This window comes from Caloenas nicobarica, chromosome Z (assembly GCF_036013445.1).
Source record: "Caloenas nicobarica isolate bCalNic1 chromosome Z, bCalNic1.hap1, whole genome shotgun sequence".
NCBI classification, from domain to species: Eukaryota; Metazoa; Chordata; class Aves; order Columbiformes; family Columbidae; genus Caloenas; species Caloenas nicobarica.
Window position 1 is genome coordinate 13953797 of NC_088284.1, and position 72089 is coordinate 14025885.

The 72089-nt window shown below is 43.2% G+C and overlaps 2 protein-coding genes across 2 annotated transcripts; both read left to right on the forward strand.

Moving 5' to 3' along the window:
• Positions 1 to 3099: 3099 nt before the first annotated feature.
• On the forward strand, positions 3100 to 17123 carry TMEM171 (transmembrane protein 171). Its single transcript, XM_065657282.1, has 5 exons — positions 3100 to 3186; positions 8935 to 9062; positions 9558 to 10238; positions 11879 to 12020; positions 16878 to 17123. Exons 3-5 carry the CDS (start codon positions 9608 to 9610, stop codon positions 17104 to 17106), a joined length of 1002 nt encoding a protein of 333 aa, XP_065513354.1. The 5' UTR covers positions 3100 to 3186; positions 8935 to 9062; positions 9558 to 9607; the 3' UTR covers positions 17107 to 17123.
• Positions 17124 to 24057: 6934 nt separating this feature from the next.
• Positions 24058 to 25765, forward strand: TMEM174 (transmembrane protein 174). The gene is made up of 2 exons (XM_065657664.1): positions 24058 to 24689; positions 25663 to 25765. The coding sequence occupies exons 1-2, from the start codon at positions 24058 to 24060 to the stop codon at positions 25763 to 25765; spliced, it is 735 nt and encodes a 244-aa protein (XP_065513736.1).
• Positions 25766 to 72089: the final 46324 nt, after the last annotated feature.

A 72089-nucleotide genomic window follows, 5' to 3' on the forward strand; every position in this document is an offset into this window, starting at 1 on the left:
ATTTCTCCAGTGGTTACATTCTCATCAGGACACGTGGGGACAGCCTAGATTCTCTCACTGTGTTTTCAAACATCTAAACAAGTTCTGCAGATCATATTCAGTGTTTTAAACTCAAGCACAATCTCAGTACATCCAGTATTTCACATCTTATTTCAAAACAGAAAAACTAACAGCTGTGATTTTATTTACCAGTCTCATATTGCTCATAAGAGATTAACATTTCTTCTGCACAGTGGAATTTTATTCCAGAAGTGACCAGCATTTAGTCTCACTTACTGCAAGTATGCCCTCATTTCTAGACACGATCATCATTAGGCAAAGAATTCGAACCACATAAATGGCTTCGCCATTTATAAACATGTTTGCTAATTTTTTTAAAAAAAAAAAGGCAAGCAAAGTTGGTAATTTTAATTTCTATTTCATCAGATTATTGCTATAAGTAGAGACTTCCACCAAAACAGCCTAGATTAATTGCCAAACAATAAGTTAACAACAACTATATTTCTCTGCTCATATCCCAAATAGTTATCAATTCTTGTTATTGACTTCACAAGTATTACTGTGGCCCCAGAAATCAATGGCTTTCTGGTAGCTGTGTGTTCTCTGATATACCTCAGGTGTGAATGCACTGTAGCTCTCCACAGCTCTAGGATTGCTTTCTACACTGGTTCAAAATACTGTGTTTTCTCTGTTAGTATCAACATCTGAAATACTTTATTAGCATCAACATCCAAAAAAACAGTCATACAACTATGTCCAGACTTAACACAAATAATTCTCTCAGTAGTTTCCTGTACAGCCAAAAACATTTTAGCTCCATTTTTGCCAAATATTACCACTTAGGGCCTGGAATTGAAATATGCATTACTTACAGTTAAACAGTTACTCTGTTAAAAGTTTAAAAAAAAAAAAGTTAAAAAATAATTCTTATCTTAAATCACAAGATATGGCTCAAGATTACAGTTTTATGACTGTAGTCGTATGACAGGAATTAACATCCACTTAATCCACTGAAAACTCACACCAGGCTGAGTCAGAATCTCATGAATTGAAGAATAATATTCCTGAAATCCCTTCTTTCATCATTAGTGTCAAATCCTGAAACCAAACACTACAAGAAACCCAAGTGGCTGATGGAGAGAAAAAGCTGATGACAAGCTTTGGAGAGAGAAAACATTTGCATGTAGATACTAGTTAATAAACTTATTAACTTTTGTCAAGACTGGGGTTTTTTTACTATTTTTAAAAAGTGAAATGCTTAAGACATATTATGTTTGGTACAAGAATTATTTACATAAAATGAAAAAAGCATTCACGTAACAGGAAAAGAGAACATGTATCACAACAGTGGTCCAATCATTTAATGGTATTGGACCACTAAAGAAAGTTAAGCCTGACAAAATACTTCATACGGAAACGAGTGCCACAGAAATGGGATTCTTCTAATTGTCAAAGCTCTACGCTGGAAGAACCAGAACAGAACCAGAGTCAGATACTAGAAAACTGTGATATAAACACAATTAAATCTCCTTGTGTCATACACCATAAAATAGTCTGATTATACGCTTTGCTGCTCTTTCACTCTTTGCAAGACTTCAGCTTGTGTTCACAACAAACGGTGCTCATCTTCTTTTGTTCCCTTCAGGCTTTTTTAAATTCTGTACTTCATCTTCACTGAGATGCTTCGGTCTTCACAGATTACAGGAATCTTCGCAGACTCTTCACAGCAGTGTCCAAGTGTTTCAAAACTGCAGACCACCTTCAGTCAGTGGTAGCTGAGTTGCGACATAAAACAGTCAAGACAGCAAAGGGTCAATAACATCCAGGAACCCACAACTCCAGAAAGCTTGAAGCCTTGTACTCTATCACAAGCTTCCTCCTACACCCCACATATATTTTCATACTTTGTAAATCCCCACTCTAGTTTTTCATTCAATTCCAAGTTTCCCTGGTTCTCTACCCAACTCCAGATCCTCTCCAAAGGCCTACAGAACTCATTTTCCCCCAGTCTCATTGTGTAATCAAACTATCTCCCTGTCAAGGAAGACTTTAATCCACTCCCTTTTCCTCCTGCCATCTATTTTCTGGGCATCACCCCACCTTTAAGCCCTATGCTGGCTCCTCTCATTTTGCCTCACATAAACCCAAATAGGTTTCTCTCGCACCTCACCTGGTTCCAGGCTGTGCCAAACCACTGGGACAGCTTTAGTCCCGCTGTCATTCAGGTCCAACCATTGCGACACCCACCTACCAGCGGCACATGGGGACCTTCCTCCCCTGGGTCCTCGTCCCCTCACACGGCTGCTTTTCGCACTTCACCGCTCTCATGTCTCCATAACCGCAGCCGGCCTCCTCCTCCACCTCGCAAGCAGGAGCGAAACCGTCTCCTCTCATTTCCAGCGGCTGAACTGGCTCACCACTGAAGGAAACCAGTCATATCTGGGCTTGGCCTGTCTTTAATGTCTAGCAAGCTCCCAGTGTGCAAAAGGAAGGTTAACGCTGGTAAGGCTGCAGTGACAAGAACAAGCAGGGCTCCTGAGGTGCGAAACAGGGCGCAGCCTCCCCGCGAGGACGCTCACCCGCCTCACCTCGAAGCCGCCGGTACTTCAGGGGCACACTAGACCTCGGCCACGCACACACACCTCCAGAGACGCCTGCGACAGCCCTGCCCAGCGAGCTGCGCCCCTGCTCCAGCCATCGGCTTGGAAATCTCCCAGCCGGGCGGCAAACACAGCCGCACCAGCCGGGAGGGTCTCCCCAGCCCGGCCTCCGCGCCCACGGCCGGCGCGTTACCTCAGCGCCCCGAGGCGGTAACTAACATGGCGGCGCCCTCCGCCCGCTCCGCCCCACCCGCCAGGGCAGCGGGCCGGGCCCCAACGCCGAGCCGGCCGCCGCCACAGCCCCTTGAGGCAGGTCGGGCGTGTGGGCGACACGCCACCCAGCCGCCCCCACAGCGGGCGCCCCCTCCCTGAGCGCCGTGGGAGGGCGGGGAGCGCCCTGACTGCAGCGCGGCGGGGCGGGGCGGCTGACGGACGGCACCCCCCGGCCCAGGCCGGCGCCGGGCGGGGCGCTCGGCAGCGGGGGAGGCGGTGCCGCGGCAGCTGCCGCCCAGGTACGCGCGGCCCGGCGCAGGTGCTTAAATAGCGGCGCCGGCCGCGCCGCAGCAGCCTTCCGCACTGCGGCCAGGTAAGGGGCGGGCGCTAGGAGGCCTTTGCCGCCGATCTTTTTCCACACCTGCCGCCGGCCAGCCCGGGCCCCGAGGCCGTACCGTGGTGTGCGGAGGCCGCCCCGCTGCGTGCCGCCGCCGCCCCCCGCCATGGCGAGGCGCTGCCCCTGGCTGCCGGCACAGCACTCGCTGCCGATTGAGGAAAGCGAGCGGGCGGGCGCAAAAATGGCGGGCGGTGCCCGGGCGCTGCTCGGGGCCGGGGGAGGCAGGGCGCGGCGGGGCGGCTGGGCGCTGCGGGAGGGCGGCCTGACCCGCGGCTGCCCCCCGTGAGGGGCCGCGGCGGGCGGGTGGGTCGTGCCGTGTCTCCCAGCGGCCGCTGTCACTGCCGTGTTTTCCACTCCCCTCAAGCAGTGGGCAAAGCCTGGGGGCTGGGGCAGTGCACCTGCCTGTCACTTACCCGAGGCACAAGTGTCCGGGGGCACGAAAAGCCTCTTTTTTTCTCATCCCTGGAGAGCCCAGCTCTCCCCATATTGCTTCCCCGCAATGACCTTCGTGTTATTCCTGTGAGAGGATGGGATGTCTCAGAAGAGGCCTCTACAAGTTATTCCGCTGGCATAAAATGCTTCTTTTGCTGCTGGGACATATGACTGGGAAGTCATAGAATCATTTTGGTTGGAAGGGGAGGCTCTCGCTGGGCGATGGGCTGGCCCTGCGTGCCCTGGGTGCTGCTCCCTCACGGGGAGGTGGGGGACGGGCTCCCCTGCCCTGCGCCTCGCTCCAGCGCAATGCCTGGGAGCTGGGCTTTTGGGGCATAGTCCAACCTGTTGAAGACCTTAGTGTGACTTGGAAGATTTAGTGACTTGGAAGAGAGCCTGCCTGACAGGCTGGTGCATAAGGAGGAGAATGCCACGGGCATACTTTTCCTAGATGGAGTGGAGCTTACTTGCTTGTCCATGAGTTGACCGTGGTTTAACGCACCATGCCAACCTCAAGAAAGCGGGTCAGGAAGGCTTTGGGCAGTTTTTGGAGTCCTACATCTTTTTCTTCCTCAAGGTCATAGTCATAGCATCTCAAAGATCTGTAAGTCTCTTTGCCTGCACCTTTTGCTCCTTTGAGGTACATCAGTCCTCCAGAACTTGCCAGAATTTGCTCTGTCTTGTTGCCTGTTTGAAGAAAGTCAGCTCTGCCTTTAACTGTGTTCATGTACCTTCTACCCAACCTCCCTGCAGGTACTCCAGAAAAATAGTACTCCTAGCTCTTGTGTGCCACCAGTGTGTTGTGTAAAAAAAAAAAAAAAATCCTGCCCACATGGGACCCTTCAGAGCCCGTTGCCAAATCTGGATGCTCTCTTATCTGGCTGCATGGCACCTAGCCAATGGCTTGCCAAACTCTGCTTTGCAAGCTCCCCTCTGTGTCCAGACACCCTTTTGGAGTCCTCGCATCCAACCGTGGCATCAGGGCTCTCTTTCCTGACAAAGTGAGTGGGGAACACTTGTGGACCAGCTTTTACCCTAGCTGTTTTTTTCTTGTAGCCCACAGGGATAGTAGTTGGCAGCTTCTTCACGGAGTATAGCTGTGTCTGGCACAGGTCAGAATCTGTGACTATGCCGGTTTGTGACGGGAACGGTTCCTGACACACACCTGTCTGGTGGCTGGCAGGATTTGTCCTGTTTTCTGGAAATTCCTACTGCAGCTGCTTTCCAGCACTTCTCCAGACACGGACTCCTGTCCCACCTGCAATTGTCATAAATAACAGCATAGCCTTATCCTGCTAATGCTGTGAGCTGACACAATCATTTTGTCAATCCATATGGTCAGAGTTTCTTTCTGTGGCATCCACTCCCTGTTTAGGGATCTTTTCACACAGCATCTAAGTCTGAGAAGTTCTCCTCCTGGGATACCAGAGTTATATGCTTTTTGAGATGAGAGGGCTGTCAGGCACTAATTAGAGACTGCATTGCCAAGAGGGCAAATTGGATGTTAGACATCTTAAAACTTTTTAGTGCTTGCAGTCTTAATGTTGTTTGAAATCAGAAAATTGGAAGTACATCTTGTTGGGCGTTTCCCCCAAGTTCTTCATGTAAGTGACTAAAAACACCATGGGGAGGAAAGAGAGTAGGGATGAAGGTGGCAAACTCCAATTTACTTCAGTTTAGCCAGCTGTACTCATGGATGGATGCTTCTGCTGAATGTCAACTTAAGAGTGCAGGGGGAAAGCTGTGATACAAGAAAGAACAGAAAATGGCATGCATACAGAGGGAGATGTGAGTGGAGGACAAAATTAGAGGAAGTCGAGAGCCATTCATGTTTTGACATGGAAACTAAACTGAGTGAAGTTAAGAGGACTTTTCCTTCCAGGTCACTTGTCCTATCAGGAGTCACATTTTAATTTGAAACCTTAAAAGAAAAAAAAAAAAACACAATCACAGAATGGCAGTGGCAACTTCCCAGTAGCAGTTACAAAATTGGAAGTATGAGTGAAAACATTTAAATGGAAAACTCTTTTAAAAAGTGGCTTGTGACTTCTAATGGGGTTTCCATTGGGGACTACAACTGACTGGATATTATAGTTCTTGAAATAACTACACAGGCTAAACCTGATCATTCTGCATGACATGATTTGAGTGCTTTTGCAAGCACAAGAGCAAGAATGAGGCCTACTCTGGGAGACATAAAACAGACAGACAGCAGTGTTTTAATTCTTCCAATGCTTTTTTTCTCATAATCCTCAGTTCCTGAATTCGTATGACTGCATGAAGATATCAAATTTCATATGAGTGAGGGGAAGTAAATTTATAGCCCTGGTGGTTGCAGTGGAACTTTTGGAAAATATGAACTCTGAAGGTTCAAACAGAAAGCAAAAAGTCCCAGTTTTGTCATTAAAACTTGTGGTTTAAAATCATTGGAATTGTCCATAATGTGAAAGTTGTAATACAAGTGTGACACAGAAAAATGACAAGAAATTTTGATGTTATTTCCTGTTCTATATAGCTGACATGGGCCGGACTTAAAAAAGGTTAAAGCACTATGTCATTTAAGTTAAGCTCATAACCAGACTTCCTTTACAAGCTCTGTTTCAAATTCCCTCTTCCCTCATACTTAACTGCCTTCACACTTCTGGATTTTTGTTCTAGCAGTTTCTGACCTGATATTTCCATGTCTAATTTTAGACTTGGGGTCAATGTGAAGGAAAAATTCCCTTATGTCAATATGCCTGTGGAGATATCATATCTAATGGGAGTGTTTCCAGCATGTAATCAATATAAGGCTTGCTTCTCTCCTAAAATACTACTTCTTGAAAAACAAGAAATAAAGCTTAATATTGTGTTGGGTCTTCTATTAAAATTTGGTGCTAGCATAAATGAAAACTAGTCCTTTCTTGGATTTTACAGCTTAAAATCTGTGGTTTTCTTCTTCAAAGCCACAACAGACTGCTCTGAATGTTCCTTCTTTGTGGCCTCAAAGAATTAAGAAAATATGCACATGCTTAATTTCTAATGTGTGTTTTAACTTAATCTCATAACAAGAAGATTGGTGGAAGAGAAGCAGGCACTGTGTTGGAGCAATAAAAACAAATCCCTAGATTTTTCTTCCTAAGGGCTAAAGGTTTGAATTTATTTTTTTTCCCTTCACATTGTTTCCTTTTGTCCTAATGTACTTATTTCCATGTTTTCTTCCCTAGAGAGAACTGCAAAGAAAGGATTCAGAGTTCTCTCTAATTATAGTGTATTGCTGTTATAATGGTTAATGTGCCTCAGCAGAAAAATACCTCAAGATGGTTGTGTCTGAAACTGGGTTTTGCTATGGCTTTTTGTATTTCAGAGGCCTATTACTCAGTTTCATGTATTTGTTGGTAGGTTAGATAATCTGAGCCACCTCAAATCAGTTATGAAAATGGGGAAAATTTCTAGACATGAAGGAGCATATGCAGTTATGAGAAAAAGAAAAATAACTTAGGAAAGACCAATGAAATAAAAGGAGTGATCAACTTCATCCATTTTCTTTTCTCAGAAATAGAGCCTTCAAACTGACTGAAACTGTTGCAGTGTTGAAAGTGTGCTTGGCTAAAGGTCTTCAGTTTGCAGTCTGTCAGAATGTATTTAATTTCTTTTTTGTGAGATACTATCGTGTCTTCAGTGTTCTTTATAACTATGTTTTTTCTAGGGTGAAGCTGTGACTCTTCTACTAAGGGAGCCTTAGTTAGCAGTTTTTCAAACTGGGCTTGGTAGGGGGATAGACTGCATTCAGAACAGTGGAGAAATGCTCAGCAGACATGGTATGGGGCTTTTAGCAATGTGGTCTAGTGGAAGGTGTCCCTGCCCATGGCAGTGGGGTTGGAACTAGATATCTTTAAGGTCCCTTCCAAATGATTCTGTGGCTCTGTGACAGTTTACAAATTAACTGACCACAGTAATCCGGTACATTAAGGTAGGTCCCACAGTTTTGCTGGTCGGGCTAGCTAGCTGGGAGACTTTGCTGCTTCCCACAGTGGCTGCACTGCTGTGTGGTGCAGCCCGTGTCCTTGCCTGCTGAGTCTCATGCTTATTGCGCCATTTACCTGCGAGCTGCTCTCAGCCTCCTCCCATGCTTCTGGGGGTCTGTTCTGGTGTTCAGCAGTAAAACATCCAATAACTTCATAATTCGTCTGCCTGCTCAGCCAATTCTTTAATTGGGTTCTACTCTTACAAGTGGCCAAGTGACTCAATAGATTGCCTTGCATTGCAGACAGATAATTATGTACTAGAGTGACTAGTGGGTTTTACGATTGTGTTTTGTTTTCATCTCAGTAGGGCACTGCAGTCACTGAGGAGTGACAGGGAGCTTGTTGTGGCTGACATATGTTCAACAGTTTGCTTCCAGAAATCACAGGATACTTTGTTTTTCTTGTGGAGTAACTGTTGTCAGGCATGTGTGAGGAGGAGTCAATCTAAGACTTCTAGCTTTCAGTCATCTGAATTAGTAGCAAGGGAGTGGAAGCTGGTAGAAACTGAAGGTTAAATAACAAACAGCAGTTACCACGCTTCTTCCATCTGTGACAAACTTCCCCAGTCCCTCTGTATCTTTCCAGATATATCCAAATCATTGATGAAGTTGTCTGTCATGGCAGGCTGCTGGTGAGGGGAAGTGGGCAGTGTTAAAACACAGAAATATGGGCATGCTTAAGTACCTCCTACACTTGGTAGGCAACAGCTTTGTCATGGTTCATCCAGACTTGTTTTTTTCCATAGTATGAAATTCCAATGGGTTTCAGGTTGGCTTTTGATGGATGGTAGCCACTTCAACTGAAATCTCTGTGGTTGCCAGTCACTGTGCTATGGAGTACAGGTGTCCATCTAAGCCCTGTAAGCTGGAACATTGGAGCAGCACAAACTTCCTTGTGGGTAATGGCAGGGATATTTTTTTTTTTTTTTCCTAGAGCTCACTGAATGGCACTCTGCCATAACTTTCAGTCAGGCTTTCCCTGGCCCAGTTTGTCCACATCCAGCAGATTTGTCATCTGTACTGCCGTATGGACTGGTTTTGGACTCAGCATTAATGTCTGTTTTCTTATTTTTTACTTCTGAATCTAGAGTCCTGTGGACTCCATAGCCTTCTGTGAGCCACCTTTGCTATATTTATTTTTAAAGCTTTCTTAGTCCACAGAAAAAGGATTCAGGATTAGGGAAAGATGAAAGGAAGTATGGGAATCAGTGAGACTTGAAGTACACAGTATTTAGTATGGCTTTTTAATTTTTTTTCTTTTCCTTTTTTTTTCTTTTCCCCCTCAGAATGGAATGAAAAGTCTTCTGTGTACCTGTTCTTGCAGTTATATAGGACAGGAAGCTGGTTTAAGGAGAGAAACAGAAAAGTTTTTATTGCCGGGGAAGGAGAAGCAAGATTTATATGCTTTGAAAAGGTATGTATTAGAAGATTTACGTTGTAAAAAGTCCTGTAGGCATCAATACTCATTTGCATTAATGTTCATCCTCTCAGGGGCTGTCACTTCCTTCCATTTGCTACAAAAATTTCCCCTAGCTTTCTGTTTTCAAGGGGAAAGCTAGCCTGTCCTTGTTCCCAAGATTCAGCCTTTGAAAATAATGTCCCCTTAATCATAAGACTGTATATCTGAAGAAACAATTAATGCAGCTGTGCAACAGCAGTTACAGTTGTTTTCAGACTAACTGTAAAACAAGTTCTGTCTTTTCATTGGCATTTAATGGCAGCAAACTTGATTAGGCCCTTTATTCCATAATGGAGGTACTACCAACAGTATGCAATTCTAATAGGCTGAGTAGCAAATGCAGGAGTAAATATTACAATGTAGCTAGTCCCACTGTTTTTTTTTTTTTCTTCTTTTGATTTGTGTATTTTTATGTTCATAGATCAACTGTAGTGTTCTGCCTCTTAACAGGAGGAAAAAAAACCAAACAAACTTAACCTGCTGGAGGAGGTTCTGTTGTCATGTATCCAGTGGCTGTTCCTGCCCCAGGAGGTGAAGGAAATAATGGACAACATGGGAAAGTTATTTTTTTCCTTTTTGTTTTTGGAGCTGTGTTGCTCTGTGCTGGATTCCTGCTTTCAGTCTTTATTCTCCAGTCTTGTCCATCTGGAACCTTCAGTGACTGTAACGGGGTCATTAAGGCTGCTGGGCCAGTGCTGGCTGTGACTGGACTTGTTTGTGTTTTACTGGCACGATCAAGGGCCAGGCTGTATATAAGACAAAGACAATTGCAAAATGAGCAGGTGTACAGCCTTGTTTTTTGTCGCGGAAGCTGTCAGTTTGCCCAATTTCTCATATTTGGATTCCTGTTTTTGACTAGTGGAATGCTAATCAGCATCCTGGGCATTTGGGTTCCTGGCTGCAGCCCCAGCTGGCACAGCATACAGCTCAACCACACCAGCAGTTCTGATGTGGACCTCCAGGGCTGTGGATTCCTGTCACTTCAAATCATGGGACCTTTGATTGTGCTCACTGGGTTGTGTTTCTTCGTGATAGCTCATGTTAAAAAGAAACAAAACTTAAATCTCAACCAAGAATCTTGTGAAAGTGAAGAACATCCTCAGAGCCCTGAATCTTTTCAGGTTACAGTAGGTGGGTAAATAACACTTGAACTGTACATTTGAGAGTTAGTAGGGTTTTTTTCCACGAATTATGTACCTCTGAATATTACTCATTTGAGCTCCAGGCTTGTTGGTTCTGGTATGTCAGACCAGCCAAAACAGAAAAATGTTGCTTTGTCTCATATGGTTTTTGTATGGTTGGTTCAGTTAGCTTTCTCTCAAAGAGAAAACCTTCGGCACAAAAAGAAAGGTCTGACTCTCTGGGGAAAAAAATACCCACGTCATCTGATGCAAATCAGTCCAATATGCCTTTCCCAAAGGGTGTAGCTGACACTGCAAATCACAGGTCTGATGACTTCTATGACTATCTTTAAGATTTCGTTTAGCCTTGAGCTCTGACCCCTTAAACAGGAGAATCTGATTCATAAGCAGTGTATTGTATCTTTTTTTAATCATGGCTACATCTTCTGTCAGTCAGAGATGTGATTGCAAGATGCTTCTGTTAATTGCACAGTATTTGAGTAAATGTGGTATGTTAGCAGGGAATACTCTCCTGCATATAGCACTGCTTTTAATACCCCATGAACACATTCTATGCATAGATTATTCTGATAATTTTCTAGCTCTCAGAAAGGATTAGTGAGTCAATCGAAGTATTGCTTGACTGTCATCTGACTGACCCAAGTTCATTATGCAAACCATTTTTCCTTTTGCTTGTCAAACCAATGTACAGACCTGTAACCTGACAATCTTCAGAAAAGGTGAGGGTTTAATGTCAGTTTTACAACCACAGGATAAATCAAAGGGTGTTAGAAGAGAATTCAGATTGTCTTTCAAGGTGAGAAGGCAAAATTAATGGATTCCTTTTATACTTCCATCAGGAAAAGTAAAACTGTAAGGCTGAAGGCTGAGGCCTCATTGGCATAGTGACATTCTGGAACAGTGGTGACACAGCTAGAAAACACTCCCCACTTCACTCAACATTTCTAATGCTCAGTGACCTGTCCTTTCATACAAATTACAAAAGAAAAAAGATGCCAGGCAGCTATGAGTGTTTATATAAATTATGCGAGCTCAGTTACTGATAGAAACTTCATTTAAAAAAAAAAAAACTCGATTACAGAATAGAGATGCTGCACAGTACACTTAATAGTGAATTATCTATCAATAGTGTTGTGGAAATTGTCGTGGCACAAAAATCAGTCACAGAACCATTTATGACTTTAATATTTTCATTATAACACTGCAGTAGGTCCACAGAAATTTAAATCTCCCTATTTTAGGAAAACAAAATACTTGCCTATCCCTTAAAGTCACCCCACAGTAACTGTGTGCTTTGCACTCCCAGTTTTTGAAAACAGACAACAGTGAAAGGTTTGTGTCTCCTGGCTAGATGGAACACTACTCCTCCCCTAGCTGTATTTTCTAAATGAAATCTTCCATTTATGAATATGCTGCATCTTTCTTTTGGGGTAATTTTGGTTTTGAACACCTCCATTGTACTTTAACAGCCCAGAATGTAACAGTTCTGTATGTGGGATCATTGCGCTTTAAAAGATGGACAAGTACAAATACTGTAATTCCAAGGACAGGAAATGTTCTAGGATACAGTTAGAATGAACAGTGGTGCTCTGGTTTTCAGAGGTGGTAACTGGTCGGTTTTTTTCCTAGGTGATGCTGTAATGGTATTCCCACCTCCACCACCTCCTTATTTTACCGACCCTCTCTCACCAACTGTGACACGTTGTCTTATGTCAAGTAGTTTGCCTACAAGTGATAATCCTCCACCATACCATTCTATCTTCAGTGATGGGTAAGACTGTTTTCTTGTCTGTCTGTGGAAGTCTGAGATGTTTCTCAAGGTATCCAAGACCATGTTCTTAAATAATCACTCTGAATGAACTCTTTGCTAGGCTCTACAAGGTTTTCTAGAACATCACTCAACTTACTTCAGATACGTTCCTTGAAATGCCATTAAAATCTAATGTAAAAGAGGAATCACAAATCACGTCATCCTCCTTCATGAGGGTTAAATTCTTACCAGTCTGTTACAACTGAAAAGAAAGCCTTAAATCAGTGGCCTTTATTTAAATATATTTAGATTAAATGTCTTCCAGATTGTCCAAAAGAAAGCGCCCCTGACAGCAGTGCTCCAGTCACATGATAGATGTCACACTGCCAAATTTTAGGAAGCCTCTGCAGAACCAGTGCAGTGACACCTGTCCACAGGCCCTGTGACCATGGGAGCACCACTTTGGTGTGGCTGGTTCTCCCTGTGACACTTATCTCCCTGCCTTGAGGAAGTGAGACCTGCAGTTCTGGTCTACCTTGTTCCTGCTGTGGCAGTGTGTCGATTTAAAAAGATACCTTGATATTGTGGAAGAAGAGCAGGAGTCTTCAGGTAGCTTAAAAGGGAGGTTGCAATGCCAACTTCATCTCAAGATGTTGCATCTTAGCCATGCAGCCACTCTTCCATACTCTGAGTACAGCTGATTTGCTAGATGCCGCCACCACCAAGCTCACGGTGGTGACTGAAGAGTTGTCTGCACCACAAGAACTTGCAGGGTTATCTATACTCTGTGGGTTACTGCTAACTTGAGAGTGAAAGAGGTTGCTGCAAGGGCCAAATACTAGGAGCTAGAACTCGATCTGGCCAGGAAAGCTAGATGCCACATACCTAGAGCCCCCAACTTATTTTCAGGCCCTTAATGATCCTGAATTGACTTGGTTTTACCTTTTGGAAAGTCCTATGTCAGGTTGGTTTTGGTCTGTGGGTCAGTAGGTAGAGGGGGACTTATTCATTGGATGATTTTAGTTTACAAGATCGTGCCTACAACATCCTAAGAACCATTACTGCAGCAAGATCCCCGGCCTGCCTGGCAGTGTCCAATCGTAGTAGTTTTTGGGCCATTGCTTTCATAGCCTTCCACCATACTCCAGACTTCTCCACTCAGATGCAGCAGTGTGTTCCGTGACCAGCTGTACCAGCTGTGTGCCTGATGTCGGTACTTTTTCAAAACTCTTGTGCTAATCTTCCCTTTGAAGCAAGCAAGCATGAACCCTCTTCCTGCCCCAAAGACTTAAGTGCCACAGGAGAAGGATAGTTGTGTTAGCAATGGCGCTTATTCTTGTTACCACGCTGTGTGCAGCTATGTCTGTGGTTTATTTAGTAATCCTTTGAAGTACACCTGGTGGAGTCTTGTGGCTCAGCCCCACTGTGCAAGGTGCTCTGTTCCCTAGTCCATGACTACCAACAACACATCATACTGTCTTCTGTTTCCTAGTCCCTCCTCCAAACATTTCCTCCCCATCTTTGTTGGAGACAGCAGATGCTTCCTTCTGTTGCTGTTAACACAAGCCAGACTGTCCTTCTGCCTTTACTCAAAACCACTTTTTTTTTTTTTATTTTAAGTAGAATAAACATCTCTCTATCAAAAACCTTACTCGCTCCTACTGCAACACTGTCCTACTGTGGTGTTACATGCTCTGTGGTGGGACTGGCCCCCAAACAAAAAAAATGATTATGTACATACCACCTAGGAAAGGGAGACACTCAGTGTTTGGTTTCCACTTAGGTCCAGCTTGAGGTTGATGACTTGTGTGGAGAGATGCAGTGCCTAATAAACCCCGACAATGCACATATTTCATTCAGTCTGCTGTTTTTCCACTTAAATTGTTTTAGAGAGAGTACTTTTTGTACAAAGGTGATGAGAATCTGTTGATTAGTCAGTGCCCTAAACACCTGCTAATTCAGGATGATGGGTAGATGTGGGAAAGAGAGGATGTCAGGGTTGATCAAGCCAAAATGCTTTCCAGAGAGCTGTGGTTCTCATGACCAGGCACAAATGGCTGTGTGAAGAAACACTTCATCTTGTTAACTGTAAAAGCCTTTGCCTGTTCTCTAACTGCAAGTGAAATACATCAACTCTCAGAGCTATCCTACTGCAATTGAAGGACACCCAGAACAACCAGGAGAGAAAATAAACTCCTTTCACTGAAAGAAGGAATTTATATGAAGTCTCTGTGTTCTTATGGGGCTGGGTGAAGGCATTCACAGCTGACAGGGTTTTTTTATACCAGCTGCTGGTGATCCTGGAGTTAGGCACCACACTGAGCTACAGCACGCACTATATTCCTTTCTGGTATGTACCTCCAAAATGTACATATAAAGCAAATGGAAGTCTGTGGAGGAATGACTTGCCCTGGACCTCTGATAGCCCTGAGATAGCCAAATACAGTCCAAGGGAACCCTCAATACATTTCACTTTAAATGCATTTAGAAGACCAGGCTGGAGTAGGTAACTAGGAGAAATATTGTATCATACATGAAAGCTGTGTTCTGCTGTAGTCTTACAAGCAGCTGAGAGACAGAGTGACTCTTGCACCACTTGTCTGTAAAAGTACAATGCACAAACCTGAGGGCTATGAGTCTTCTCTACCCTGTAATTTCAGACCCTGAGTTCAAATGTGAGCTGCCTGCCTGTGTGCTTGGTAAGATTATCAAAGGCTGTGAAAGTATGCAAGCAGAACATGCTGCACTGAAAAAGGAAAAACAAAGGGCAGTGGTGGAATGGCAAAAAAGCTCATTCCTCAAACTTCTTTTGGGCTCTCCCTGCCGGTGCAGATACCAGCTTGACCCCTCTTTCCTTCACCCATTCTCCTACAAGATCACCTGCAGCTGGATCAACTGCCTCAACACACAAATGTCCAGTTTTGATGCTCTGAACTTCATGTATGATCCCATTAACTCAAACATTGTTGTTTGGCTGTCTGGACTTCTCTGTCTTGTGAACATACGTACTCAAAGAGGCAGTCTGTAGCCCAGCTCGTTGGGGCAGTTTGTAGTGGAGTGGACAAAACACCTCAACCTTGGATTCAGAAACCCTGAACCTCCTGTTTTGGTGTTCTGTGGCTGGGTGTGCTCTAGCTATTGCCCTTCCATGCTCCCCAGGGCCCTCACAGAGACCCTGTGAGTTCATACCATCTCTGGTTATTTCACTCAGTCATACTCTCCCATGGCTTAGCACTTGGTAGCAGGCACAACATCTTGACTAGTGCAAATTGGTTCACAAGCCCTTTTCATGGAGGCTGAGCAGTGGCCTTGTTCCTCTTAACATAGTGCCACGGTTGAAGATCTCAAAGCTGGAAAGAAATACTCATTTCACATGTAGGTGGTCACTAGGCAAATGTAATTTGCCTTTTCAGTCCATTGCTCCACATGGTGTCAGCAAGTGCTGTGGTGGAGGCTGTAACGGATGAGAGAGCTTGTAGGAATCTGAGTCATGGTCTGATCCCAGAAGTGGTTGTTTTCTTCCTGCAGTCTGTTATATAGCGCTTCAGCATTAGTATTGTACTATGTTCTCTCTCCTCTAAATACACATCCTCACGCACCAGTGACAGCACTAAAGATTTTTAATTCTTTAGCAGATTAGATAAATGTCTGTGAGGGACCAAGTATTGATTTGTGTCTCAAATGTTTCCCTTTCCAAAGCAACAAATTAAAGCTTTGTGTGTAGAAGAGGTCAGCTGGAAATAAGTGATGTTGAAGTGAGCTGGTAGGAAACGAGCCCTGCTTATGCCTAGTACATCAAGAGAGTTGGGGTTGTTCAGCCTGGAGAAGAGAAGGCTCTGGGGAGACCTTATTGCAGCCTTTCAGTACTCAAAAGGGACCTATAAAGAAGGATGGGGACAGACTTCTTAGAAGAGCCTATTGTGACAGGACAAAGGTTAATGGTTTCAAACTAGAAGAGGGCAGATTCAGGCTAGACATGAGGCAGAAATTTTTTACACTGAGGGTGGTGAAACACTGGCCCAGGTTTCCCAGAGAGGTGGTAGATGCCCCATCCCTGGAAACATCCCAGGCCAGGCTGGATGGGGCTCTGAGCAACCTGATCTAGTTGAAGATGCGGGAGTGCAGATGTATGCGCAAAGGCAGGAGTCAGCTCTGAGAGCAAGTCATGAGGAATGAGGAGTTCTTCTCTTTTCTTGAGAAGCAGCTGGAGCGATATGCTGAGGGTCAGCTCCAGGGTGAGATGGGCAGGATTCCAGGACCATATGGGTGCAACCAATTGGGATCCAGTTGTGATGGTCAGAGGAGAGCAGTGAATACTTCACTGCTGTCCTGGACTGTCACTGGGAACTTAGCAGTCTGGTCATGTCCAATTGCTTCTGTTCCTCCAGCTCTGTGCTGGAATGCTACTCCTTATGTCTGTCATGAGTTGCTAGAAAGCTGAATGAAAGATTCAAGTTGCCTTTAACGTGAGATCTCAAATGGCTAAAGACTGTGAGGTTTTGGGTGTAATTCTAAGAGAAGGGGACAATGTGGATGTGATAGACTACAAAAGGGAAGATACATTAAGAGCTAAGGATCAGAAGATTTAATAAGATTGTGAGATAGCCCTGCCAGAAGCAGCTAATGCCTGTAAGCCAGGCTGTGACTGGTGATGTTAAGGGTTAGAAGGGGACTCGTTTGCCCTTCCCCTCTGAAGTAACAGAATTTTCATAAAAGTCGTAATGTAGCCCATAGTATGAAATCCTAATGCTTATGCAAGTTCTTTGCTTCAGGGATTTTAGGGAGTGTGTGCGTGAATGTATGTTTATGTAAGTCAACTGGAATTTTACTCACTGTAGAGAAATGAATTATGCTAATATGCAGTTTTGTGTTTTGTAGAGCGCAGCTTGCAGATGATGAAAGAACAGTTGCTGTTAGAGACTATGAAACCATATATACAATTTCTGGAAGTGGCTCACCTTCAGATATTTCACCAGTTCTATACCTCTCCTCGGAATCACCTCCAAAATATGAAGAAAAAGCATCAATAACAAATAATGAATATTCTCCCTCTTCTTCTTCATCTTCTTCATCCATTTCCTTAGCCACATCTGACACCAGTTCATAGAGGACTGTCAGTTAGACTTCATTTTTAAATTAAATTGTACATGCAGATGTATGATTTTTGAATTTATTTACATTTTGTAATAAAAGCAGTAATGTTGGCTGTGTCTCATTTTTCATCCAAAAGCATAAATGATGAATTTGGGTTTCAATAAATGTTAGATAATGCTGGGCTTCCAAGCAAGTAGTCTGAAGGCATTTGGTTCACTGCAACAATATTAAATGCTCATCTTGTTCTGTTCTAGCTTCAGTTTCTATTTTTAGTTGTTCTTTATATAATGGAGGCGCTAAGTAGAGAGCAACTTTTTATGCTTATTTTAATTAAATCTGTTTGGAGCTTCAAAAAGAAATAATTAGGGAGTGTTTTTATTTCTATTTTTGTGTTACTTTTGTGGAAAATACTTGTTTGTAAAGTTGTTGACTTTATATGTACTCTGAGAGCATCATGACTAGGGGTCTTTAAGACTGGGAACAAGTCTGCCACGGAGAACTTAAATGGTTACTTTTTGGTCTGCCTGGTAACAACCACTCTACAGCTTAATTTAGACCCTCTCTGGCCCTTATGTAAGTGTAATCCCCATGAAAATCAGTTTTAGCCACCAGTTAAGAGCCCTAAGGCAACATTGAGGATAGCTAATAGGCTAACAGTTTAACTGTGGTAGTGACTGATTTCAGGGGGAGTATATACCACTGTTACGTTCATCATTCATGGTTTATACAAGCAGTGCTTGTTTTGCGAGAGTGAGCGCCACTCGACAACGGCATCTCCCAGGAGCAGACATTACTTATCACCAAACGCAAGAGAGACAGTTTCATGGAAATGCGTACAACAAATGTTTTTAACTGACACAGTGCCTGCCAGACCCTTCCTTCAGAAATGCAGCCATCTCAGCTCCCCGTCCAGCCCCTGAGTTAGCAGTAGCAGCCGGCCTCCAGAATGGAGTGGCAACAGGTTCTAGTTCTATTTTGTGAATGTTTGAGCCTGTTCCCAAACTGCAGGATTTGCTCATAGTAGATAGTTAGCAGGAGCTGAGTTGCTGCTGACCTTTGACACTTAACAACTTGCTGTGAACCCTGTTGCAATCTCCCAGTTTGAGAAAAACAGACCCGATTTGGTGCCCAGAAACAGAAGGTGGCAGAGCTAATGTTTGGGCACAGTTAAGCGTGGTGAATTTGCCAGCAATAAAATACCTGGCAAGAGCGCTCTCTGTCTTGTTCATCTGAATCTCTGAACACCTGCCTGCCCTGGGACCTCAACTACACCTCAACTTGTCTTCTGCCATGCCAAATTTCAGGGAGTGTGACTGTGACAGAATGTGAAGCTCTGAGTTAAGCACTTGGGTTCCCTCCTGTGCCTGGGGAAAGGCAATTGCCTTGTGTCACCTTTCCATGAAAATGTCTGTTGCCTGCAGAGTTCTTTAGAGAGACATTCAGGAGCTCCTGCATTTGGCCATTTATTTCCAGCTCTGTGTTGTTCCATCAGTCATGCTAGGGCAGCTCTTTGTGCAGCCACATAAAAACAAACCATCCAGTGAGAGCCGTGTATTTAGCCAGCAATAGAGCTGAGGGACTTCTGCATGCAGAGCAATGAGCAAACACGACACAGAGAGGGATTTAGTATGTGGGAGCTGATTAAAATGGCATGACTCTGCCATGGGAAATGTCTAGATGAAGAGAGGGGATCCACAAAAGCCAGCAGGCATTTTGTCCTCTTTTCCCTCACGTGTTTTTTCACTAGTGAGTTTTACAAGGATGCTGTTCCTTGAATGCCTTCTGTAATCCAAACTATAGCTTACCATCTTTTTGATTTTTTCTTTTAAAGCTTTTGTTTCTAACATGATTTTTAACAGTAGTGCCCACTGCCCTACATGACTTGTGCATACAAAGCCTTGCACATGTCAAAGGAGCTTGTCTCTCTCTGGATTTGTCATGCTATTACACAGCAAGGACAGAAGCTGTGGTATTTTACCTAAAAGATCCCATGCAAAGAGAGACCCACGTTGGCTTTGCTCTGTAGTTTGAATTACAAATGAACACTCATTTGCTGAAAAGGTTAAACATAAAAAGCATTTAATCTAAACAAATACATCTTTAAATATGTCAGCACCTGTTTCCTTAAAAAAAATATATATATACACATATATATATAGTTGTGTTGGTTTGCTAACTAAACATATTAACCTTTTGTGATGCTGGCAATTTGTTCGATCTGTTGTTCCTGAGATGTACTCAAGAGACCACACTGATCAAGTGGAATACCTTGACTCTGGGCTCAGTCCTCTAGAACAGAAACATGATCTTGCTTTTCTTCAAGGTTTATCGTGTTTTGATCTTCTGCTGCAGAGTCTTCAGTGTGGATCACTTTATTTCTAAAAAAGTGGTCTTCATCAACAGCAGGCTTTAGAAAGCTGCTGACCTGACTTTTCAGCATCAGCACCTGAATTTCATGGGAAGAGTAGGTGCTGTCTCTGGAAATGAGGACAGAGAACAGGATTTTTCTCTGTATCATTTTGAGAAGATGCCTAGGAAATAGTTCGATGTACAGCTGTGTTAGCATCTTCTGTTTTTGACTTGGACAACCATTTCTTGAAAACTCAGTAGATGTGCTGAGTGCATCTCCATAACTTGCTCAGCACCAAGAGAGCCAGCATAGCCAGGGCAACAGTATTTGCTCACCATATTCTCAAAATCTCTTTCAGCAAGGTCAGAAATAGAAGGCTAACACAGAATGAACAGCATTAGTGGGAGGAATTTTTGATGTGGGGAGTAGGGGTGAAATGTCTGTATTAGAAAGGAAGCGACACCTTGTAAAACTATAAAAGTAGCTTAAAATAATACAGAATAGCATTTTTATTGAGGAAGTGAGATACTTTACTGTCACACTAATGGTGCTATAACCCCCTTTCAGCCCTAAGGTTAGCTTAAGTGCTGGCATACAAATGCTAGGGAGCAAATCAAGTTGGTTACTGATTCACACTTACTTAAACAGGCCAAGTGGGAGGTAAGGACTGCTTATGCTCTGTAAGCAAAGTTAAGGTCTCTTCCTTGCTGCCTGCACTGACATTGCACTGCTTCTAGCTGCAACACTACAGTCCTTTGGATATGAGAAGGATTTGCAGAAATATAGCTGATGACTGTTCTCTAGCAGAAGTCTTTCTTCCTGCATGACCAACAGCTGAAAAAAAATAGAAGGCTAACTCATCCGAAAAAAACAGATTGAACACATCTCTGCAATGATATTGTGTTTTTAGGACAGCTGCACTTGCTGGATGGCACCCACCCCATCCTTGCCCTTTGCAGTTGGTGGTGCTGTAACCATCTATCCCTTTTCCGTCCTGTCTCTTTGGAGTCATGGCTCACAGGGCATTTCTGTGTCCAAGCAGATATTTCTGCCAATACCTCTACGTTTCGGCAGCGAATGTGTCAGCCTTCATCTAGATCTGTGCTCCTTCCTCTATCACACATACATGTATCTGGATAATTAGGTATGGAAGTACCTTCAATTTGGTGTGACAGCCGACAAGACAGCATTCTCTGGGAGCATATAAAGCCACCTTGCAGATAGATGCAGTTGTGAGCAGCTGACTGAACCTGCTCCTCTCAGCTTATTTATGCTTTGAAGCTGGCTCTACCCTGCGCTTGCACAACAACCCTTGAGTCATGTCCTAGGCCAGAGACAAAAAGCATCAGCCATGGGACGATGCAACACCCAATTCAGAAAACTCTGAATTCAGGATGCATTGAAGGACCATTGCGTAGGACTGATGAAGTGCTCCAGCACAACCCTGTTGCAAATAGTGACTACAGAGTTCTTCAATAAACTGCAGTAGGAAGGTGACACTACCCTCCAGCTGTCTTCCTGACCTCATCCCTACACGAGCAGGCAATGTCCATATACTCTCTTCCCAGGATACCCATCCCTGATTCCACTGCCTGTGCATTTCCTTCTTGCCTTTAGTTTGACCAGCAGGTCATGACTCTGCCTTGCTGGCTTCTTGCCTTCCGTACCTGATTTCTTACACCTGGGGATCACAATCTCTTGCACTCTCTGGAAAGCGTCCTTAAAGATCTGCCAGCTCTGTTCTGCTCCCTTGTCCCTGAGGGCAGTTTCACAGGGGGTCCTGTTGACTAACTCCTTGAAGAGCTGGAAATTTGCCTTCCTAAAATTCAGGTTCCTGACTTTACTCTTTGCCTGTCCCACATGCCTCAGGACTGCAAACTCCACAAGCGCATGATCACTGCAGCCCAGGCTGCCTCTAATATTGACATCACCAATCAGCCCCCTTGCAGTGGTGACCATCATGTCCAGTATTGCATCCCCCCCAGTAGGGCTGTCTATTACCTGGTTTAGGAAGTTATCCTCAACGCATTCCAGGAGTCTCCTGGATTTCCTACAGCCCGCCATGCTGCTTTTCCAGCAGATGTCAGGGGTGTCGAAGTCCCTCAGCAGGACAAGGGCCTGTGAGCGCGATGCCTCCTGTAGCTGCATTAAGAAGTCTTTGTCAATAGGCTCTCCCGATGAGGTGGCCTGCCGTAGAGACCAGCCACAATGTTTCCTTGTTGCCTCAGTCTCTGACTGTTATCCATAAGCTTTCAACCTGCACATGGCTATTCTTCAGAGACAGCTCTTAATGCTCTATCCATTTCTTCATGTAGAGGGCAACCCTTCCACCCTTCCTTCCTCATCTATCCAATCTGAAGAGCCTGTAGCCATCAATAGACACACTCCAGTCATGGGATCCATTCCACCAAGTTTCAGTAGTTTCCACTAGGTCATAGCTTGCTAGCAGCACAATGGCTTTCAGTTCCTCCTGTTTGTTGCTCATGCTGTGTGCATTGTTGTAAAGGCACTGGGCTGTCAGCCATGCCACCTTCTTGGAGGAACATCCTTTGAGTCCTCTGAAGTATTTCACTGCTGTTTTCCTGTTGGCTTCTACTACCTCATGAGCGTCTGGCTCGTCTCTGTAAGTCTTCAAGTGTGCTCCAGTGTGGCCAACATGTCTCAGGGCCACTGGCTGAAGGTCCTCACTAGCACTAGCATTATGATATAATGCTGCTTTTAAAAGGATGTTGGAAAGCCTGGAAGATTCAGAGAAGAGCAACAAGTATGATTCATGGGATGGAAAAACCTGACTTGCAGAGAGCACTGACAGAAGTTCATTCCATTAAGTTTACCAAATACAAGGTTAAAGATGACTTAAGTTTGGGCCGTAATTACCAATACAAGGACAGCTTATCCAGTATTTCAGCACTTTCTAATTTAGTTGTTGTCACATGAAACCACCGCATTGCAAGCCCTAACACTTTGCTTAAGTGGTGCAGAGAGTCCTGGTGCTGGTGGGAAGACTGATGTGCTTGGGGGGAAGCTTGGTGCTGGGGGAAGAGCTGATCTTGAGTGTATTTGTCAGAAAATTTGTTGGAACCCTGGGTAATAGATGAGCCATAATACTGACTTTGGAAACTTCCCAGACAAGTTTTTTAAAGGAATCAACACTAATATTCCTTAAGGTCTATCTGCTAACAAATTAGAAAGACACATCTGCAATTGCATTCAGCATCAGTTCTGAAGGCACCAAACTCAGTGAGCAGCCCCTTTCAGAAGTGAGCTGTTGTCACACTGTGATATGAATGCCTAGTAGATTGAAGCTACCTTTACTGATTGTGAAGAAGCACTGTGAAAGATGGTGAGTTTTCTAGTTCTAGAGCTATTTTTGTCTTATAAATCTCAGGATAAGCTTGCTTCCCCAGAGCTGCTGTTAGGAGGAAATAGCATTATACGTTCTACCACCTGAGGAGTAATCTCTGTCGTGTGTAGTACTTGGCCATGCTAGTCAAAACAGACTGAGTAGTTGGGGATTTTTCCTTTTATACCAAGACATTCTACCCGAACTTTCTGAAAACAATTACTTTAGTCTGATACTGTAAGGAAACAAAAAATTTCAACATTCAGTCAATCTTTCTGCTTAATATATGGGACCTATGTTCATTATGATGTAAAAAAAAATATATTCTAAGTACTTCTGGACACAGGATGAGATCCCTTGTTTTACCACGTTTAACATTACAAGACATGCTTTCTCATTCCTGCTGTGGTGCACTATTCAGAGTATGTGGGCTTTATTCATTATAAACTCTGAGGAAGGGGTGTAGATCCCACAACAAAATATGTCCAAAATTAAAGGGAAATTACTGAGCAATTATGCTACCTTCAAACAGCTGGAAAGCTTTAGCTGGTTTGAAATAATTTTTCTCCCATAACCAGCAGCTCTCCCAGGCTGTTCAGCACTCACCACCCTCTTGATGCTTAGCATCCACCCACCCACTACTCCCCCCTGGCAAAATATCAGAAAGCTTAATTTGGTATTTTTTGAACCACAGAAGCTCTGGACTGCAGCATGAGCTGCAACAGAGGTCAAGTCTTGGCCATAAATGTCACGCTTCAGAGCACTGTGAAGCACTCCCAGCAATGGCCACGCATTTCCCTGCAGATCTGGGTTTGTGGAACGGCGGCCCAAGGAGAGCGAGAGTCACTGCACTGCTGTCAGCTAAAGCGTATGCTGTCCATATGTTGAATGCAGCAGCTGGCAGGGAGCCTAGGAAAAGCTGTGGTGGCTGCAGCTTCCTTTCCTTCCCATCTGGCACGGGCACAGCGAGGAAGTATCATTGGTTTTCAAATTAAAGAAGAAGATAAACAAAGAGATAAGCAGCCATGCGAGGGTGAAGCCATTTCGGAAGCGATGGTGGTAATTCAAGAAGTCTTTAGTGATCACTTCAGGCTTCACTTCCCAGACCTTTATTCTTCTAAGCAAAGTTTATTCTTTCACATGATGGACTCTGTTAACCATACATGCACAAAGTTCTTGTATAACTAACCTGAACCTTTAACTTTAAATACACTGCCAAGTCCCTTACAAGCCCCCTTTCTCTTGAGGCAGAAGACACATTACGTTCGGTAATGGAGCAGAACAACAACAATGTAGAAGATTTCTCCTTGAATGTCTTTTCTGTCACTCCTTATCAGCCAAATAGGTCTGATATCCTGGTATCAGATGGGGATAAAGCTGGCGCCACTTTGCTCTTTTCAGGTGTGTTTTTGGGGCTGGTGGGGATCACTTTCACCGTTATGGGATGGATAAAATATGATGGCATTACTCACCTGGAGTGGACTCAGTTGCTAGGACCTATTCTGCTCTCTGTTGGGGTGACTTTTATTCTGATTGCTGTTTGTAAATTTAACATGCTTACATGCAAGACCTGTAAAGAAGGAGAGGAAAATACGTCAGACCTCGACCAGACTGCAAGTGGACAGTCCTTTGTCTTCACCGGCATTAACCAGCCTATAACTTTTCACGGTGCCACAGTGGTACAGTACATCCCTCCACCATACCCAGCCCAGGAAGGCATTGCTGTGGGTTCTGGATACCTTCACCCAGTGCTCAGCTGCTGCGGTGCTGTTTCGTCCAGTGTCTCACCAATTCCCTCCCCGGGTTCTCCTCACTTCTGCCCTGCCTACCCCCTGGATAACCTGGCTTTCACCGGAGACGAGAACTACGCTTCTTATACTGCAGAGCGTACCAGGAGTCAGAGGTACATCTTCTGAAAAGATTTATTGTGCTTGGACACAGGCTTCTCTGTATCTTAAGTGCTAGGTACAGAAAAGAAACAAAAACTAGTCCAGGGTGCTATCCTTCTTCAGACTTTTTTTTTCTTTGTTAGAAGTATTTATTGAGTAAAGACTATGGAGGCATACCTCTTCTGTAAAGCATTTTTATCCAAATTAAATTCACTTGTGACTCCCTTTCAATTTACAGTCTACTAAATCTCTTGTTATTTTTGAAGATATTAGTATATATGCTTCAGCACGTTTTTTATGCTTATATGTTTTTTATGCTTACCTACTAGCTTTAGATGACTGTTGACCAGAAGGTTATTATATGTACAGCCAGAGGATTCCACTCACAATCACAACACATGAGTCAGCGCCCAAACAGCGTTTTTATGACAATGAAAGAATCGGTTTGCTACCAGATGCTCTCCCTCCTGATTAGGCCTGGTTACAACATGCGCCTCTCCCAGTGTAGCAACCTTCCAGCTTTAACTCTTTTCCTAGTTTTGGGGCATAAACAAGATCACTGATATTGCAGAGCAGTATGAAACTGCTTTAGTCAGACACAAAATAATTTTGTTTAGTTCTTTGCTCTAAGGAAAAATATTCTAATTATCTGAATTACTCAGAATTATATCCTTCCTAGAACAAAAAACACTTTTAGGTCATTTATCAAAGTGTGTTTGAAAAACTGCTGACTGATCCATCATCCTCAGCAACCTGTGAAAGGCATAGGCAGCATGAAAACAAAGGTCACCTCCTGACACTTTTACGCTTCACAAAAAGAACAGAACACATGGTTGAATCATAGTTAAACTTCACCTCACAGCATTTTCTCAATAAGTCAGGAAGTGCTTTGCCCAGATAAGGCTGACAGGATGCAAGCACTGAGGTTATCTGCATGCTTTGTGTTTGATAAATTCTTTTTGTGCCTGCTCCTCTTCCTATTCTTAGGTCAGAGGACAGTTCTGATGAGCCAGAAGAGCTGCTGGAAGGCTACGCCTGTGATGACTTGTCACCTCCCCGTTATGAGGAAATATATCCACTGTCTTCATAAAATAACCATGGATGACAGATGACACTTCTAAGAGACACCAGTTATTTAATCCCCAAGAATATTTTCTTTAAACACTTGCATGATAAGCAGGTGTACTGATACACAGTTCAGTATCATTGAAAATTTTTAACCAATCTTTTCTTTTTCTCCCTCAAAAATTCATTAGCTCTTTCCTATGCAGTTTAGTAGCAGAGGTATTAATTATTTAATAGCAAAACTATTAATAGTAAAATCAAGGATCTAAATCCATGTTAGGGTTCCCCAACAAGAAGTCCAGTTTTCAGACTTGCTGAAACCAGTGTGAACTGTGAATGCACAAGATGTTTGTGGAAGGTCATGATTGCTCCTGGACATTTAGCATTATTATAAAACATTTGCTTTGTTCTTGATACATTTTCCCACTTGGTTGCTTGGGAGTCTTCAAAAGTGCCTAAGTGTCTGATCCATGAAAGTGCCTATAATGTCTTAATTCTGTCCGATTCCTTGGACTAGCTCACTCATTAATAAGTCCAGTCTACAGATTAGACTTTCTCAGCTTAGTTCATATGTATGACCCAGTCATGTAGGCATTTTCAGAGCATCCTGCTTTAATCAAAGCAGCCCAGAACAGACAAAATACAAAAGGTGACCTCTGCCCGTTGTTACACAGACCTCTAAGAAATCCTGTGTGCATCAAATTCAGTTCTCTTCCACACCTGATGGGATGCAAAGCACTACGTCCCACCAAGAGTCCTCGTAACTACTACGTTAATGTCCCTAAAGAAAATGGCACCTTTCTGAAGCCTTGTCAGAGGTGTGTGGTCCTACCAGTTTTAAAGACTTTAATAATCACAGCTTCTCCCTGCTGTGCCTTTATTCTAGTGGAACTCTTCCTGAGGTCCCTTCTTGTCTGAATGTGGGTCTTGGGCACACAATGCGGCCTGTAGGTTTCCTCAGAGCATTCAGGTAATTATGGGCTGCAGTGAACTTTCTAATTCAAGTTCAGCTTTCAAGATCAACATGGTTCCAGACATGTATCTACAAATGGATTCACAGCTGTGTCTAACAAAGGATGAGGTGCATAAACTCCAAAGTCTTGCAATACAGGCTAAAGGTCCCGAAGAGCTTTGCTCTGGAGCTATCTAAACCCCAGAGCAATGAGAATGCCATGAGTCCTTTCATTTTTGTTTTGTATTTCCACATATGCTTCAAGTTCTGGTTTTGACTGTTCCTAGAAATGCCCTAACACAGCTGGACAAGTCAGGATCTCCTTGTGCAGGATCCCATCAGTTTTGCATATCTCCCTCAAACGACTCAAACCAAAAGCTGTTCTCAGCCCATGCAGGCATCATGCAAAATGACCTAGAGGTCCATGGTCATGTCCAAAATAACTGAGCAGTATGCTGCTGGTGTGCCTGTGGGTCAGTCTCCTGGCCTGGAATGTTATGGTGAAAAGTAGGTGTCCATTATAGAATGCATGAACTTTGTCTTACTTGCCAACACAGCTCTTGCCATTTGTCATCGATCTATGGTGGATCTCATTCCTGAGGGCTCGAGAAGCCTGATATTGAGCAGGGGCAGGTAGTATGGGATGTACCTGGCAGCTGGAAGTCACTGAGTGTCCATGCAGCCTCACTAGCAAGCAGGAGATGTAGCTGTAGACAGAGGGGTGCATTCTGAACATTGTCCAATTGCATGGAGCTCCAGGTGTGCATTCACCTCCCTGTCCTGTATACTTAGAGGGTGTCAAGAAATAAAGCATTTTTGGAGAGGCACAAGACAACCACTGTGCTCCACAGTGATGGGCATGACAATGACAGGTCATATCTGGGATACAACATGTAAACCGAATAAAAGCTGGATTAGCAACTGCAGCAGCAGCTACTAGATAGTGACTACAAAATATGTGAGTGCTTTTTCTCACTAGAGAAACATGGGGCACACCGATTTTCAGCAGTGATGGCCTAGTGTTAGCAGGTAGGCATGTACAGTTCGAGAAAGGCAGGCATTCTGTGTTCAGCGTGATCTCTACTGGATTGAGTGAGAGAACAGAAGGTCTAAAAATAAATGCAAATTTATCTTATAGAAATTTCTTGCTCCTCTTCCAGAATTTGTAGGGAAGTGAACTCATCCTCTCTCCACAGTGGGAAACTGGAAGGTCCTAAATCGCCAGTTGGTTCCACATGGACAGATTCCTGCACTTAGTATGTAGTTCTGCTGACTCCAGCAGGCAGTGCAGGAGCACAGAGGTCAGGCTTGATGGATCCAACTGCAGGACCAGGCTCAAAATTTCTACCTGATCACCCTCCTCCACAAGAAAATTCCTTCAGTCAGAAACTACAGACTTCTGCTGTTGCTCTTTTATTTTTTCCCAAATACATGGCATAAGCATGTTTTGTGGGGTAATTCTAGCTTTATTTTTATCATGTCAAATCATACTGCCAGACTAAATATGAGAAATCCAGGAGGTTGCCCTGTGGATTCCATATCAGGTTTAGAGTTTACTTCTGTATATGCTGAGTTCATTAAAAGAGACCTGGATTTCTTTTTGGAAAGAAGGTTGAATAAATAAATTTAAATGACTATGTATTAAAATGATCTTGACCCATCAGATGAATTCTGCCTGAATTCTGTAGGAGTCTTTTCATGCTGCACAGATACTTGAGAAGCTCTGGTCTGATGATATTTCCTTGCTGTACTGATTGCTGATTACTGTTTTTAAGAGTAGAGCAATATTCTATGAAGGCTTTTATTCCTCCTCTTCCTTCCATCTTCTACTTTCATCCTTTTTTCTATTTTAACTTTTTGGTTTTGTCTTTAGTTTGTTTGTTTGTCCATTTTTTGCTACTGTATCCTCAGTCATATAACCATCACATGAATTCACTATGATGAGTGAAAGAAAACACCTGTTTGACCAGACCTTGGATGAATGTGAACTGACACGGCTCTGCTAGATTATAGTAATTTAACTCCCCAGAGCACCTAGAAGACTATATTTGAGATTTTGCTCAATCCACTCTTCATTCAAACTAGTGCTCTTCAAGCAAAATTACCTTCTCCCACATTGCCTGCAATGCTACTGGAGACCTGCAGAACGTTTTATTATGGTTAGACGCATCTCAAATTCTAGCTATAGTGACAGAATGTTGTGAGTATTCAACTATGTAACACTGAATGGCTTACTGGGATTTTCCTAATATGCCTCAATTTATAAGATTTTGACCATGAGACGGTTAACATATGAAATGGGTAGAGACATATCTATTGATATGAAGCTGAGCAGAATCTGTTCATTGCAGTAAAAATTCTGCACAGACCTGCTCTAAGATCTAGGAGCTGTTTCAAAACACTAAATGCCACGTGCCAAATGCAGCTGCAGGATGTGAATTTCTTCTCAGATAACATTTAAATCTAAAGTCTGCTGCCATACCTGTGAAGAAGTACAGGAATGTACGAGTCAAAGTTTGCTTTGCTCTGGTCTTGCAGCACTTTCTCACAAAAGCCTAATTTCACCAGAAGTACCTGTTTCTGCCACTGCTGCTCCCATGCATGTGCCTGAATACATGTACCCAAGCAGAAAGCGCGTACAACCGGGTGTTCAAAATTAGCAGCGCCGAAATCCTTTGAAGAGTTACTTTTAAACTGGATCGAGAATTAGGAAATTGGGGTCTCAGGGAAATAAACCTGTAAGTAGGGCTCGTTCCTTTCCAGAGAGCCCTAGTCACGCACAGGCCTCCTGCGCCAGGTCCCCGCGGGACGCTCGGGGATGCTGCGCTGCTCTCTCCATTCTGCGCGGAGCCCGTGGCCCCCGTCCCCACGGGGCCGCGCCGCTCTCCCCTGCCCCAGCTGGGCCACGGCCGAGCAGCTTCACCCCGAAAGCCGCCGGAGGGCTTTGCCAGGACGTCCCCCCGGGCCCCGGTCAGTGCCCGCCCCGCGCCGGCGCTCCCCCGCCACGTCCCGCCGCCCCGCCGCCGCCAGGGGGCGCCGCAGCGCTCCGGAGCGGCTGACGGGGCCGCGGCGGCACCGGCACCGGGGTCGGGATCGGCACCGGGGTCGGGATCGGCACCGGGGTCTGGATCGGCACCGGGGTCGGGATCGGCACCGGGGTCGGGATCGGCACCGGGGCCGTGGCTGCCCCGGAGCAGCCCCAGGCTGTGGAGCTGCTGTGCCGGCGGCCGCCTCGGCATCGCGGCGCGGCAGCTCGCAGGCGGGGCCGGGGCCGCGCTTCTGCTCACCCGCCAAGCTGAAATTTCGCGGCGTTGACGCGATCGTGTGTCCCCGCTGTCCCGGCAGGTGGCAAGGATGCGGAGTCGGTACGTTTTTAACCTGCTGCCTTGTATGTCACCTGGCTTTTGAACCAGGAGAGCTGAAGCTTTTCTTCCTTACTGTGAATACTAAAGATGCCATTAAAAAGTACCCTGAGCTCCCACACAACTGAAAGTCGCCTCGTTTAAGGAAAAAAAAAATACCTGTGGCGAAAGACCTGATGAAATCACCAAAGAACTGAGCATCCTCTCTCTCACAGCAGAAGTGGACATCTGGAAGGACTTCAGCTTGGGGAGAGATGCCGCATAATGCACTTACATGCACTCTCCTCCTGCTCACCTCCGTGACCTAATGGGTCAGGCTTCTCTCTGCATGAAGGACCAACGGGAGTCCGAGGGTCATTTGTGAAGAACTAGGGCGTGCTGATTGTATACAGCACGTAAAATAATCTATGCCTGCTGCAAATATCATTATTGGCTCCACTTTAGCTGTCAGAGTGAATAGACATCAGCAGGACATGCTGCATGTCGCTCTTGCCGCTCCATCCCCAAGTGTGCAGCAGTGTGTCTGGCAGAGAAGCACACAGCACAGCCAGGTGGGATCTCATGGGCTGTGCCTGCATTAGCTGAGCAGTGCTGCTCAGCAGGAGTGGGTCTGCAAAGTGAAACGGCAGGTGCGGAGAGCCTAGTGTCCACATTCACTGTAAGTTAGTTTGTATCAGCCATGGTCCTGTGGACTGAACGCTGATTAGCAGTTGAAATACACAAGCGGTTCTCCTGGGTGTATTTCCTGGCTCATCTTCATCCAACAGACATTATTCAGCTCACATCTGTGATATGATGCAAAACCTCGTAGGGCAAGTGGGGACCGCAGGGGGAGTCTCTTCAAAAGTGCCTGATTTAGAAACACTCATTGCCCTACAGGCACGGGGTGACCTGCAGCAGCTGCAGCAGTTACATGTGGTGGAGCAGATCTGTGTGGACCTACATGAGAGGCTTGCCTCAGTTTTCTGACACCACTGAGCTCATGGGAGACCCTCTCTCAGTGCTGGTGGAGGTTACTTTGAGAGATCTCAGAGCAGAGTGTCAACACCTCCAAAGTTACACGGAGTCTAATTTTGAGATATAGTAGCCTTGTGTCTTGCTGAAGAACACGTGCAAAGTGATGAAGAAGTTTTTCCATAGGGAACGGGTAAAAATGGCTCCCTAGCTCATGTGACCTGTCAGAAAATGCCCTCCTGAACCTCACCCCACATGTGATAACAGCACAGGGTCAAGGGGAAACAGCAATGCCATGTTTGCTTGTATCTGTGCCACGCGTGGCAACTCTAATGAGCAATTGATTGCAGCTACACACACTGTTTACCAAACACCATGGGACATGCTGTAGCAGAGTAGCTGCTATACATCCTTCATAAAATCCTAGGATGAGATTATTCCTGTGCTGTTTGGGTTATATTGTGTCAGATTTTTTAAAAAGATAGTGGATAATTTTTTAAAATTTTCTTTTGGCAGATGAATCATCAGTCTGTATGTAAGATGCTGTGTTTGCTACTTGGGGCATGTTATTTAACAGCCCTGGGTAGATGGCCTGATGTTTTCGCGTTTTGCATAGCTGCAGCTTCCTCTTTATTTATGGTTCAGTGGGTTCTATCAAGAGCTTAGCTTTAAGATAAAGCTTCAGGCTTTGTTAACCTGAAGACGTACCTCAGGAAATATTGAGCAATAATGCAGTCTAAGTAGGTGACTGCCAAAACAGAAATAGGTGTACATTTAAACTTCTAACCATGAGACTGGTGGTAGCTTCCATTATAATGGGCACTGCCTGGAGTGTCCTTCTTGCTTTTCTGCCGCTCGGCAACCCAAACCCAACCAGCAACAGGCGATGCCAGAATTTAAGGCAGTATTGGCTTGTCACAGCCTCGAGTCCCCAGGAACCTGCCACACATCGCTGTGGTCGGCTCACACAGTGGCCTGGCAAAAGCTGGAAGCTCGAGGAGGCTGCAGTTTGCATCTCTTTACTGTGTTGTTGTTGTTTTCATTTGTTTTTCACCTTTTAACATGCCACTTTCTGCATGAAGTAGAGCAGGACAGCAGTCACCATGGCACATGCATCACGTTAACTGTTTCACTATCTTTTTAAAGGACACATTATTTAGGTAATCAGTTGGCCTCGCTCTGCTTATGCCATCTTAAGGGAAGGAGGAAAATAAACTAGTAAGACTTCAGCAGAAATTCATCTCCTCAGAACTGTGGAGGTGCAACAGGATTTTTGCCATAAAACAACAGTTCCCTGCAAAATCTTCCATGGAAAGGGACAGAAAAAGACAAACAAATTATTGCAAATAGTGAAGTCACATAGCTCCATATTTGTACATGTGTAATCCATTAACTCTGTGGTTTTGCTAATCCAGATAAAACATTAAGGGGAAAAAAAATTACCATATTTGCTCAAATAAGGCTTATATATTCCTCTTCCCCAGATTTTGCCCTCAAAATCAGAGGTACTTCAGTTTTTTGTGGCGTGCCAACACTCCACATTATTACAGAGCCTTCTATGTCTTTTTGGTCTTTTGCAGGCAGGTCTTTTGCTCCTCCTGCCCTCCAAGCTGGCTGGACATGGATTGACTAAGACACCCATAGACAGCACTGTGCTGCCACAGAGGCACAGAGCACCTTTGCATCGGAGTTGTTTTTTGACCGTGTGCCTTTTCGCACAGACAGTATGGGCACAGTTGCGTCTGTAGAAGCCGTGCGAATATGCATGTGTTTCATCTTTACGAATCAACCACATCTGATATAGACTTCATTCTTCTATTTCAGGATCCTTGAATGTGGCCTTCATTTTTATATAAGAAATCTTGAGAGGCACAGAACACTTGATAGGATGCATAAAGGCAGTAGTACAAAATGTCTTGTGCTTCTTGTGTTTTTGTGGTTTTCTTTCAACCTGTTAAAACCTGGATGTGTTGGGAAAGAACAGAAAGGAAATAGGGAGAAAGCTGTGGTACAAATTGAATCTGCAAATCTTTCGCTTAACTGTAGTGACATCAAATTCCACCCATCTTCAAGAAAGCCACAGGGCAAAAGCATAAATGTCTGGAAATGTGGGAAGATTAAAAAATGGGGAATTGTGGGAATGGCAACAGAGGCTGGCTTCTATTTGTATACTTCTATAATGAGAAGGAAAGGCAAAAAAGAAAAAAAAAAAGCCAGCATAACAAATCAGTGATGGGGAGGGAAAAAAATTAGGTCTTCACACCACCAAATGATGCAAGTGAATATTTTCCCAAACAATGTTTCAGTTAAAAATAATTTCTTAACTCTTTGAAGCAAATACATTGGAGATGCCCTCCTAGAACTGCATTTCTGAATGAATTCTACTATATTAGAAAAAGCAGCTAGATGGGTATGCAAAGAACAAGAATACACAGATGTAGATACACATGAACCTCAGCATGCAAGCTCAAAGAGTAGAATAACTTGTTTAAAATCACCTACTCTAGGGCTGTGTTAGTGGGAACTGGACTAATGCAACAACTGATGAGAGTATGCAGCACTGGGAGCATCAAAGTTGAAAACATTTGCACGGCTCCTGCTGTGGTAGGCAACTGAAAATGTCCTTTCATAAATTGTTCAAATTCCATTCTAAAATTAGTTAGGATTTGGCCTTGCTTTTAATGGAAGGTAGGAAAAAGTCAAGAAGAGAGAGTAAGACCCAACATGGCAGAAAAGAGAGAACCGGGTAACGGCTAGGGGAAAAAATAGCTCTTTTTACAGATTATGCTACCTGTTTTACATGCCTCTACCTTCTCAACTCACGCTCCGTATGCTGCACTTAATATTGATGGTGAATCAAAATAAAGCAACAAAAGTGTCAATCTTTAATGTTTACTTAGCCATACAGACCAGGAGGTGGTGACCCACAGGGTAGCATTACTAAGATGTGTAAGATTTACGTGACATGTTGTGTTACCTTTCTGTTATTTTCACAAAAAACAAGCTCTCCTGCATCTGTTTAGTAAAGAAAAATCCAGAAGAGCTGCAAAACTATGCCCCTGACTCCAAATAAATAATGAAACCTTAATGTGAATAAACATGCCTTCATAATGAAAGCCGGGCTTGTGGTACAGCTGGATAATAACTCAGTTTCAATATCATCAGCTCAGAATGAGTATCAACTTGAATATTGTTGGTGCAGGTGTAACTTAATTAATTCAGGCTCACTTTATCTAGCATTTAGTTGCTTACATTGGTGTTGGGAGTATTAGGTCCTTCAATTTTTCATAACAAGCAACACCACTAAACTGCCACAGTGCAACATAAATCAGAGATTTTTCTTAGACCCCATAAAACAACTAACAAAAATGTTTTGGTCGCCAGATTCATTATGTGTTTTTATAAGCCCAGCAAACAGAACTGACTAGTAACAATTTTCTTTTGGCTATTATTTTTTGCTATTGTTTCAACAGTGTATGAAAATCAACGTGGAAATATAAGAGAAATAGTCTAGTCTGAAGAACTCACTGTTGAAGTCTTAAAGATGGTAGCAGGATCCTGAATGTAGAACAGGATCTTTGCTTGCGTGCTTCTCTGCTGCACCAGGACACATATTTTAGTCAAGTTACATGCACACTACAAGCAATGAGGACAGAAAACAGTGTGTAATTGCAGAGTCAAGTCACGTGTTCGTTTAGAGCATCTTGGGGTGCATGAGTGTACATAGTTGATATGCATATGCGTGCCTAAAATATATACATCTTGATTTAACCTGCTAACACGTGTCTGTATTAAGTCATTGAAGACTGAAAACCAAGAATGGAAATATTAGGAAAAAAGTATCCATTGTTATTTTTCAGAAGTTGATGTTATTGTTCATTGTTTATCAGAGCATAGATTATTTTAATGGTTCTGTTACATAAGAGTTACAATACATTGTATAATAATAAAAATATTTCAGAATTTGTATCTCACAGATAAATTTTCCATCTTCCATTTACTGAAGAGACATCTAATCCTAATTTGATGCCCCTCAAGAGCAGAATTTTATCGTACTCAGGTCTCTTGCCCCTCACCAACATAAACGTGGGAAATTATACACTGCCTTTCATGTTTCATACCTGATTATGTTTTTCAGCCCTGTGTGAAAACTTCTAAGATGCTCATTACCTGCAATATTGGCATAAATTCAGGCATAATTCCCTAGGTGCAACAATTTTAGAAAACATCACTTGCCTCCAGTTATGCCAAATTGGCCCAATAAATCTGAAAAAATACTTATCTTCCTATCAGGTATTTGCTGCCATTTGCTAACCAGCTATAGGAGCTGAAGAATGTGATGAACTCTTTAAACCAGTTAAATCAAATAGCTGCCAGAAAATGCCCCAAACAGAAATCTTTGCTGCTTTTATAAGCAATTCTAATTAATGTCTGAATAAACTGCATATTTGAATTTTCACCAACACAACTTTTTTCCTAGGAAATCACAGTTAAAAGTTGAAGTCAATGTTCCTTTAGAAAGTGCACTTTGTTTATGGAAATAGCCTTAGCAGTTAATGCCTGGCAAAGCTTCAAACTTGGAATTACATTACACTGGTAATTTTAACTTTATCATCTTAAATAGATCCAGTTTGGATTTACGAATACAAGCAAAGTAGGACAGCCCTCAAAGAACTGCCGTTAAGCAGGCTTCATTCTATCCCATGAAGCTTTGTAATTCCTTCTGTTATTATTAATAGCTGTTAAGTGCTGACAGCATGCTTGGCACTGAATGAAACGCAGGAGCAGATATGGTTCTTGTTAAGGTTGGCCCTCGGGAGGCCATTTACTGTGTATAACAACAACAACAACTTTATTGGAGTAGTAACCCACTAACACAGCTGCAGCTCGGGTGTCAGGAGATGTCGCTGTTTAGACAAAATAGCGATGTGCACATGCATGCAGACATTACTATTTTATGCATTAATTTTGCCACAGCTAACAAGGCTATCCGCTGAGCAGACAAGAGTTTCTGAGGCAGCCAAAGAAAAGCTGAGGCCTGGAGTGCTGTTTTTGCAGGGTTTCCTCCCTCAGCGGTGGAAGTACAAACCACTGGGACAGGCCAAGCACTTAGGAGCATCACAGGTGCTGGATGCAGCAGGGTGGAAGGAGAATCTCAAAAGGCAAACCTCTGCTGCTGGAGGTTATGGCAGGTTGAACCACAGGATTAAAGGAAATGGCAGAAAAGGAGAGGCAAGAATTTCAAGCAGAGGATGCCTGAAGCTGTCTTACACAGATGGCTTCCTTTGGAGCCAAGAGCTATGGAAGTGTTGAAAAAAATATTTAAAGGGACTGAGGGGATGATGTGGGAGGTGGCTGCAGACCCTGAACTCAAGACACATGGAGGGATCTGGGTTTACAGAGTGGAAGGCAGGGTCTCTGCTCTTCTGCTTCAGAGAAAGCTGGCATGCCCATCAGATGCCATCTGTCTACAGTCAAGGGTAGCATACCGAGGTGATGCCCAATTCCTGACCTTCAAGGTGCTATCAAATGCCATTGCCCAGTTTTAGCCTAGCCAAGAGGAGAGCTCTGCTGCATCATCACCTTTGGAGGGTAGAAGAGAGGCAGTGGTGCCAAAACTCTGCTGACAAATTCCCACTTTAACATGCATGGAGTCAGGAGCTTTGCAGGGGGTATTTATCCCCACAGCTCCTGACCAGGTGATTGTGCAGTGCCCGCAGCAGAGGAAAAGGTTACGAGGTCCCCTACTCAATGACACTGGTGCTCACGTCCACCAGTGGGTCTGACTCAATTCATAAATGCCACAAAGGCAGGGGTGGCCTTCTTCTGCTTTCTTCTCCTTTGGATCTGCACTAGTACTTCGTCCCTATGTCCAAGTACAGCTCTTGATACTGTAGTTTGAGTGGTGTTTGCATCTGCTTCTCCACGGCTCTGCTCTGCTACTCCAGCCATGGCCACAACAAACCTTACAGTAAGCAAGTCTTGCTGGGGCTTCTGCCTTGTAAGCATGAGGGCTAAAGCTCCACAGAACTAGGTGCTGCATCATTTGGGAAGTAAGTTCCCTCTGGATGTACAGATGCTGGCTGGTGATAATGGCAGGAGAAAGTAGGTCCAAACAGCTCAAATAATTCTCTTTAAAATGTTTATCTTAGTTTCCTTGTAATTGCCTGACTGGGTTGTTTCCTGCTGCACAAAACCTTCCCTCTCCCTTCAACATTACTTACTCTCAAACATATTCCAAAAAGACTCCTCTCCTTTGCTGTCTGCCCTCTAACACTAGTTTTAGATGCATCTGCTTTTCAAGTACTTTTGCCTAAAAGCAACCAGATTGTCTGAAAATACTTAATAACATGCTGAAAACCACATACCTTTAAGGTTTCAGCTAACTATTAAAAAAATTATTAATTCAGATATCATTAGTCAACTGCGGCCATTTAGGCTATAAAACTGATTTTTTTTAACTTCCTAGGGAATAGCATTGCTTTCCATACTCCTATGCACAGTGCTCCCCGTGTTATTAATCTCTGCTTTTCTGTGAACCCATTGATTCTTCCTGCTGTATTAACACTTGAGTTTGCAAAGGCTGTTCTCTGCACAGTGTCTAGAAGAGTTACATTCACTTGATCATGATGTATTTTTAAAAGGAGCATTGGAGGGGATGGTGTGGGAGGTAGGTCTGCAAGAACTGCATAGTGACTGTGCAGAGTGAGCTAATTTCCCTATCATTCCTCTGCTGGGAACATGCTCTCATACCTCACACAAAAGCAAAGCTGTGATGGCACTATTTGCAGACAGGCAACATGGGGTAGATGTTTTCCAATGCACCGTATGGATTTGAGATCATAGGCACCCTGCCCATGTTGCTGTGATGTACAGCACTGCTGTGGCTGCAAAACAAGAGGCACAAGTGCCAGTGAGGCTGCAGCTATTTGCCTCAGGTACTGGCAATCCTGTAGCAGGGGCAGCATGGAGAGCCGAAAAAACATTTGAAAAGCTGAGTAAATATTCAAACTGTTCACCCACGATGCTATAGCTGGACTACTAAGAGTGTCAAAGTTGATTTTCAGCTGTGCTGCATCATGTCCCACTGGCTGTGGAGCAGACTTCCTCCCCACTCCTTGCACCGCTGTAGTGCTGATATAATCTTAGTCTAAGGAAAGATGAAAGATACATCATGCTAGCCAGTCCAGAAGTGGCTCATTTTCTAGAAGATTTTGGTTGTGACAGCAGAAATAATGTCTTTTACAAGATAGTGAATAGGAAGCACTTCACTGAAACAACTGTTTTCTGCACTAAAATCAGTATTTACATATCCTTGCTTTCTCCTTTCCTCCAAAGAAATATCTAAATTAAAATTTTGGGGACAGAGAAGATCTCTCCCTCACACTCACTGTTTCATACTGCTTGCTGCATTTCACATCATTCCCGTTCTTTAAGCCCAAGGCTATTACCAATCTCCCTCCTCAACAATTCATCCACTTGATGTGTCTCCTACCACTGGTCCCTGCCTCCTTCTGCATTTTGGCACAGACTATGCTTGATTTAGTTGTTTTTAAACACTAACTCCTCTGTCATCACACTTAGAAGAGCAACCTTGTGCCTCTACCATAGCAGTAGCACCTTTATTTTGCTGTTGTGTTATTAAATTAACCAGCACTTGACTTCTCCAGTATCATTGCAGATAGAATGGTCATAAAGGCATTTCCAAGTAGGCTTTGAGAAGAATTAAATCTAGAGTTGCAAAGTACTCTAATCAAGGCACAAAATAGGCCTGGATATCCTCACGGTATTTAGTATGTCATCTTCTTCCTATCTCTTAAACCAAATAATCTGCAAACCACCACTATATTGGAGCATTATTTCTGCTATAACTTATGTCAACTTGGATCACACACACCCCTTTTTCTTAAACAACGTTTGGCAACCAGCTGAGTGTGGAAACTAGACTGTTTTACATTAGTCACCAGTACATTTAAATCATTCTTACCAAATGATTTACTGAGGATTACAAATTCTTATATGGCATTTAAAGTTAATGATTAGGCAAAGTAATATATCACTAAAATGATTTGGTGCATATGTATTTTGCTTCAATGATTCTAAATTTCTCTTTGGTTTGGAAGACTTCTCTACTCTTATTTTCCCCAGCTGAAGAAAAAAAAAAATTTAAGATAAAAGGGTGGATGGCCCAACATTTTGCCTGTCTTCTCCAAGAGGATTTTCCTCCCTGCAGGAGAGTCAGGTCATGAGGAGAGACTGGTAAGTTGTTTAGTGCTCTCCAGAGAGATATTGGCAGGTGTCAGTATTGCACAGCATTTCCATACCTTACTGTGTCCCAACAACAGGAGGAAAAGCTGGAGGGAAAAGAATTAAGGCTTTATATCAAATAAAACAGTGAATGAACCACCTGGAAAGACAAAATTTTATGGCAGAATATATAAAGAGGAGTATCTCACAGACAACAAAAACTGTACTCATTCTTCAGGAACAGACCTTTCTGCAGACTTCTGAAAATTGTAAGTGTCCTATGACAATGGACAAAAGGGATTTTCTGACTCTGTGTAGCAAGTGGACTTTGAAACTTGAGCGAAATAAAGGTAGAACACACTAATAAAACATGCACTGTTGCACCAGATGCCCACATGTGACTGGAATCCTTAAAAAGAAAGAGTGACACAAAATAATTTGTTTATTTTATTGCTGTGTGCCAGAATCCTGCAAGCACTGAAAGATAACAAGCAACCTTGCATTTACAAGATAAATGAAATAAAGAAGACAATTATATCTGCTTCAGGGGCAACAAAAATAAAGGAAACCATTCATCAGTGCAAAGTTACTTGTGTGTAAATGCATGCAAATCAGGACTTCTGGCCCTAACCCTGCAGTGTGTTGCATGCAAACAGTTGCACAATTGGTTTCACTAGGGCTGTGTGTGGCTGCAAGGATCCATTCTTGTGAGCCTTGTTCTTGGTATAGCAAAAATAGGCAAGATATACATTGCGTATTCATTTTGACACCAATTACGTCTTTCATCTCCAGTTTCAGATGGCTGACAAATAACAGACAGGATTACTGCAAAAATGATTTCATATATTAATACCCTTAGGTCTTACTCAAAGCATATAGTGAATAAAAATAAATAAGTGCCAGAAATGAAGGAGTGATCTGATATTTATTATTAACTTCTGCTTGGACTTCTTATCATCTCCTCAGGTTTCCAACACTTTCTGTAATAGATCAGACTCTGTACACTCCTCAGAGAAGTCTACACCAGCTCATACCAAAAAGGGTACACAATTTCCACCATCATGACTCTTCACTAGAAGTTTATAAAGAAAGACACTGCTGTCTTCCTGCACCAAAACCAGAGATGTTAGCTCTTCTTCCTCCGCCAATGCCATCACTCAGGAGATGACATGAGAGAGGCATTTACCGGGACAAGATTTTGTATCATCAGACAAGGCCAGTGATTTGTATTGGTCCTAGAACAAAACTGAGAACCACTACCAATCATAAATCATAGGCACAATGTTGCCTGATGGAGAAGCAGGTTGAAATAGGTGGTGTTCAGGAGGAGTGTCCAAAAAAGAAGTTTTTGAGAGAAATATATTCCTCAAGTGAACAAGACAGGGATAACTATAGCAATGTGAGCCTATTTGAAAAAAAATCACAGATTCTCACCTCACAAAATCATAAGGAGCTAAAGGAACTAGGGGTGACACCAGTCAGTCTGGACTGAAATCCGAAATTCAGCATAAAGTGCCCTTGTTCCCTATACAGTGCATACACAGTTATAAGAGGGCTCAGGCAGTTATAAGATGAAGCACAGAGCTGTACAGAATGGGGTAATGAAGAATGCTAGGGACAGGGGAGCACATGAAATCCCATCTGACCTTCTGCAGTTTAAGCATCTGATGGATATCTCTGTAGGAAGCTGTCTTCACCTACGTGAGTAATATAGCCCAGCACTCACTTTGGATCATATGGTCCACACAGAGCACAGGATTTATCTCAGGTGAAGGAAATGTTACCATTGGCTATATTGAAGGGGAGAAAAAAAAAAAAAAAAAAGATCACAGCATTTTCTCTGGAAGTGGGAAGGGTGGTTTAATTTCCTGTTTTAGCCCAGTAGTAGCTGATGGTTCAAACTTGCGTTTGTCCAATCCATGAAACTATAGATGTTCCTCATTCCTCCTGTAGCTGTATGGAGAGAAGAATTTAGGCTAACACAGTGAAGGAGCATGGCTCTAGCCTCATAAGCAGCAGCACTTGGACGGCATGGGAGTTCTGGCACTTTGAGTACTCTTCTGAGGAACTAAAAATAAAAGCAGTAGATTAAAAGCATTAGCAGACCAGGAAGCAGGTACCAGAAGCATAACTGAATGCCTGTAAACCAAGGACCCAGAGTTGTGCTCCATAGCACCAAGTTTTGTATTAATTTCTGCAGTGCAGCTCATCTTAAGAAGGGCATTGGCTTAGATACTGTCATATAACAGACGGGAAACATAGATTTCATCTAAGATTTTTCAGCCTTTGAGGCTGAGGACATTGAGCTCGAGTCTCTCCCTTCTGTCTCTGTGTTATATACACAATGGGCTTCATCATTTAGTCCTGTCTTTCAAGCTGACACCTCGCAGCGTATTTCATCCGAAATAAATTAAGTCCAAAGTCAAGTCTTTCTGGCATCTCCTAGATGAGCTTAAAAGTCACCTGCTCAGACAGGTCACATAGGGAGGGGCTGATTAGGGAGAAAAATGGCAAAAATTTAAATTAACATTTCAGGCCCAGACTGGAGCTTTGGGATCCACATTGCCCTCATCAGCTCTTGGGAAGAGGGAAGAAGAAAGACTGGGAGAAAGACCTTTAGCAAAATTGTATGATGGTGCTCGTAAAGCCTGCAAGTCTTCCTACATAGCCAGCAAAGTGCAGTATTGGCTGACACACCCAGGTTTCTGGATTTTGAACAGACTTAAATAAGAGAGAAGGTCTTAGGGTTCAGACTGAAATGATTCAGAGTAGAGACTGTAAATGTAAACATCTGGAGAGTTACACAGCAGCCTATTTGGGATTTTGTGGGCCCCAGTGGGCATCCAGTTTTTTTCTCAGGCCTCTCTAAATTCCTATATATTTCATTGTATCCTACTGCAAGAGATTACATAAATTGTCCAAAGTTACCCAGCAGGATAATGATGACAAGACAGCTCTAAGCATTAGATTGCATTGCTTCTGCTTTCAAAAAGGTGAAGTCTAGTACCTAAAAGTTTTGTATATACTACTCTGTGAGCTAGAAGAAAGACAATCTTTGCTAAACGGTTTCTTTATAAAGGCCCAAGACACAATCCTCATGGAATTTATTTTTTCTTCCAGCTAACGCAGCAGGATTGAGCCTTAAGGTATCTTTGTTAAACTAGTTAATAGATTATTGTCCAAAGTAAATATATTTCAGTAAGTGCAAGACTGCTTTTTTCCTCCCTCTTTCCGTCTTTTGTTCAACTTCTACTCAGCTATTTATGATTCATTTCATGAGACACTAGGTTTTCTCTGAAGGCACTAAAGAGGGCCAGAGCTATCAAACAGTTTTAGTGACTAGTGCCAACAAGGAACTGTTTTCCTCCATGCTATAAAACAGGCACTGTCAATAGACTACAACCGGCAATAAACTATTAAAAAAGGAATTTATGATGGCTACTTATTATCCTCCTGAAATAATGTTGTTACAAGGCTGCCCTTTCCAGTCCTCCACACGGATCACACCGCAAATGTCTAACAAAGGGAAAGGCCCGGACCTGCAGGGACCGGCTGCGAACAGCCCAGGAGCTGCCCACGTTGCATGGGCACAAACCACTCTGGGGGTTCAAAGCAGCAAAGCGATTGTCCCACACTGAATTTAGGCTTATTATATACAAGCGCTTGATGTAAGGTGGGATTAAATTATGTATAGAACATGTTGAATCATTTTAATAGCTAAATATCAAATTATGTTGGAATGTATATTATTGTTTAGCAAGGAATTGGTGAACCACAAGGATAAAATAAGAAATGGCACAAACCTCAAATGGAATAAAATCTGCCTCCTTTTTTAGATTTCAAAAAAAAAAGTCCCGGTTCTGGTTCCTGTCCTTTCCTCTCCAATCTCATAACAGGCTTTCTTCTTTGCTGCAGCATCTGCCTGTTGGGTTGATATTTGACTGTGATACAGACCTGTAATTGCTATAAATTGTGGTATACCACTGGCATCAATAGAGCTATCCTATCTTACTCCAATTAATGAACTGTTGCCTTCAATAAATATTTTAGAAAGAATAGGGAAACGATACAGCTCTAACTTCAGCATCATTTGGATTGTCTCCTTTTGATCTAGACCTTCATCCAGTGTGCCTTTTGAGTTCCCAGTATGTCACACAGGCTGCGGTCAAGGCTGAATGTACCACCCTGGTGAGATGTCTCCTAATAACGACCATCTTTCAGGAGTGACGAAGAAGGTCCTAAAGGTGTGTAGGGAAAAGAGGGAGGTGGTTTGAAGCGCTTAAGGAAAAAGGAACTTTTGGATCTAGAGAAGGGAAAGCTAGGCTGGGCTGAGAAAAAGAGCGAAAAATGAGGTGTAGAGAAATGGGGTGGAAGGAGATAGTCACTGAGATTCGGATAAAAAATAAAACACGATTGCAGCGTCAAGATTTTTTAATGTCCTGAACACTCGCGGTAGTGTTATCAAGGGGGATTTTCCTCTCCCCTACGTCGCTGCAAACAAAGAGTAGTTGCCTGATATCCTGTTCCCCGGACCGTTCATCCGAGGGAAAGAAGAATGATACTTTTTAACAGCAGGTATTAACCCGAGAACACAACACTGATTCTCAGCAAGAGACTATTCTGAAGATTTAAATCCAGCTTTGTTAATTTTATAAACTCCAAAGAAAGAATGTATACCACAGAAAAGCAGGAAATGACATGCATAGAGATCTCAAACGAAAACGAATCATTTTACTATGGATAAATTTTTACTAATAGCGTTTCTATACTGAGAGCACCGGTGAGCAGGAGTTAAACTGCTGCTGAGATTATAACGTTGTGTTTACAACGTGGTCGGTTATTATTTCTCCGCGAAGGAGGCAGCCCTGCCTCTGATTGTCTCTCGCTGGCTTCTTGACTTAACAACTCAGCTGTGTCAAGACCGCATCGTACAGCGAAAGGAGCAACAGTTAAAATACCAAGACCATATGAGAAGCCATATATCCCGCAAAACCATTGAAACTAGAAGTTTCTCACTTCCACCTCGGAGTGCCTATTGACATTATCGCTTCTCAGTAAGTTTAATAATAATAATGATTATTATTATAATAATGCCACCTTTTGTTTCCACAGCACCTTCTGTCCCTGTGACGCTCCCACTGCCCACGGGCCCTCACCCAGAGGGCCGAGGTGTGGGGGGAGCCGAGCCTGCGGCCGGCAGCGAAAACTCCCCTTCCCTGGGACCCCCTGCAGTGAAATACGCTCGTTAATCATTATTTGTCTCTTCCTGTCAGCGTATGAACGGTCTAAAATGAAACCATCACTCTTCTTTTAGCCCAGGGAGGATCGCAGAAAAAAAAAATCTTTAAAATCTATGGTGGGGCAGTATTTTTTTAAGCAAGGGGCTTTGGAGGCAAGCAAAAAATAAAAGTGTTTAGGTGTGCACGAACAGAGAGAACCATTTAATTAAAAGTATGAAAAAGGACGAAAGACCACATTCGTTCCTACTTTTCGGTAACATATGCCTATGCTACAATTGCCTGTAAATAGCCACTGCAAAAGCAACTCATTAGTGGCTTTCTGGATGAGGGACGGAAACTCTGACGACTTTAGCTGTCGAAAGCTTACATGAACTTGTGCTGCATCAGGAAAAACAACAACAACAATAACAACAAAAACAAACAAAAAAACAAAAACCCAAAACAAACAAAAAACCCAACAACAAACTCCCAACCAACCAACCAGAAAAACCTATAGAAACACCGGCTTACAGGGATTTGGGGTTTGGTTTTTTTTTTTTTCCCAAATTATCACCTTGGCAAGATACAGCCTCGTACTTCCAAAGTCAAGCTTTCCCTCTCCAGCACGGGCTTTTATTCTCTCAAATGTCCTCCACTTCCCTCCCTCCTTCCCTTGAGTTTTCCATGCGTTTGAAAAAATCACCCACAAAAATGTCCCTGGGTGTCGCTTCACGGTGCTCGGAGCCGGCGGGAGAGCGGGGCTGTACCAGAGGCTCCTGCTGAACGGCCACAGACCCTCCGGGGTACAGGAAGCGAAAGCCGCTCCACTGGGCCACCCCATGTCCTCCACAGAAGCTCGAAAACGGCTTTCTTTTTTTTTTTTCCCTCGGTGAGCGGGGAGAGGCAGCCCTCTGCCAGGCGCCTCGGTAAGACGCCGAACATTTCAGGACAGAGCTGCAGAGCCGTCTGTGGGGAGAAAGGAGAGGGTCGAAGAAGGACAGAAAGCTGTGCTGTGCCCGTGGAGAGCCCTGCAGGTCGCCTCGCACGCCTGCTGCCCCCAGAGTGAGCACATACGAAGCCCCACAATGGCGATGTCCCCTGGAGCATCCGCCACCACAGAGCCCGGGTCGCTCTGGGAGAAAGCCAGGATCCTTGCTGGGGGGTGAGGGAGGGGAGCGCCGGTCTGGGGGATCCCTTCCCCTTCCCCTGCTTAGGGGCTGACGAAGCCGCCGGTAACGGCGGAGTTGAGAGTGCGAGCGGCTCCGCGGGAGGAGCGACCGCGAAGTCCGCTCCATGAGCCTCACCGGAGGGTTGGGGGCTGCGGAGGTAAACCCACGGGGCGGTGTTCTGAATTCTCAGACGTTTCGTTAATAACGTTTTGATTACAGCACGCTCGTCCTTCCCGGGAATCACTGCGCGAGGCTATGGTTTTACGAAGGGATCGAGCCGGGAGATTGGGATTTACACGGAATAGTGCATATTGTCCACCGTGTTGTATTAAAACACACAAGGTTACGTGGCTACATCGACATCTTATTTCAAGAAAAAATGTTAGCATGCCAAGCCGACACAAATTCCATCCACTTCCCGGACCTGCATCCCCGCAATACCACCGGGACAACCACGGATGCTCGGGAAAAGATGTTGCTGAAAATTCAGCCCCCGCACTTTCCCCTCGGCCGCCGTCGGCCGCCTGTGCAGACCCGAGAGCGGGGACTGCAAAACCGCCGTGTCGGCTCCCCGCTGCCCCCCTGCATTGCTGCTGCCGCCATCCACACCGCCGGCGGCAGGCCCCCAGGTCCTCGGTGCAGCCTCCCTCCCACCCCCGAAAAGCACCGGCGGGGCACTTGTGCTGTTCGTGCGGCACCAGGCAGATCCGGGAGCGGAGGAACACGCAGACCCCTCTGCGTCGTCTGACCGCGAAAATCTGGTTTTGAATACCTGCGTGTCATTGCAAGACAGAGTTTTCCATTACCTGTCGACATGGGTCACGTATACAGGCAAAGCTTTCGATATAATGCTCTTCCTCTCACTGTAAATCCCACATGCTGCAGTCAAATTCTTAGCAGCTGGGAGGGCCAGAGCAGTAAAACCCAGCAATTCTGTTTCATCGTAAATCAAGTTTATGAACTGTAGTAGAAGGTATACAATTCTGGAAGCCGCGCTTTTTAGTGTTAAATGGCTGTTGAAATGTTCGACTGCGGCATTGTCAAATTCCCTTTTCCACCTAAAACTTGACACAAGCTAATTCTTACAGCGATCAGCGTCTCTTGCTTAATTTGAAAGAGAATCGTCTGGCATAAATTATATTAGACAAACAGAAACGTAAACCTCGAAGTGTAACATTTAGAATAAAACTCCCAGGCGCTGATCCCGCATGCAGCCCACGGTTCCGATTCGCATATTTGTAATCAGATGTGTGCAGGCGCCTGGCCGCGGCAGGCTGGCACGCAGCTGTAGTCAAAGAATAAATGACCTCATTTTAGAAGGAAATATAAAAGTACCCGTTAAAATTTCGTTTTAAAGGATTCTTTTCCCCCTCTCTATATTTGCAATGTGTACAACAAGATCGGAAGACAATTATGCCCGCCCAAGATAAATCCCATCTCGGCGCACTTGGTATTTCGTCCTTGTTTTTAATTTCTTACAGATTTATTCAGGAGCTTTTTAGGAAAAGAGGAGCTGAAGGAACCAACGGGTAGTGTCCTCTCATTCGTGCTAAAATGTTATTTTGCAGTAGACTTAGCTGACTCTTACGCCTCTCATTCAGATTTGGGGGTACCATCTACGTCGAAGTGAAACGTTTCTTGTTTGTGGTTTGATCCTGCATTAGATAGGAAGTTTCCCCAGGACTATCTAGAGAAAGCTGGTTTAGCACATTATTTGCCCTTAGGTTTTTCAAACCTAATGATTTCTAAGAGATTTTCAGAACGAACTGCAGCGTTTAGCAAGTCACCGATGATTATTATCATTACTATTATAACCACAAATATTGTGACGACTACCAATAAAATATATAGATCCAGCAGCAGAGAACACCGCAGTACGGCAACATAATAAAAGATTTGGATAGACTTCTCCGTGTCCCGGGAGGCAGGGTAGGGTCTCTATCAGGGCTCCGCAGCTTGTCAAAACTTGTCTAATCAAAATAAATTCAAGTGGGGAGGGAAAGAATTGGGGTTTCGCTGTGTAACTTTGCAGCCAGGAGACGGGTTAGGGATCGAGTCGAATTGGATTCGCTCATGCCAGCGTGCTGGTGAAGCTGCGGCGGGCATTTGGGCTAGGAAATACCGCCGGTACGTTTTTCTCCGCAAAAATCACCCTAAAGATTCTCGTGAGAAACAGCTGTCAAGATTTTACCCTTGGGGAAAAGAAAAAAGAAACCACACGCCACATACCCACACACCCACACACACCGCATTTAAATGACAACCTGTTATATACTGGGGACCCCCGGGATTCTCGAAGAGGTGTGTCTTGAGTTTGGACCAATTTAGAGACACTTTAAAACTGATTATTGCTCAGTTTAATAATTGCTGAATTTTCCCGTCCGGTAACAGGAGATCTAGTCTTAGAAAAAGCTCCATAGATATCCGCAACCGCCTTGAGAAAGTACAGAGACGTGATCCATCCCTCCCCGTGGGACCGGGTTTGCATTTTGTGTTGCAATGCACTTATTTTAATGTTTCTCCATTCAAACTTCCGCTCATTATTTTTGTGCACTTGAGGAAAAGGGCAACAATAACAAATAACTCCAAGAATACCCTGGCTGGCATTGCCCGTGTGTGACACACCGTGTTTCCTTGCAGCATTTGCTGCCTGCAGTCTTGATTTTTGCATGAAGTTACGGCGTTGCCTGCCCAGCCCGGTGCTGCTCCTGCCTCGACTCGGGGAAACCAGGGCACGGATGTGGGCAACTCACTTGCTCTTGTTTTGAAGCTATGAAAACAGGCTATATTTTTTTTATATGCTTAACATTTTAATATATGTTTAATATTTTTTCTATGTGAAGTATAGACAGACTGTCTACGCAGATACATCTAGATTAGCTGCTAAAAATGCTTAAAATCCAGGATAAATTGGAATAAAACTGCTATCGTTTGCAAGGTCGTCATAATACTGTAAAATAGGATTGGGAGATTTAAACTCCATTTTATTCCTCGGTGTATTCTGAAGTCAATCAGCCTCTGGGTGTTCGAGATTTTTTTAAAGGGAGTGAGCTCTAGCAGTAGAGTCTGCTCTGCTGGAATTAGATGTGTTACCGCTTTCCGCGCCTCGTTTTATCTGTCACCCTTCGGACCAATTTTGTATGATAATTCGTATTAAAGTTTCGCCTGCATTAGTACCGCCCCACCTAACCTCCATCAGTTCCAAAAACGCGTCTTGTTTAATGTTCTCAAGCGCCGCTGCTGCTAAAGATCTGCTTTACGAAACACGCTCGTTGTGCCTCATTCTTCTGGAGCAATATAGCTCCATTTTCAACACCGCTTTCAGAAGAGAGATGAGAACTTCGCTTTACCTCCCAAATGGAAAAGCAAAGCATCCGCCTGTTTCCGGTCTCTTAATGCCCAGCGCCTTAGCATTATCGTATTGACCATTAACAAACAAATATAATGTCTTCTTTAAAAGTTTAGCTTGTCCGATTAGGCAGCGAAGCTCTGGCTGAGCCGACACTAATGGGAAGCATAAGAAGGAGACAGGATCAGGAGAGAGACACAAGGCGACTGGGAAGAGCTTTATTAGATAAATGTATTAATCTGGATCCCAGCTGTATTTGCAGTGTTTTCCAAGATTCCTTTCAAAAATCTTTCTTGTCGGATGTGGGTTTCCCTAATTAATCACTCATGCCGTTGTATACATTACAGCTCAAGAGTGTAATTTTAGTCAGTTGTTTTGAAGCCCGTTACTGTCCCCATCTGATTTGTATTTGTCGATTAAGCGTACAAGAAACGTAACACTTGTAGATAGGAGTCCCGGTACCCGGCTCCCCAAGGCACCGAGCACCCGTCCGCCCCCGCCCCGGCCCACCCGGCCCCGGCTGCGCGTCCCCCCGCCGCCCCTAGAGCCCACCCCCGACGGAAAGGTGCGACGCGCTCCTCCTGCCTGGGGCCGGCTCCGGCCGCCCGGCGTCGCTCCCCGCGGCGGCGCGGTCCCGGGGCTGGCACCCTCCGGAGCGGAGCCCATCGCTCCCGCCCGCCCGCCGTGCCGGGGTCCCGGCGGGCTGGCAGAGCGGCGGTGCTGCGGCGGGCAGCGCTTAAACCGCCTCTTCGTCCCTATCCTCGTCCTCCACAGGGCCGCCACCCCCCGCCGCGGGGACCGCGTGTCTCCCGGGGCTGCCCGGCTGCCGGGGTGATGGCGCCGCCGAGCCCCGCGGCCGTTACGGCCGTTGGGGGCGCCGGCAGCGCCTCCGGGCGGAGCCGGCCCGAGGGCGCGGCCATCGCCTCGGGGCGGCGCGGCCATCCCGGGGCGGCGCGGCAGCTCCTCCCGCGGAGGGGCGGGCCCGAGCGGGGGGCGCCCCGGCCGCTGCCGGCTTCGGCCCGTCCGGGCCCGCCCCGCTGCGCCGCGGATGCCCGGGGACGTCTCGCTTCATCTGTCACCAGCTCTGCTCGCCTGCCCAGCTGTCAAAACAGGGGGTGTCTTTTTCATTCCAGCTCACAAAGTACCAAAGGGGAAAGGGGCTTTAATGCCTGTGTTTGGACACAAGCAATTATCCCTAATTATTGTTTTTCTTTTGAGCCGGCCCGTCCTGCTGGAGAGCCAGCAGATGAGCATGCCCTAATCCTCCCCAGTCGGTTGATCTCAGTAGGTTTTGCGGGACAAACCGGGCGAGAAGGCTTCGTAGCTTTCATCTCGATGTGAGTTTTGAACTGATTGAAACTCGTTGCGATGGGAGAATTAACCTCGGAGCCCAGGCTTTCAATGGCCCCTGATAAGAGATTATACGTGTTGATGGCAAGCTTTTCTTGGCAAAATGTTTTCAAAGGACTTGGAGCTGTTAAATCAAAGCCCTATTGAATTGGTGGTAGGCCCCTTTAGAGCTTTGCCTCCTTCTTCATTCCCCGGTACTGTGTGTTGGTAATTACTGGCAGAGGTGGGAAAAGGAAAACAGAAAGTCCTCTCGAAGGTACACACCTATGCGCACACGGATGATGAACAACATCGGCCAGAGAACACGGAAGCTAGAGGAAATTTTTCTTCATCCCGCAGAGCATAACTCCATGAACACTCAGGACAGTGCAAGATAAATCCTGCTCTGCTGTAGTCTTCTTTTGTATGTCTACTTCTTGCTTTTGTGAGGTTGCAATAATGATCCAAGGACTCAAGCTTCAATGTTATTTCCTCGATAGTTCACCCTCTTACATATATAAAAAAGAATTAAGGGAGAGGAAATTCACAGAAAAGCTAGAGGCTATATGGATCTTTCAGCCATGAGTATGTGTATGTGTAAAAAAAGCTAGGTAATATTTTTGACCAGTAGAAACTTCGATCAGATCTCTTTCAACAGGACATACTTATTCTTTGAGTTTGCTTTTTCTGCAGCTGTCCAAAGAGTGTGTCCTGGACTCCAGAATTACATATCTTGGTAAAAAGTCACTGTAATTACAAAATTTGGGTCACATTTGGTTGACTGCTTTCTCTTCCACTGTCTCAGAATGGGAACTTTGAAAAAGCCTGTGTGCAAAAGTGAAAGTTGTTTGCTCCCACTGCTCTTATAACTTAGGAAATCTTTGTGTGCTGATCCACCCTGGATTTTATAAATGAATGTGTTTGTTCAAAGACATTTCAGGCGCAACGGATGTGGTTCTGATTTTAATTGTGAAAGGCTAAGTCCTAACAGAAAAAAATCTTCCAGGAAGTAGAGGAGGATGTAAATGTTTTCTATCAGACAGACAATCCACTTCAAGAGAAATGCTGTCAAGAGGGTAGCACCTATTGAGCTGGAAAGCTATTGAGCTAGAAAAAGAAAAACACTTAGCCCTGCATTGGTATCTGCTGACAGGCACGAAGAGATGTTGGGTGGGCACAACCTTATTTATATGGGTATTACATAGGGCTTTGGGACATTCTTGTCGAAATTACGTGCCAGTTGGATGTTGGGAGAAATAAAACATTGATATCCAAAATTTTATGAGAGCTGCCAACAGTAGAAGATTAATCTCTCCAACACAGTAGCCTGCAGTGGCAACGAAGAGGCGGTGGAAGCAGCAGCAATATGGTGTTAGGCAAATGGCTTGACAGTAAAACAGCTGGAAACTGCTTAAGAGGGAAGAGATCGAGTTGGCCAGGAGCTGGATTACCATAAACTTAGACAATGACCTATGAAGGTATCACACCCACCTGCCTCAACAGACGCCCCTGCTGCAGGAGGAGGCCTGGGTTCAGGGCTATTGGAAGTGTGTGCTGTGTGCTGATGGTCTCACTACCCAGATTGCTAGTATTTAAAATTGATATTTTGTCACATTTGCCTTTTCTCTCCAACAATATTCCACATATTTTAAGTCCTTTGTTTAAAATCTTTAAGTGTGAGGGAAAATTGTTCGTTTTAAAGCGCTCTGCTGGTTTACTGGTATGCCTTAGGTTCTCAGCTCTTGACTCAAGCTTGAACCAGTGTAACTTACTGAAACTTCTATGACCTTGAACTCAGTCCATTTTAATGTCTGTGTTTGCCAGAATAAAACATGTTGTGGTGGGGATTTTTTATTCAGAAGCTTGAGCTATAATTATTAAAATATTATGATTAAACTGCAATTGCCTGGGCAATTGCACAGACAGTACAAGTTCCAGAACAGCAACCTTTACTTTTTCAGTGACATTTAATTGCCATGAAAATCCAGGTTGTTTGGGATCCATTCAGCTCATATAATGACATTTTCTTGCCAGCACATCATTTATTGGGAGGCTTGATAGTGACTGGGAAATAGCGGGGTTTTGAGTTGAAAATTGGTAGTTTGTTGGGGGCTTTGTTTATTTTTTGGTTTTGGTTTGTTTGATTATTTTTTCTTTTGTCAAGCAATATCTCAACAAAAACTGGAATTACAAAATACACATTTCAGCTTATCCAGTTCTTACTGCTGAGTGGGCCTGTGAGTACTGTGGATATTCTGGGAAGAATAATAACAGCTTTGCTTGTTCTGACTGTTTTGATTGTTGAGTGTTCTACAAGGGATCCTAGAAAGTTCACAGGCTGTGCAAGGTCTTAGGAGAATTTACACACTGTGCAGGATCTCTTCTTCTTTGGTGAATTGCCTGAATCATGACTAAACTGTTGCAAAGTTTGTCAGGAAGAACATATCCAAGGAGTTTACTCTCTCTATAGACGCAAACAGCTGCAATGTGGATTTTACAGCTTACATAGGATGAAAGAAACTTGTAATAGTTGGAGTATATAGAATGGCTTCATATATATTTGGCAACTTTGAGACACATCTGGGGCCAAGGCTGTTTCATGGCTACTTCAGAAATGCCTGCAAGTCCCAAACAGCTAGGTAGTTTGCCACATAAACTGTTGTGCATCCAGTTTATAAAATTGGAAGGGCTGGTTTCAGCCCCAAAGACCTTGAAATTTATGTAGTCAATAAGAAGCAGCACTTGGATGCAAGAAGCAGATGGTGGAATTGTGGCATAATAGCAACACCTTTATCAGTCCCAGTGGCAGCTGCAGCACACCACCTCTCAGCTATGGTCACGGACTAACACTCCATGCAGATGTTATCTCTTTCACCAAAGGAGAGAGACCCACAGTAACTAATATGACGGAGCTCCTGAGAATCAGGAATGTATTACGGCTCAGTAGCCTCCACGGTCTTGGCCATGGACGAGTTTTGGCTCTAGGAGCCTCTGGCCAAAATTCATGACATAAAAATAAATAACTTTCCCATATATACATCTCCACTCCGTTCATACCAGGACTTCCAGTGTCTTAGGTCTCACTCTCCAGACTCAGCAAAAGAGTCCTTGTTCCCTAGAGCAAGGAGGCCATATTAATATTTCCCATTCAGATATTTCCCAGTAAACTCCACAGATCACAAGATGACTGTTACTGACATAGACCAACTAACCAACCCAGAAAGAGTTCTGGTGTGTTCCTGTCCAACATTGCTATAACTATTTTTTCTACTCATACAGATTTGCCATATAATCACATACAAATAACTATATAGTCCAGTCCCCTCCACTGCATTATTCTTTGCCATAGGTCAACAAATACTTCGTTCTTCAAAGCAATAACTAGACCATGTAGAATTAGACTTCAGTTGTTGCTCAGCAGGAACAAAGGGGACCTCTTATTTGAAAGCACTGTATGGGCCAAATCCCATAGTCCTTATTTTTGTACACTTTACTTACTTGTGAATATTTCTATTTATCCCTGTAATGGTTTTCAACATTTATTACTATCAAAGAATGAAAAATAGTGGGAATAGCTACCATACACACTGTGTCAAGTATTTAGTATATGATATTGCAGAGAGAGAGATGTTCATATCTGGAACCTAGTTGCCAAGATTTAAATGTTTTTTAGCTATGGTGAATTCTAGTTTTCAATTCACATTTATTTTGTAATAACAAGGTGATTTGTTTTTTTATGCAAAAGGCAAATATTTGGAGTGTTATTACTTGTTTAACAAAAGCTTTCCTAAGGAAGACAATTATGTTTCTGTGTACCTTCATATAGTGTAGTCAGATTTGAAACAACAAAAAAAATCAGCTCAAGGAAATCTGCAAACACTTAAGAGAGGACTTTTTTAGCAGACCATTTTTTATAGCATATGAGAGGGAAAACTGAAAATGTTCCAGCCTGTAGCAGGTGCCACAAGCCCCAGAGAAGAAATCACAAAAAGTAATTATATGCAAATACTGCGAAGGAACTAAATGCTAGCAGTAGAGTTTAATGGCATTAAAATATACAGGCAAAGGCAAGTAAAGATGCACAACAATTTGCTCAGACATCACTTGGTGGCTAAAAGACTCTTCACTGACATGATATTGGCACTTCGTTCATCCTGGCACACCGTGCGTAGGTTATGCAGAGTAACATGTACAGAATCAGGCATTCTGCACAGAGACAGAAGTCTGCATTAACTCACTTTTACTATTCTGATTTCTATAGCCATTTCAGAAGGCAACCTCAGTCCAGAGTATTTTTTTAGAGTGCCTTACATATAGCTTAATTAAATCCATTATTCTCTTTATATATTTTTTTTTTAACCAATTGATTCTTTTATTATTCCACTGCTGCTCTGTGTGAAATAGCACTGGCTTTAAGGTACCTCTAAATACATAATTCTTAAAATTGCCTTGCACACTCTGAAGAACATGCTCATTTCCCGTTACAAAGCTGCAAATGTTCCCCAAAGCTTGCCTTTTACCCCAAATGCAATGCCATAACTTACCTATATGGAACCCCAGACACTCCCATACATTCAACTGCACAACTCTTATCAACTCACAGCATTTCCTGCAGCTGCAAACATACTGTCTCTACTGGCCATACACAGATGGACATAGACACAAATAAGTACACATGTTCGAAGGGTTTATTTAAAGGAACTTTACTCATTGGCTGATGTTTTGAATAGTTTGTGCCCGTGGGGGCCTTAGCTTTCTTAGAGATTCCTTCTAGCCTGTTCAGGAATTAACAGTGGTAAGCAGCCTTTTTGTTTTAAAAAGCTGGGAGTATGACAAGCCTTTTCAGTTTAAAATCACCAGGACCATACCAGACTTTTTTTTTAATTAACTGTAATATTGATTGAACTGTTTGTCTGAATTCTGACATTTCATTTCCCACTTTACTTTCTGTTTTGATAGTATGCCCTGCTCTCCTCTCACCCCACATCCTCAAAACTTATCTGTGCAAATTCCCCTGGACACATGAGATCATAGACATCAAACTTGTTCTGATTATAACACCACCTGAAAAACCACTGAGAGACACCTTGGAAACGGATGACTTTCTAGCAGAGTGACCTACATGTGACTCACAAACTATGCACTTTATAAGCAGTAAGTGCAGCTCCTGTGCCTCATGATCTGTGGCTGGATGTGGCTGTCCCAAATGCCCCATGAACTGCAATAGGTGTTGAAGAGCCTAAAAACATCAGGTCATCTTGCAATATATCCTAGCCATGTTTCTGAGCGGAGCAGCAGGACCTCAGCTAGCCTTTGCCATATCTCCGGTGCTCTCTATTCCTTCTTTTCAGAAGTGTGTGATAGATGTCTTTCATCTCTCAGCCCCTGAAGATCCTGGCACACAGTTTTTCATATGAGATGGTGTTCACCCCTTGCGTAAAGCTTAGAGCACAGGCTTGGGAGATCTGTCACAAGCCATAATGTGAGCTTTGACTTACATAGACCTGGCAATCTGTATTCCCTGCAGAAAAAAAGGGATAGTCTTAATATGCCTCTTAAATTAACTTGAGGATAGTTTCCTCTAGATCTGAAATGGTGATGTACAACCAAAATCCAATAGCAAGCAGCTCTAAGGAAAAGCATTGTCTGTGCTGCTTAAGTGCACCAGCCCAGACTTTACTCCAGCCTCTACCTGTGACCAGTCTTGGAGACAAGAGTAAAAGGCAGCCCTCCCAAATAGAATATCTATGCTGTAGAATCTGCTAGGGGCAAAATACCTTATCTGCCCTTTGCAGGCTCCTAGCTGAAGCCATAACACAACACATTTTTCTTCAGTTGAGTTTGGGAAAATCTTTTCAATGAATTGTATATTTGAGATATTTCATTTGAAACGGTGAAGATATAACTCAAGAACAAGGGCATAGTTAAAAACAAATACTCGTATGCTTGCATTTTAACTAAGGTGCATATCTGTTGTCAAATAATACTTTCCCTGTTTCTAACAGTCCATCATTCAGGAAGAATTGCCCAAGTGCATGGATAACAACAGTTTCAAGACTGCAAAACCAGTGCAAATTGACATACAGGACTGAGAAAGCAAAATCTATCTTTGTAGACAATAGGAAGTAATTCAAACAGTTGCATTGCTTCTATTAAAATTTTTCAGTCTTTGGCTTCAGTTTCCAACAAATGTTTTTGTAGTAGCATGACAAATGAACCCTTATATATAGCTAACTGCATGAATAATATCAAAAAACAATTTGTATGATGAATTCTGCCCTTTTAACTCAATCCTATTGGAATTACTTTAGCAGATGTCTGCATTTTAAATGCAGTTGGAGCATGTCTTCTGAAATAATTGTAGAACTTGAAGTCATTTATGATCAGCTGAAGTGACGATGAGCTGTAGATTAGAGCCTAGAAAGCAGATAAGTACAGCCATGCTTAGTTTACGGATGTTGCTGTGTTAATTTTTGGTATCCTAGAGAAAAGTATTCAAAGATATTGAAACCAGCTGTTTCTCCTGTTAGTACACTGAATGCTTATCTTTTTGGTCTATATATAAAAATATCAGCTTCAAAATTTACCATTACTGTATGAAATGGAGACACTTTGATCTAAAAAGCAGATGGTTCAGTCAATATTATGCAGCAGATGCTCTTAGTATATTTAAAAACAAAATTTAAAATAACGTTTTGATCATTATTCTCTAAAAATATGACAAGCATGAAGGAAAATAAAGCAAGTGATAGAGCAGTCAAAAAATAATTCTGAATCAACTAATTATTTTGAAATTAAATAGCAAATGTATTTTTACAAGCAATTTTAATTTAGGTATTTTTGCATTTCTTATTCTCAGGGAATGTAAAACATTTTTTTTCTAACTCTGTGGAAACAAAAATTAAACTTTCACTACAATCTGTAAAGTGAAAATTCTAAGTGGTAGCTGGCTTTAGATGTTACTTGTACCCTGTGAAGGGTTTAAGACGATTACCAAAAAGTGAGACATAAGTTACAGAAAAAGTAAGGAAATTTCAAAATGCATCTCTGAAACATAGAAGTGTAACTGGAACAAAGGGAGGAGGGGAAAGGACATGGAAAACGGAGAGGAGGAAGTTGACAGCTAAACCTCTATATACAGAAGATGGTGCACAGCATTTTTTTGAGAATTAAAGGAAGATTTCACACACCTGTATGTCTTTGGCAGAATATGAGAGGTGGCTCACAACAATTAGTGATCTTTGTGATTCTTTTCTGAGAATGATCACGAAAGTGCTGTTCACAAACATGCATGTTTGACAAATTGCATAAACCCATTTATGAGAGACTCATCTCCCAGGTGCCCTCAATACTGCATCCAGTCAGCAAAAGTGATTGCAAACCTCCCTTGGGTCAAAAAAGGCCCATTAGAAGCATTGCTCTCCCACCCATCTGCTGAAACTGTTATCTGAAGCAGCTAATTACACGTTTCACTCTTTCATTCCCAGAATCAAATATATCTCTCAGTCTCTGTATCATCAATTGCATTAATTGGAAATATTTCTAGGAATCACAGACAATAAGCTTTACTGTGCTTCTGTCGTCTCCTTCCCATTTAAACTGGTTGCAGTACACACAGCCTTTCTGCCCCAAACTTTTCTAAACTGCTGTAACTCACTTTGTTGCACCCAATAGCATATTGGGTGTTGATCTAAGTAATTTCATATAGCCAATGTCCTATTATTATTTCTTGGTAGATGACTCAAAAAAGACAAGCTAATTTCGCATATGTTGCATTGGTCATCGTGGTCAGAACATGTGACCTCGGCCTAAATTCAGGAATATCTAGGACTTCTCAGGACTTTCTCCTAACCCCTCCCAAGTGCTGCGTAATCATAAAATCAGTTATCTGTAGTACTTCTTGCATATGGACCATTATGAATGTTGCTTATGAGATTGATATTGAAATGTATTATATCAGATTGTCAATACAGAACTATCTCATGATTTTTCACCTTGTTTAGCAGTGTATTGCTGCAGTAGACAGCAGCAACAGGGAACACACTGCTCCACATGAATGAAGTGTTCCAGAAATGCATTGATTTCCCCAGAGTGGGTCATCACCAATAACTTGGTGATAGGAAGGACGTGCTGGGGAAACATTGTTGGAGAATTATAGTGGCCACAAGTGAGCAAACAAGAGTAGTGGTAAAGCTGTATCACTGATAATGAGCTCTTGGAGGCAACTTAAACCACTAACAGGCACTTTTATTGTTATTGTACATTTTAACCCTAATGACCAAAAGAGACTTTATAAGCAAGAAACTAGTTGGATGCCATAGATGACTCTACATTAGGAATAATTAGCCTCAGTTATCAGAGCATTGCTTGCATACTTTCCAAAACGACATGTTAAAAAACACAAAAAATCCTAAACATAGTTTCATCTCGGAGAAATTTGTACAAACGTAGTATATTTTCCTCAGTTGAAGCTGCCCATACTAAGTCCAGTTTCTAAATTTAGACAATGATGGTATTTCTGAGAAATACGTTTATGAGCTCTTTTCATATATTTTGCCACTACCCGTGGCCAAAGGAATGTAAGTGGTGGGGTGTTGCATCTTTTTTCTAATCTTTTGTTCCTTGGGCTCCTTTCCAGTAGGAGCAATTTCAGCCTTATGGAAAATGCCCGTTTAGAGATGGTAGGAAACCAGAAATTCTCTGAAGTCATTGTCATGGGAAAAGTGCTTAAAACAGAATAGTATGGTCAGATAAAACTCCTCCCTTTCTCTGCCAGATATTCTTGGATTGGATTCAAAAAGCTGTTTATTTCCCTTTTATTGTTGCATCCACAGTTTTATTGATGCTTTTGTACTATCTGATGGAGTTTTATACAAATTAACAGAATAGGATGAAAGACTGAAGATAGTTTTATTTAGGAAGAAAATTTTATATAATTTTATATAGAATATACTGCTATTAAAAGTTAAATATTATATGTGATGTTCTTGAAATTCTCCAAGAGAAAACTAAAGAAGATCCTGGAGAACATTCATAAGCATTACTTCTGCACAGTATCAGAAGTTGCTGAAGCAATTTAGCTATTGTGTATGAGCATCAGGAACTTTATGGTGTCGGAAAGTCACTTCTTGTGTGCTAAGTGGACAAAACTTTTCTTATTTTGGCCCCACTTCACTTAGGAATGACTCCAGATTAAGAACATAAGAAACTATTCTTTGTTTGAAATGCTTGTGTAGTCTCCTACTGGATCGTTAGATATTACTTCCGACATCTTGAGATCTGAAATCTTCAGTTGCATACAAAACCCATTCACAAGAAGATAGTAGAAATGTGTTGAATCCAATGGGAACAGCATTGCTAAGTAGCTCTACAGTTAAGAGAATGGAAAAGTGCAACTCATGCACCATGCAATATATCAGAGATGTAGTTAATCACACAAGCATATTTTCTTTGCTTATCTGCTGGTAGATGTGCATGTTATCAGCCATGAAATTGGTTACAGTGCTGGAAACAATCTCTTTCAGAGAAGGCTCTGTATTCTGGTTTTTTTCCATGGGAATCTTGAAAACACCACTTACCTGACTGCTGTCAGGGTATTTGTAATACTTTGCTGACACGACAGTAAAAATACATATAAAAACTCTTTCAGAGTTTTAGGTCAAATTTTGCTCTTCACTATGCTAATGTTAATACAGAGAAAAGCTACTACATTTCCACTTGTGTAACCAAAACCAGAGTTTTGCCTTAAGGAACATGAGTGCAAATAGCAAGGTATTAAAAACACAGATGTAGAGACAGAGGTCCATGTGTGGAAATGGTTTATATTAAGAGGCAGTTGCCGAAGTAAATGAGAATTTTGCCCGTCTCTCAATATTTTTTTTTTGTCAGCAGCAGTTTTAGAGAAATCTTTAATTAAGGCAATTTGTAATGCCTAGCCATCAGTGCTTCAGATCATGCCCCCTCTTCTTGCATCCTTTTGGTATTTTTCTGGACTGGTGCTGGACCAAGCCTGAAAGCCTAGTTGTTCATATACCCAACCAGGGTTGACAGTGCAGCCCTTACTTTTTATATCACAGAGTTATTTCTAGTCAATCAGAAATGTTGTCAGTTGTGATAACTGGCTGCATAGAATACATACAACTTTTAGTTTCCCTGTGCATTAAAGGCCTGCTAGATTCTCTGCACAAAATTTCAGTGTGTCATTGTAACACTTGAAGAAATTTCTGAGGATAAAATTTCAGTAAAAAACAAATTCAGGCCTCCTCATTTTGAATGAAGATGATAGAAAATATTAAGCAAACTAATTCCAGGTTTCCATTGTCTCCTGAGAAACCTTGACACCTGGCTTCAGCATCTTTAGTAATAGGCTAATATTGGGTGAGTAATGCTGCAACAACAGAATGACATTCTAATAACACATGAATACTTAGGTTTTTTTGTTACCTTTCTGAGATGTAGATCTTTGACACCGTGGTCAGAGCATCTGCTGTCTTCATCAAAATCTTCCTCAGGATCAGGGTTGACTGGAAAAAGGTGTCAGTCGTGGAGTTAACGGCTGGATCATAACAAATAATCATAGTAATGCTAAATTTTGAAATTTTTTAATGTTTGAATTTTTAGCCTGAAGTACTTTCCACATAATTTAAACACTAAAAAAATAATACAATGACTTTTGAGATGTCTTGTGCTGTTTCACGAGTCACAGTGCTCTGTGCTGTTTCCAATGGCTCAACCACACTCACATTTCTGAATAGGTAGAAGTCACTGCATGATTTGTGTGTCTGGAGACTGAATCACTGCTAATGTGTTTTGCATTGAAAGATGCTATCATGCCTGTGAAGTAGATGGACCTCCTGTTATTGTTTACCACCAGACTGAGTTTGGGTGGCCTCTAGGGAGTGCACGTGTGTGTGAGTGGACACACAAAATCAGCAGAGCCCCGGGAACACACCAGGAACACACCAGTTTGCTGCTAGCACTCCTTACCCTAGGAAACAGTGATATATTTGTTTGAAAACTGTGCAGACAGCAGGGAATATTATTTTAGTCATAGTAACACAGAATAAATCCAGAAGGTTTTTGTTAGTGAAGATGGAGAGGAGGTAGGTCCAGAAAGCAAAGGTGATGTTTCTCTTCTTACTTAGCCTTGAGTCTTGTTGCCCATGCCTGATTTTATCAAAGCCTGGAAAAGGCATAAAGCATTCCCAAATCCTGCTCTGCGTCTTCACAATGTCCTGGTGGACAGCATGAGCACAGTCTGAGTGCAGGTTCCCACCAAACACTGTGGCCCATGTGGCAAGTGGCTTTCTGCTCCCAAGGGTCACAGCAATGTCACACAGGCAGGTGGGACACACGTGGGTGGATGGCCAAACAGACACTTCTGCGGCTCACCCACAGTGCAGGAGAACATGTTCCAGAGCATGTTTTAATACTAAGTCCACACATGAGGTTTTCCCTGAGCAAACTAGTTGAACAGACCCAAACTGGACCAAAAGCTGCAGCAGGTGAGCAGAGCAGTTGGGTGGAGAACTTAGCTTCAAAGTCACTTGGCATTGCAAAGTAGATGTTATCACCTCAAGATTAATATTTGCTTTAAAATAGCACTGGTGCTGAGAAAATTTAATCTTTTGCACTAATCTACTGCCTTCAGAGGCGGTGCAGTGAATTTTTTTTTTTGCGGTTGTGCTTTTTTTTGTTTGGCCTCTGTCTTTTTTTAGTTATCTGAGCAAGCAGCCAGAAGCCTCTAGCTAATAAGCAAGAAAGAAGCAGTAGTCTTGTGAGTTCCAGATATCTGTAAGGGTGTAGGCTCTGTGTGTCCACAATTATTTATTATCATAAATGGCACTATCTACTACCATATGCAAAATTGCTTATAAGTTAGTAGATTCAAAAAAGCTGCTGTTAATTCTTGCAAGTGGCTTTTTAAGTGCATCTCTTATCATGGTGCCAGAAGCAAAATAAATTTCACTGCTTAACTTCTTTGCTGTGGCTGATTGAATGAATTCAGGCACGGCTGTGAGCAAGACTTCATTCTCTGGTGCAATGTGTATACATGGGTTATTTGTGGAAAATGGACTTTTTCCAGAGAAACATGGAAAACAATGCAAAATACATAAAGGAAGGTTAGCAATCAGCGTGCATATGGCAAAGGATGTTTTTTTTGACATCGTTCTTCAGAGCTAAACTAAAGAAAGATGGAACAAAACCTCAAATAGTTTGGAAAAGTAATAGGCACCTAAGAGAATCGTAATGTTCCTTATTACATCCACTAGCAATAAAATTGAAATCAGAACAAAGAACCATGTTTCTGTCAAGGTTTGGCAGATGCACAGTTGAACTTCTCAGGTCTAGAAAGTGCTAAGAATCAGCAACAATAAGATACCAAACTTATATGGTCATGGCATTGGAACTGGGCTATGGTATTGATCAGCAAACAGGAAAAAAGCCTAGGACAAAACCAGCTGAAATAACAATGATTCACAAAAGATCAAGACATAAACACAGGCTGAAACAAACCAAGTAGATTTTGTGGACAGGAGGATAACTGAGGTAGATGGTATGAGAAAGCATGTGATCGTTGTCATTATCTTGCCTTGAGAAAAGAAATCACATAATATGCTAGAACACTTCTCTATTTTAGAGCAAGTGGATGGTGAGAGTAACATCTCCTTTGATGGGTTTGCCTTCACTAACACCTGCAAGGTGAGTCCATGTGAAACAAAGGTTAAATATCGTACACATGTGTGATTTCAGCCATGACCAAGGCAAGCGGCTCAGACTGCAGTGCAGCATGCTTTAAGAGTAATGGCAGGATGAGTTTGCAAGAGAAATCTTCCTTGCAAACGGACAAGATGCTCTGGGCACAATGGTACTCGAGGACGTGTGTTTTAGAATGATATCCACTGACAGATCCAGCCAAAACTAGGTCCTGCAGAGAACATATTCAGAGCACAGCTGGGAAGCACAGAGAGACCCTTCCCTGCTTTTTGGAGGCAGGGAATGGAGTGAATGGTGTGAAAAACTTTGAACAGTGTAACATAATAATAATGTAATGCCATGTACAATTCCAGCTTAGTGCATTCCACGTAAGAAGAGATACTGCACTTATAAAGGAATGCTTTTACAGGCAATTCGTACTTACTTGAAGAACTGCACTTGGAAATCAGCTCTGAGTTGAAACCAACATGATTACCATCAATGGGTGGCAATTCCCTTCAAGAAGAAACTTAAAAAACAAATTGAGAACCATGTGGAGATGGAGAATGTTAAATAAAGTTATACAGCTAACAGAATGGATGAGCAATATGTTAGCTATTAAAAACCAGACAAACCATACATGTGTATTGTTCAAATCTAAAATAAAATCACATGATGTGGAAGAGAGAGAATTGCCCTGTAATTACACTGATAATTGTATGTGTTCAGCCTCATACAGGAAAAGACATGTATACTAGTTCTATAAATCAAGTACTCCTGCATTTGCATAGTTCATTTTCACATTAACTATTTATTGGCATAAAAAATTGTGTAGCAGTGTTCATAAAATTGTATGTTAAGCAAAGTTGCAAAATGTTTCTGAATACATCTGCTGTGCAGCTTATGTTAGCCAGCTCCAAAGCAAACAAAGTATGTATTGTGCCTTTCTACTGCTTGTACAATTTTTGAAGGAAAAAAAAGTACAAAAGCAGAGAAAGTAGTCATAGCATCCTTTTCTATGTTAGTGATGGAGGAAGTGAGTGTTGCCTGCCAAGCACAAGCATCAGGAACAGAAACACTGATCCCCTCCATGCTTTTTCTCATGGTGTGGCTGAGGAGAAATCACAGCAAGGGAAGGTAAGGCAGGGCAGCTCTTTCATGGTTCCTGGAAGCGAAGCTTGTGGTCCCAGCAGGATGAATCAGAGACCTACAATGAAAACCTAGGCTCAGTGTCTGGAAAGAATGAGGCATCACAGCAAGCTGGTCCACAGTAACACACACACACTGAGGAGGTCCTCAGGGAGAGGTTACCAGCATTAAGTGTGGAGCAAAGCTGTGTCTAAGACGCTGCTTCTCTCTGGAGCACGGTACTTTCATAACTTGGGATTCAGAGTCTTTGGGTGTCAAACTGAGCTGGGCTCCTTCTTTTTAAAACACAGCCTCTAAAGCTACTGTCTGCTGTATTTTGGTAGCCTTCAAGTTTGCTTGTTGGAGCAGAGAATGAGGTACTCATGTGCAGCCTGTGAAGACAGAGACCCATCTCTTAGGCTCTGGTACAGAGAAGTGTCAGAACGGAGCTCTAACCCCTGCTGCAGAAGTATACATCTTGCACAGCCACTGTATAGACAGACTATGAGATCCAGTGCTCACTGGCAACTGGATAACTAGACATGGATGTCATCTGTCTGGACTTGTGCAAAGCATTTGACACTGTACTTCATGACATCCTTGTCTCTAAATCAGAGAGACAAGAATTTGACAGATGGACCAGTCAGTGGATAAGGAAATGGCTGGATGGTTACATGCAAAGAGTTGTGGTCAGCACCTCGATTGTCCAAGTGGAGACCAGTGACAAGTGGCATTCCTCGGAAGTCTGTATACGGACCAACATTATTTAATGTCTTTTTTGGTGACATGGACAATGGGATCAAGTGTACCCTCAGCAAGTTTGCCAGCCACACCGAGCTGTGTGATGCAGCTGACATGTTGGAGGGAAAGGATGGCATCCAGGGGGACCTTGACAGGCTTGAGAGGCAGGCCTGTGCAAACCTCCTGAAGTTCAACAAGGCTAAGTGCTGGTTCCTGCACATTGGTAGGGGCAATCCCAAGCACAAATATAGGCTGGATGGAGAATGATTTGAGAGCAGCCCTGAGGAGAAGGACCTAGCAATGTGTGCTCGTGGCCCAGAAAGCCAGCCATAGCCTGGGCTGCATCAAAAGAGCATGACCAGCAGGTCAAGGGAGGCATTTCTCCGACTCTACTCCACTCTGGTGAGACCCCACCGGTAGCACTGTGTTAGGCTCTGGGGCATTCAGCATAAGAAAGACATGGACCTATTGGAGTTACTTGAAAGGAGGGCAACAAAGATGATCAGAGGGCTGAAGCAATTCTGTCAAGACAGGCTGAGAGAGCTGGGGTTGTTCAGCCTGGAGAAAGCTCCAGGGAGACCTTATAGTGGCCTTCCACTACCTAAAGAGGGTCTATAAGAAAATTGAGGGGGATTTTTTTACAAGGGCATATAGTGATGGGACAAGGGGTAATGGCTATAAACTGAAAGAGGGTAGATTGAGATTAGATATAAGGAAGAAACTCTCCACTATGAGGGTGGTGAGGCACTGGAACAGGCTGCCCAGAGAAGTTGTGGATACCTCATCTCTGGAAGTGTTCAGGGCCAAGCTGGATGGGGTTTTGAGCAACCTGGTCTAGTGGAAGATGTCCCTGCCCATGGCAGGGGCATTGGAACTAGTCTTTGAGGTCCCTTCCAACCCAAACTATTATATGATTCTATGTTTCTATGATTTTAGGATTGATAAGAAGTTTATATTCTATTACTCAAAGCTCAGACAGGCTTTGTACTTACTGGAGCATGGGTTTCCTGGACTATTTTCTTGGATTTGAGTACTTCCTAAATGTCATTTTGCATGTCAAAGTAGCCTTTCTGCTCCTTCCCATTAGCTCCTTCAGCTACATCTGCATTGTGTCTTGGAGGTCTGACAAGGCAACAACCTGAAACCCAATGTGTTTTCTGACTCAGGTCCTACACCTGTATTGCCGCTGGTGAGACTCAAGCATTTCCCCTGCTTTCTACCATTCGATACCTCTACATTTGGGTGACATTACTGTACAGGAGCTTTCCTGCCAAAATAGTCTCCCTAGTGTGCTTCCCCAGGAAACCTTATTGTGAGAAGAAACCCTTGCCCCATCTGCCATGAGATGACAATGACATCCTAATACCACATTTAAAGACATGATGCAGGCTACAGAGTCATGCAACTTTATTACTTGTTTAATTTGAAAACAACCTAGAAAAAAAATTTAATTCTACTCACTTGTGGCTTGCCCATCTGGAGGGCATTGAGCTAGTCTCACTGAGAGAGCTGCCACAAGCATATTGGGTGGATCAGATCCCTGTTAATATCAGTGGGATGTGCACACTATCACTCATTGATTCTACTGGCATTTTTAGTACAAGCACCAAGGAGGGACTATGCCCTTCCGCTAACTGACATTGTCATGCAAATTAGGATCTCCCAGCATTTGGAATTTACAAACTGATTAAAACCAAAACCAAACCATGTGCTGCTCACTTATACCATTTCTTTGCAGGCTGACAGTAGTTTTAGGTATAAGCCCTAGAAAAAGCAGCAGCTATTGTGATCTGTATTTCAAGCATGGTTAAAAAGCCAAAAGGCTGAAGTAAGTGAGCAATGAGGAAGGAGCAATTTTAGATGACTAATGGAGAAAGCACTGCAAGGGGAGCATGTGGCACTCAGTGGGGCCTGGGGCAACCCAAGGGGAGGCTGTGATGATGCTTAGTGCTGTGCATCAGGGCACTCCCATTGCTGCATGACTGGCTGCACCACGATGCAAGGTGCATCATGGAAACCTGAGTGGGGCTCCTCTCAGCTGACTTTGGATACCTCCCAGACTGCTCCCAGACTCCTAGATCTGCATCCAAACTCAACATCTAGGCTCCCTTACAGTCAACTAAAACTTTTAGAGAATAAATTATCTCACTTATTTTTTAGTAGTGAGATGAATTGCACTCAGAACATGTCCTTGATTGTTTTTTCCCACTACTGTAAAGAAGATCTAGATTATTTGCTTGATGTACAGCCTATTTTTATGCAACAAAGAAGTCTCACCCTTGATACATGAATTTTCTTGGTAGGAGAGAAGTCGTACCAAAGGGAGGAGAATTTGGAGTTTACCGGAATTATCTGCGTGTATGCATTCCACTCAATAGCCAAATTGTTAGCATTAATCCACGAAGCAACAGACCCTTCTCAAAACTTCCTTCATCCTGATTTGGAGTGGGGATTGAACTCAGCTCTCCCACCTCCCATGAGAGTAGATCCACTGCCAATCTGTTGGTTAATTGCACTCCCACTCTCTTGTAGAAGCTGTTCTGTTTTGTATGAATAATTAACTAGTCATTGCAGCAGTGGTTTGGACATGAGTTGCCCACATCCCAGATGAGCATGCTAACCAGCAGGCTGGAGAATCACTTGCTTACATTTCCCCTTCCCCTGTCTGGCCCAATGAACACTTAATTATTTATACAAAGGGATTTACATAGCTTAAAGAGAAGAAAGGCTCATTTTGGGATAGCCTGGGGAATGGGAGGCCTGAATCCAAGTCCTTGCTCTGAGTCAAGCCAACAGATTATTTGAAAACTGGTCTCTGTGTTCAGATTAGCTTGGGACCACTAAGTTAAGTCTGACTGTGCATGCAACTGGGTACAGTACAGGGTACCTTTCTTCTCAAAATACCGTAGCAATGAAGCCCAGCTGTGTGATTCCAAAACAGGGGCTGTAGCTGAGAACACCAGCTGGACACAGCTGGGAGTTATACACCTGCACACCCTAGGTGTTGCTGTTGCTAGCACTTCACACCAGGGTGATAGTGTCTCTCTCAGACTCCAAACCCTTCCTGTGGTGCACAGAGGACTTGAGGATTGCTGCTTTGGGAATGAGGATCCAAAACGGACCATAAACATCAGTGTTACATCTTTGTCGTCTCTCCCCTTGCTCCCCTTACTCCATAAACTGACTACAGGGGCTCCAGGAGATTATAACTCAAGTCTTTAGACACTGTGATTAGGTTTAATACCTGATGTGAACTTGAACTCTTCAGCTGAATTGGTGCACTTTGGCCGCATTCATACTGCCCAGATATTCAGGTTTCTTTCAGGTGTTGCAGTGAGGTCTACCCTGTGTGTAGGGGTGGGACGGCAGTGTAGACTGGGTACTTCTGCTGCCCGTGTGCCTTTTTCCAAGGGAGTCAGGAGGCATAGACAAAAGTAGTGCCCCTCTGCACACTGATAGGTGCTTTCACGAGGGCAGTTTGGAGCCAGGGCTAGCTACAGTGCAAAATCAGGCTTACAACCTTGTAGCAGGAGACCAGTCCAACACATGGTCATGCCATTCACAGATACAATGATGTGATGTTTTAACAGACAAATGTCCTCCACAGTCTTCACTGTGGTTTTTGAATATTCAAGGATAAAAAAGAGATTTCTAATAATATTCTGACCTGTTCTAAATAAAATAGCCATTTTCTTTCCAGAAAGAGGGGAAATTGCTACCAAATCCACATTTTTATTTGAATGAGAATTAAGCAGTGATTAAAAAAAAATAAAATAAGGAGTTGTAACTCCATTCCATTAGAAGCGCCTGCAACAGCAAAAATATGAGGGCATACTAATTTCTGCTTCTGCCAGATGAATATGTGGCTTTCAAGATAACTACACAATACAGTACCTTTACCTGTCTGACCCAGAAATGTTACTTCGGTGTGTGATTGTGTATCAGAGTGAGGGCGTCCAATGTTTTGTCTGGGCACACAGATTCACCTGATGCAGAAAATCCAGCTTTCTGTGTTAATGACTCCTGCAAGAGGTAAGATCCACTGAAATAGGCTTCAACTCACAGCAATTTTCTTAGGCCAACAGACTTCTTCACCAAGATTAGATAAAGCTAGGGAGGGGTGTTGCATTTGTCATTTTTGTTTGTTTACTTGTTTGTTGTTTAAGGAGAAAAAAATAACCTTGAATTACAGGTATTGTGGAAGATGCTGAAATAGAGGAGGTGGCTTCAAAATATGGTCTGAATATTCCTCTGTTGATTTTTTTTAATAGCATTTGCTTGACCTGCTGTTGTTGTCTAAAGGAGTCCTTCATATTCAGAGAAGTGACCCTACAACTTACCTGGCTTGAGGTGTTAAGGCTGTGACTTCTGCCTTCTGGTAGGAGAAAGTGTTAAGATTAACCTAGGAAAAGGTTTTGAAATTAGCACAGAAATATCTGTTAAACTGAGTAATTTGTGAAGAAAAAAATATCTACCTGCCGGTTATGTGCTATGAAATTTGAAATACCACGCACCAGCTGGCTAGGAGAGTGCCACTCTTTCTTAGCTCCTTTCTGAGACTGAGGATCTCCCATGTGATTATTTTTGCTAGTTGGAGGGGTTTTTTTCTCTTTCCCTGGCTGTCCGCACCTCTGAAAGCTGCTCCCTCTTGTGGCCTAGATTTATGTCATAGAGTATGAATGCTTGACCCTCTGAATAAAATGGGGAGCAAGCCAGGGGTTTATGAACTGTAAATGAGACCAGTTCATAAATTCGATTTGCATCTGATTGTTTCCATTGTTGCAAGGCACCCACATTCACCTTCCTTAGGGACAAATGATAAATTAAAATGACTAACTAAACACTTACAAATTCTATAGAAAAAAAAGAAAAAAAAAAAGATCATCCTCTTGAGTAATGGTTCTCCGCTCTAGCAAACAAGAGGCAGTGCTCCATTTCTCATCAGTATAATAATAATACATGGCACTTACGTATCTGCTTTCCTCTGTAGGAAATAACCTCACAATAGTCTACAAAAGAAGTCAGTACCACAATGCCTCAGGCACACACAAGTGAAGGAGCCGCTCAACACTCTACTGGTTCCTTTCAATTGCTAATTCTACATATTGGTTCAGTGTGTATATTCTAAGCACTTGAAAATTATGTCAATAAGCTGAGGGCAACTTTCTGTGCTGGCTTTCATCAGCATTGATATTCTCAGGTGGCGTTGGTTTTGACAGAACATGGCAGAACTCCTTTCTGAGCTTTTAATTTTTATCATATGGCTTCCTCCAACAGCAGGTAACTAAAAACGAAAGAAGACCTGCAGTTAGTGTGGTTGTGTCAAATACTCACAGGATGTTAGTACCAAAATATTTCCACCTCCATCCACAGTGACATGTTTTGTCTCTGCTGATACCTTTCATCAACCCGTTTCACAGAACAATATAGGAAATTATGTGGAACTCCCTCTCTCTGTCTCCCTCATTCTTATTCCAGGGGCCTCTGGCTGCTAGGCTGTGGGTACAGCCAAAAAAAGGGAGCAGTTGTCGCTTCCCTTTCACCTACCAGCTCCTAAAGGACTGATTATATTTAGCATCTCCTCCCTAAAATCAAGTATGAGTGATAAGAAATGTCCAGCTCTGAATTATGCCTATCTCCTCATGTGGACCTGCTTAGAGGATCTCTTACTAGGTTTCTTCTCTTCTGTGCATCTCACATCTACATTCTATAATATTACTTTCATCCCTTGAACAGCCTGCGTGGCCACCGGGGCTATGGCTTACTGCAAGTGGCAGACAGCCCCTATCCTCTTGCTGACTGCAATCTTCATTCCAGATCACATTTCCAACAGACTTGAGGGCCACGCTGGTCTTTTTCAGTTCTTCTCCCTCGCACTCAGTGACCTATTCCTGGCCCTTCTCTCCCTTCATACTTTGGTTTTGGCCCGATGCCTATGGTGGCAGCAGGAGAACTGGGTGCACAGGAGGTTGGATCTCCTCTCCTTCATAGCTATGGGCAGGTGCACTGGCCCTACTGTCCTCTCTTTCCACATGTCCTCTGGGACCTGCTGACCCCTTTCTGTAGTCAGTATTATTTTTATTCCCGTAGACCCAAAGCCTTATTACTTCATTCCTTAACTTTGACCACCTACAGTTACCAGGCCTCTTACTTTATCACACTCCAGTCTTTCCATCTGAATCACTTGGAACCACATGCTCCGTCTCTGACCGGCCCTTTTAATCTCCTGTCAGTACCTTTCTTTAGCTTTTCACATCAAATTTTAGTTTTATGTCTCATCTGCGGCCTGCACTGCATTGCTTCTGCCTGCTTTTCTTCTTGTCAGTGTTCATCTTCCCATGCCAATCGGTTTCTCTCCACTCCGCCTATCCTACTGTCCGCTTTCTTGTCTCTCTCCGGGTCAGATTCCCCGTCAGTCCACATCTTCCATCTGCTCTTTCAAACCAGAGCTTCCGCTAAACCTCCCTGTAAACATGCAATTCATCAACCAAACCAATAAACAATTCTCTGCTCTCTTCTTCAACCGCAGAAAATCTAAAAAGAAATAAGAAAAAAAGAAAAAAAAAAAAAACCTCGAAGATTCTGAGGGTCTAACAAAACAAACAAATGATTTTTTTATTTATTGTCCTTTCACATCCAAGTATCTCCTAGGATCTATGTAGAGCGCCTGATACATGACTCTGTAAGCACTTCATCTGGAAATAATTGTTTGCAGGACCTTCTCTACCCCCCAGAGGATTGTAAGCTCTCCAAGATAGGGATGCTGTCTTTGATTTGCCTGTAAAGTAGAATGCACAGTTGTGATGCACAGCAAATGTGATGCATTATGTCTTAGTAACAGTGATGTCGGTGTGATGATGATTAATATTGTTATATCAAGCAATTTTTACCTATTTTCATAAAGGGATGCCTTCCCATGAGTTTAGATTAACAGCTCATCTTTTGCCTTCCATTTTTCTACATATTGTAGCTTTAAATTGTGAAAATCCATTCTAATCTCTGTACCAGATAGTTATGCTGCCTGAAACAGACTACCTGTTTGTGTTCATTGTGGTGGTGAAACAGTTACGAGCTGGATGGTTAGGAAGAGAGGAGGAAGGGTTCATACAAGGGTATGAGTTGTTCTGAGTCATCTTTGGAACCTATCATTCTTCCAGTCACTTTAAAAACAAACAAACAAACAACAGAACCTGGCTTGTTTTT

Coding starts and splice junctions, on each gene's coding strand:
- TMEM171 (XM_065657282.1), top strand. CDS start 9,608: ATGTATCCAGTGGCTGTTCCTGCCCCAGGAGGTGAAGGAAATAATGGA. Junction 10,239..11,878: donor ATCTTTTCAGGTTACAGTAG/GTGGGTAAATAA, acceptor TTTTTTTCCTAG/GTGATGCTGTAATGGTATTC. Junction 12,021..16,877: donor CATTCTATCTTCAGTGATGG/GTAAGACTGTTT, acceptor TGTGTTTTGTAG/AGCGCAGCTTGCAGATGATG.
- TMEM174 (XM_065657664.1), top strand. CDS start 24,058: ATGGAGCAGAACAACAACAATGTAGAAGATTTCTCCTTGAATGTCTTT. Junction 24,690..25,662: donor GAGCGTACCAGGAGTCAGAG/GTACATCTTCTG, acceptor TCCTATTCTTAG/GTCAGAGGACAGTTCTGATG.